The sequence below is a fragment of the Pistacia vera genome, unplaced genomic scaffold (genome assembly GCF_008641045.1).
Source record: "Pistacia vera cultivar Batoury unplaced genomic scaffold, PisVer_v2 Contig154, whole genome shotgun sequence".
Taxonomy (NCBI): domain Eukaryota; kingdom Viridiplantae; phylum Streptophyta; class Magnoliopsida; order Sapindales; family Anacardiaceae; genus Pistacia; species Pistacia vera.
Window position 1 is genome coordinate 433,855 of NW_022195619.1, and position 72,089 is coordinate 505,943.

The 72,089-nt window shown below is 32.0% G+C and overlaps 4 protein-coding genes across 4 annotated transcripts; 2 read left to right on the forward strand and 2 right to left on the reverse strand.

Annotated features, from left to right (window-relative positions):
* Positions 1-3,344: 3,344 nt before the first annotated feature.
* LOC116124653 (mRNA-decapping enzyme-like protein) lies at positions 3,345-7,182 on the reverse strand. The gene is made up of 8 exons (XM_031410374.1): positions 6,932-7,182; positions 6,798-6,838; positions 6,668-6,717; positions 5,611-5,755; positions 5,160-5,216; positions 4,537-4,660; positions 3,971-4,444; positions 3,345-3,730 (listed from the first exon to the last, which is right to left on the reverse strand). Exons 1-8 carry the CDS (start codon positions 7,088-7,090, stop codon positions 3,677-3,679), a joined length of 1,104 nt encoding a protein of 367 aa, XP_031266234.1. The 5' UTR covers positions 7,091-7,182; the 3' UTR covers positions 3,345-3,676.
* A 775-nt stretch (positions 7,183-7,957) lies between these two features.
* On the forward strand, positions 7,958-9,589 carry LOC116124619 (increased DNA methylation 1-like). The gene has a single exon (XM_031410344.1). The coding sequence runs from the start codon at positions 7,958-7,960 to the stop codon at positions 9,587-9,589; it is 1,632 nt and encodes a 543-aa protein (XP_031266204.1).
* Positions 9,590-24,085: 14,496 nt separating this feature from the next.
* On the reverse strand, positions 24,086-24,745 carry LOC116124620 (peroxisomal and mitochondrial division factor 2-like). Its single transcript, XM_031410345.1, has 2 exons — positions 24,727-24,745; positions 24,086-24,495 (listed from the first exon to the last, which is right to left on the reverse strand). The coding sequence occupies exons 1-2, from the start codon at positions 24,743-24,745 to the stop codon at positions 24,086-24,088; spliced, it is 429 nt and encodes a 142-aa protein (XP_031266205.1).
* A 9,432-nt stretch (positions 24,746-34,177) lies between these two features.
* On the forward strand, positions 34,178-35,275 carry LOC116124606 (F-box/LRR-repeat protein At3g48880-like). Its single transcript, XM_031410338.1, has 2 exons — positions 34,178-34,536; positions 34,711-35,275. The coding sequence occupies exons 1-2, from the start codon at positions 34,178-34,180 to the stop codon at positions 35,273-35,275; spliced, it is 924 nt and encodes a 307-aa protein (XP_031266198.1).
* Positions 35,276-72,089: the final 36,814 nt, after the last annotated feature.

Below are 72,089 nucleotides of genomic sequence, written 5' to 3' on the forward strand. Positions count from 1 at the left end.
ATCTCTTTGCTATTTTTTTATTACATTCATTATTCATTCATTGTTGGTTATCTGTAATCACGCACACACCAGTTCCGATCCCGACAAGGTCGATCGAATCACTCTAGTTGGGGTAAATTTATGTATCAACAATGATGATTAAGTAAAACTATTAAAAAACAATTATAATTGAAATTTGAGGTTGCAAAATAATTTTTAACCAAAAAAATGGTGTACAGGCTGTTTTTATGTTATTTTGATTGAGGATAATATTGTAATCTAAGGAAATATTAACATGGGTCTCTTAAGAAATTTAGTGGGGCCAAACTCTTTAAATTATTATTTCTTCAAAACTTTTGGTAAAATAAAACAGATTAGTTGAAAAGTTTTTGTCGATTTTTGAAATGTAAAATTAAACCAAATATGATATAAGAGGCTCCCTAATTAACCATATCTCAAATGCTATTTGTTGATTTTCGTAATGGACCAAATTGGTTTTTTGATCTAATCTTTTTTTGGTAATTAGTAATTTTATAAATGAATAAAGAATAACAAACTAAAGACGGAACAAACCTAAGATGAGGTTACTCTGGAACAAGCAAGGGAAAGCTCACCCCAAAAGAACAAATAGACAAAGGATGTACAAATCCTTCACAAGAGAAAAACAACCCACTCCTAACTAACTAAACAAGTGAAGTACAAATAATTTGAGCTACATTTCATGATATGTAATTTTCATCTTTTAATTGACAAAAGTACTTCTTGCTCATGCTTCTCCACTCCGGTAATATACCGATATGCAAATGTAGACTAAATTTTAAAAAAAAAAATTGGACTGGGCCTGTTCGACCTTTTGACTGAAACCAACTTTAGATGCAGAATATACAACATCCTAACCCAAAAATAATGACCCCAAACTTGATTACGAACATGGAAGTATTGAGTGATGTAGCCCAAGTCCAAAATTCCCCTTGAAAATGTGACAAGTCCATATTGGGCTAAACTCTGGGCCGTAGGGTAATATCAGATTGAGCCACAACCATTCATCATTAAAGAATGGGTTGGACAGGCCCAGAGTATTAGACATAACACACGACACCTTTTGTTTTTCTTAGTAGTTAATATAGTTTGACTGAAAAAAATGACAAAAATAAAAAAATTTGTAGCAAGATACTGAATAAAATTACCCACTTTATTTTAGGAAATTCTCTTACTAGGATATTTAGTATTAATTTCTTTTTATATACAAACATTCACATCTATTTGACACCATTAAAAATTAAGGAAATGATTTTTAGATCCCATCTTCTGCGTTAAATGAGGATATAATTATCTTTAAAATATATTTTCTTTCTTTTCTATAGATTTATTTGAAAGCTTCATATTAAAAAAAAATTAAAATCAATTAAATTCATAACTTCACAAGTAAATTAAAGCTTATAAGAATAATCAAATTACTTAATATAAGAAAAATTGATTTTTAGACGTTATATCCTTCCAATCCATCTTACCAACTGTTATTTTGCTTGTCCCCATCTGCATCAGCAACCCGGTCGAGGTCAGTGGTTGCTAGAATGTCAGGTTCTCTATTTTTGCGGTGCTGCAACGATTTCTTTCCTCCTTTTCATTAAGGAAGAAACAAAACTTAAAGTGCATTGTACTCTAGTTTCACAGTTTTTAAAACAGATGAAAAGATGTTTTCAGAGTTTTCTAAATTTTCAACGTAAAAACCGTTTTTAGATATTATGTTAAACATTTTCAAATAATTTAAATAGTAAGAACCAATACAAAAATTGAAAAAACACCTTTAACATTAAATTATTAAATTTAAGTTAAAAATTATTACTTTATTTTAAATAAAAAATAATCATGAAATTAAAAATTTAACACTACATTTTTAATTTCATTATTATTATTATTATTTTTGAATCTTTTAAAATACATATTCTAACTAAAAAATAAAAATTTAATTACCAATCAACCACCAATCAATATCAATGAACAATGGTCAATGACAAATCAACGATGGTCAATATTTGATCAACTCTAGTCAACGGTGGTCACGAACTAGTCAACAATGGTTTACCACCACCGATCAAGGTGATCAACGATCAACTCTGACCAACTGTTCAATAAATGTTTTAATAATCACTAAATTATAAAATAATAAATCATTGAAATAAAAATCTATAAAAGAAAAAATTAAGAAATCTTTACTCAAGTTTTTAAGAAATTGATTATTCATAGGATTCCAATTCTTTACTCAATTTCAATAAGCAAACAAGGAATTAGGGCTCCGTTTGTTTCATTTTTGGAAATACTATTATTATTATTCCCAAAAAAGTAAAACAATAAAATTACAAAAACTCACAATATTATTCAACTTTTTTAAACCCCCTAAATTTGTTAATTTAATTAAATACCCCTAAATATTTTTTTTGAAATTACAAAAACACCCCTAAACCCACATTATACCAGATTCCAGCCACCACTATCGAAAGTTGGCCAGAATCTGATATAATGGTGCACTACCGACTGAATCTGGTCGGTAGCGCGCCAATCTAGCCTTTTTCGACCAAATCCACGGTGTATCTAACCGAAAAATGCCAGATCTAAGGCCAAAGATCTGACCATTAACGACCAAATCTTTGGCCCTAACCAGTCGTTAATGACGACCAACATAAGGTCGTCGTTGACCATCAACGACGATCGTATCTTTAGTCGTTATTGACAAGCAAATGTGGCCAAATCTAACCATTAATGGCCAGATCTAGCCATCGATCTGGCTTTTGCCGACTAGATCCACTGTGGATCTGACTGGCAAAAGCCATATCGACGCACGACCGGCAAGATCCAATCGGTCATACATCGATACGACGACTCCGACCACCCTCCAACAGTGGTGGCCGACTATGATTATTCAATGGGTGAATTAAATGTGTTTTTGTTAACTTTTAAAGTTTTATTATAGGCGTGTTTAGTAAATAAGTATTTTTATTAATTTTCAAATCTTACATTGTAATACCTGCCCAATTCAACTTTTTTTAAAGAATTTTTCTAAATAATGCAACACAGTGAACCAAACATAGCCTAGGATCTAATTCCATTTCCTTATCAATTCTAAGATATGCTCTTAATTAATTTAATTAAAATAAAACGAAGGACGTAACAATTAACCACTCTGTAAGTTTGCGGACTTAAATCAACCTCTCAAAAGTTATTAGTCAATAACTAGGAACCTAACAGTAACTTGATTTTTACAATCAAATAAAATGTCTATTTTACCCCTAATTTAATAGTTAAAAGAAAATAAGAATTGATAAATTATCTCATCTCACCCAACAAAAGAGCATGACAAAATCAGAAAAAGAGGAAGTAAAAGCAAACTTCTCAATTTCAATGCACATTCTACCATGAGGATTTGGATACAACTACTACAATTCTGAACAAGCTAATCAACTAAATAAGAAACTATATTCCTAAAGTTACAGAAATTCCACAAACCCAACCCGTGAGGACCAACCTTTTGAAGGGATAAGAAGATGACCAAATCAACTTATCAATGGCAAACTTAGAACAGAAACTCTCACCCGGTCATTATTACCGATGTCAACGGCAAAACAGCTGTACACAACTGATCTTACAAGCACTTTAGTATTTGGTAACATCGCCACAGCCTAATAGTGCTTTACACTGCTCATGAGTGCACTTTCAGCAGTGCTTGATAAAACTGGTCTATAAATTGATCATCCTAACAAAAGAAAAAATACATCAGTCAAGGCCACAGCCAACAACTACAACATAAAGGAGAAAAGAGCATATTACTCCAGACTTCCAAAAGCAAAGGACCATCTCTATGAAACATACTAATATTGTGTTGCCATTAACTCAACCCAAACACGATAAACCTTATAAATTCATTAGACACAGAAATTATCCGATCTACTAGAATGAATTAGGAAACGAAGAAAAGCGAGAAGGATGGGAATACCTGAACAAGCATTAGAAGTGCATCACGAACTTTCTCTCTGGTAATAAGAGGTCTATCAATAGAAATAGGGGCAGCTCCTGGCGTAAGAGATGGAGGTGGAGTGGGTGGTGGAAAGGGTTGAAGCATTGGAGTTCCATATGGGCGTTGCAGATTCAAGGGAGGTTGAAGTGTAGCAGCAGTTGGTACAGATGAAGAAGTAGGTGGTGTAATCAACGCTGATGAGGAAGGAGGTGCAAAAAATGAGGGTTTCACAAGATTAGTGACACGATTGCTGCTGCTGATTGGGTCAGGTGTGTCATGGAGAGCAACTGTAGGTGATGAGGCTGAAAGAGTAAGGGACGGTACTTGTGGAGTTGGTGCAGGAGAGGGAACAGCAGTAGGTGCATGGGCGAACAAAGGAATGGGAGCTGAAGAATGATAGGGCTGCCTTATATTAGCAGCATTAGGAGCATTATTTCCAATAGTCACAGCCGCCTGCAATACAAAATTTAAATATTCACTCAGGCCAGGAACACATTGGATACTTTAGTCAGCCAGAAGAATAATATGGAACCATTAGCACATACACTGAAGAAGTTTTCAAAAGATGGATCTTCAGGAGGATCAGTGACAGTAGAGGCGGTTGATGTAGGCTCCAGAGGGCCTTCCATTATAGAGAGGCTTGGGACCGCTTCAAGTTCCTCAAACTCACTATGAGATAATTAGACTCAAGATTGAGAAAGTAACAATAGAGTCATGCACCACATTCTCAAGGACACATTTCTCAATCAACAAAATCAAATTAAGAATGCAAATATCTGAAAATATTACAATCTAGCTTCATTTAATGTTGTCAAGTTTCTGAATATTAAAGACATATCAACTTGGTCAGTTCCCAAGATCTTACAGTTCTTTTTACACCATATTGAAAACAGGAGAATAAATATCCAAAGCACTGATAGTTGAACAACTCATACTCCACAAGCACAACTTGTTACTTGCCCAGAACACTTAATAAGTTATTTTACATTTTTAAAGTATTAATTTGGTACACGACAATCTCATAAGAACTAGGGCAAAAAGGCAATGCAATTCACTTATGATGAGATTTTACACCATTGACAGATAAATGATCCAAAAGGGATCAAGTTATAGAGATTCAAGAGCTAGTCAAATGTTAATATTGGGTTCAGTTACAAAAACTCATTACCTTTTGCTTGCAGATACTTTTGGCTTTTGAGGAACTTTTGAGTATGCATTAAGAATCCTGTGGACAGAAAGAAAGGGATTAAAAAATTATCTTGACATCTTAAACACACTAGAAGGCCACAGAGCAATTAAGTTTTGAACAACATATGCAAGCTACATTTAAGATATCTTAATATAATCCACCCACACAACTCACTACAAACTACTAGTAATGTTCAAATCCTGAAAAGGTTAAGAAATTGAAAGAAAAAAAAAAAGTTTACTTTTATATGCCAAGATAGGTACCAAATGATGCATCACATCTATTGACATTGTTAACATTTTTTTTCCTGTAATATTCATTTAAGAGCTTTCTGCTATATATTTTAAAAGTTTAATCAATTTTACTATCTCATGCGCTCTGAATTCTCAATATCTAAGTAGTGCATGAAAACAATTGAGCAAATCATTACCTACTAAAGAGGTTTGCAACCTCATCACATTCACGAGCATTATAAAACCAGATTCCATTAACTTCTTGGGATGCATTTCGATATAACAAATATGGAACTTGAACTTCATACTCAAAATCTCCCAATAGATTCTCCACTAGATTTTCTGTTTATAAGCAAGAGAAAGAAAGGGAAACCAGATAGCATAAATGAGAATATATAATGCTAGCATTTACAAGAATAACTTTGTCCCAATACATATACAATATGCAATTTTTTCAGTGAAAAAGAAATGGATTCTCACTTATAAAACTTAAAATGAAAATTCTAAGCTAGAGGTGGCACCGGCGTACTATAATTTTGAAATAAGCTCCTTTTAAGTACCTACTGAAATTTAAATCAACAAAGGGATCAACCCTGAGTAACCCTAAGTGAGATGTGAAAGTAGAAATAGAACTATATTTTTATAGTACTTAATTGAGCCCAAAAAACAATCAGCAGTTTTTCCCATTCCTAAATTGAAGGATAAAAGACACTGAATTTTATCATGGTGCTCCTTTTATTCAGATTAAGGCATTAATTAAGGGAAAAGAAAAGGTTTTATCTTCCATAACGCCAAGTTCCCTTGAACCTAAACATAACCAATGCAACTTTTAAACAAACCAAACATCTTCCATTAATCGTCTAGAGTAAATAAACTTTGTCAATCTAAATACTTCTTGAGACTTGTAATTTTGATTATCAACCTGCCTAAACCGTACCACTTACCAACTATAATCAGACAATTAAATACCAAAACAAGCAATAGAAATCAGCGAGCTACCTCGAAAATGAAAAAGTTCCTAACCCACACAGACTAGCGAATTTAACCAATAATATGGCATTGATCCAATCACCAAATGCATTCAATGCAAAATCATCTCTTCTTACACTAAGAATCGTATCCACCATCAGTACATAAATCTCTAAGATAGATCTTCTCAACTTCAACATAAAAATTAATTACTCCATACAGTACAAAATTCAAGAGGTAAACATAGCAACAAAAATGAACCCTATTCTTAATAAAAATTCAGACCTGTATTTCGTCGATTCATCACAATAAATTGAAACCGCGGTTGAGTATTCCTAATCACAAAAAAAAAACAAAATTTTAATAAAAAGTAAAAATTCAAAAAAACAAATGCTTAAAATCGAAACAAAATTACCGTTTAACCACAAAAAGAGATCCTTCAACATCCTTGCGACTCTGCAATCATCAGATACACAAAAACAAATATAAAAATTGAAGAATTGATAATAAAAAAACAACAAAATTAGGTTAAAATTTAATAAAACAAACCCATTGATTGCTCTCGATGTTGAACTCGTAGAAGGTGACGTGAGCGGCCGTGATCAAAATCTCTTCAATGAAAGGATCGATTCGCTGGAGGACAGTTAGATTTAGCATTTTGGTGCTTTGTTGGTCCAGATTCGGCATCAATTTCCCCGTCTGAGACATTTTCGCAAACCGTAAAAACCCAGGAGCTGAATTTTCTATTTTATTTTCCCGGGAAAGTTTAGTGAGGTTGGCGAGCGAGAGAGTGAAACAATTGTAATGGATTAGATAAATGACAGTATTAACCTTGCTCATCTCTTAAATTTGCAGTTCTTGGGCCTAGAGATTGAGCCTGGGCTGCTGGGCCTAGGCTGGCCTTCCAACTTAACAACACTCGTATCAAACATTCAAGAATTTGGAAAATTAATTATTTTTAATAATTAATATATATATATATTATCAATTTGTATTAATATATAAATATATGTAATACTATATAGAAATTGTTGAGAAATAAAAATATGAATTTTTAGTGAGTTAATAAAAAATTATGAGATATAAAGCATTTAACAGAAACTAGACTTTCAATAAAAGTGAAATTTTTGAGTAAGCCAATCATTTTATTTTATTTTTAAGAATAAAAGTTTTAATATTAATACATAATAGGGTTGTTTATAAAAATATTAATTAATATATTTTGTTTATAATTAAATTATATAAACGGACAAAAATTACATAAAATTTATGTAAAATAACTCCTTTTATCATTTGATATTTATTTTTTGTCATTTGTATGAATAAGAAGCAAATCATTACTCAATATTAATTCATTCGAATCACTCATGTTATTTCAATTTTGCTAATTAAAAAAAAAAAAAAAATGCTGTTGGAGATAACATTACTTCCGTTGCAAGCTTCTGAGTCTTGTCCCCATAGCACAAGTAGTTCGTTTCAGAAATAAATGTCTCTCAATATAAAATTTAACCCGCAAGAAATCATTGTTTCGCTCTCTATTTTTTCGCTCTATGCTTTCTTCTTCTCTCTGTTTTCATGGCGTTCGATGTCAAACATTCTAAAGAACTAAGGGGTGAACAAGGATTCCTTGTTTCTTCTTCAGGGGCAGACGCGGTTGTCCAGTGGTATCTCCATGGCGGCTCCGGCGGAAGGAAGAACAAGAACAACAAAAGCAGTGATGAAGCCAAGAACTATCTCTTGGCTATGAGATGGTGTTTGTGGTACGCAGATAAGCGAGGAAGGAAAGAGTTACGTTACACTTCGCCACAGGGAAAAGTTTATTACTCGCTTAAAACAGCCTGCAAGGCTTGCATGGATGAAGGAGTTCTTAAAGAAGTTGTTTTTTCTTATCAAAATACAAAGTCAAAAGAGTCTTGTACTAAATTTTCTAACGCTTTACGGTTAAGAAATAAGAGGAAGATGGAGAAGTCAGAAAATTTAGAGGAACCCAGAAGAGGGAAACCGTTGAAAGCATTGAAGAAATTGAGAGAGGTTCAAAAGAAAAAGAAGCCAGCCCGCGTGCAGGTGATTCTTGGAACTTCAAGGTTTAATCTTAGAGTTGTATTGTCTAAGTTGATTGAAAAGAAAGTGGTAACGCCAGGTGAATTCGTATGTTATAGTGGGAATTTGGGTGAAGGGTGGATATGTAGTACAGGGATCAAGTGTAAATGTTGCATTAAGGTGTTTGCAATCAGTGATTTTGAAGCCCATGTGGGTAGCAAAAAGCATAGGCTTGCTGCTAATATTTTTCTTGAAGATGGGAGGTCTTTGTTGGACTGTCAAAAGGGACTGTTGAGCAATAATAAATCGGCAAGTGGTGAAGAGAAGTTGTGTGATGAGATGGAAGATAGTGGTCATCAAGATGTGAGTTATGAGGTGTGTTATGTTTGCCACTATGGAGGTGAATTAATCATATGTGATTCATGTCCTTCCACTTATCACAAGGATTGCCTTGGCTTAGAGGAGATTCCAAGTGGAGATTGGTTCTGCCCTTCATGTTGTTGTGTGATCTGTGGTGAGGGAAAATCTGAGAAAACAATGGAGAATTCTGTGGATGATGGTATTGTTCACACTTGTGATCAATGCGAGCATAAATTTCACACGGGTTGTCTGAGGAGAAGAGGGGAAGTTAAGGTGAAAAATTATGCTCATGATAAATGGTTTTACAGTGATAGATGTGAACATGTTTCTACTTGCCTCCATAAGCTTACAAGAATGCCTATATCACTAGGTATAGATGATTTAACCTGGAGATTATTGAAGAATGGTAAGGTCTTAAAGGAGAATCAGAGGAAGTTGAATGAGGCAATTGATGTTATGCATGAGTGTTTTGAGCCAGCTCAGGACCCTTTAACAGGAAAAGATCTTGTTGAAAATCTTATCTTAAATAAGAAATCAGAGATGAAGCACAAGAACTTTCAAGGATTCCACACAATTGTTCTGGAGAAGAAAGGAGAAATTGTTTCTGTGGCAACTGTTAGAGTGTTTAAAGAGGTTGCTGAGATGCCATTAGTTGCTACCAGATTCAAGTATCACGGACAAGGAATGTGTCGTCGCCTGATGGGTGAGCTTGAAAGGCAGCTTGTTGAAATAGGAGTGATGAATTTGATATTGCCTTCAGCCCATAGCGTGGTAAATACATGGATTACAAAATTCGGGTTTTCATAGATGACAAAATGGGAGAGACTCAAGTACTCAAACTATACTTTCCTAGATTTCCAGGATACAATCATATGTCAGAAGCTGTTAGTGAAGATGCCTTCCGCAAATTTGTGCCAACCAGGAACAACTTTGTCAACTACTGCAAATTCTAATATGGAATTTGTCAGCTCCAGCCCCACTTCTGTATTACTTTTTGCAAATTGAGCAGACAAAGTTGTAAACCAAGAAGTAATGAAANTACAAAATTCGGGTTTTCATAGATGACAAAATGGGAGAGACTCAAGTACTCAAACTATACTTTCCTAGATTTCCAGGATACAATCATATGTCAGAAGCTGTTAGTGAAGATGCCTTCCGCAAATTTGTGCCAACCAGGAACAACTTTGTCAACTACTGCAAATTCTAATATGGAATTTGTCAGCTCCAGCCCCACTTCTGTATTACTTTTTGCAAATTGAGCAGACAAAGTTGTAAACCAAGAAGTAATGAAAATTTATAAAAAAAAAACCCTGGGTTTGCTAATTTAATTAAACACTCAAACATATAAAATGACAAAAACACCCCCACCACCCGCAGTGCCAGATTCCAGCCACCATCACCAGAATCTAGCCGAAAAATTACATTACGACACAAATTGGTCAGATCTATGTCGTAACGCATCGCTATGTCCTTTTCTGGCCAAATACCACGGATCTAGATAGAAAATGCCAGATCTACGGCTAGATGTGGTCGTCAACGGCCAGGAAAGGCCAAAGAAGTCCATATTTGGCCGTCATTTTCGGTCAACGATGGCCAAGATTGGCCGTCTTTGGCTGTTGCTGACGGCCAGATCAGTGAACTCCCGCCAGTTCTGGTCGTGGTGCAGGCCGTTGTACAGATTTCGGCTACCACCGACAATCTGGCAAGTATGGGTGGATAGGGGTGTTTTGTTAATTTTTAAACTTTTTTGGGGGGTATTTCTGAAATTAATAAACTTAAGGGGTCTAAAAATAATTAAAAAAATATAGTAATATTTCAAAAATAATGTGCCAAATAATATTTAGAGAATATGATTGGGAATATGGGTAGAAATAGGGAGCCAAACAAACCCATAGATACGTAAAATTGGGGTTATGTTGTAAAATTATGGTGGACATCCACCACCTTTGAGGGGCTTTAGTATATCAATACTAACATCTCTCAATTCTCTCACTTTCATCCCTTTTATTTTACTTTCTTTACTTTATCTTTCCTAAATTATTACTAAATAGCACCACTAAATTATAATACGTTATCAGCAGGAAGAGCTTAACAAGTGTAACGGTGTACGTCTACTGAAAGTACGTATTTTCAACCCTACAAGTGTTATTTAATCCCTGTTTCCGCCTCCATAGTCGGATTTATTTATTATTGTTAAATTCCACCTCCATTGTCAGATTTATTTATTACTGTTAAATTCTGCCTCCATGATTGGATTTATTTATTACTGTTAAATTCTGTCCCCATGGTTGGATTTATTTATCACTATAAAATTCCGCCTCTATGGTTGGATTTATTCATTATTATTAAATTCCGCCTCTATGGTCAAATTTATTTGTTATTGTTAAATCCCGTCTCTATGGTCGGATTTACTAATTATTGTTAAATTCCGCCTTTATGGTCGAATCTATTTATTATTGTTAAAATACCGTCTTCATGGCTAGACCCATTTATTATTGTTGAATACTGCCTTCATGGTCGGATATGTTTATTTTTGTTAAATATAACCTTTATAGCTACATATATTTTTATTATATTTTCGATAACCAATGTTAGCAACTATACTTCTTTATTATATCTGATAAATGAACTTGAAGTTCCATAAATAAAATATTGTTTTAGAACTTGAAGGTATAAATACTAATTACAAACATGAAGTTTGTAAAACAGAGACAAAAATTGGACCTAAAATTCCATATCATGAATATGAAGTTCTGTAAACATCCTTACTAATGTAATTTTTTTTTTTTTAGGATGGACTTCAAAACTGAGACATCGATATCCAAAATGGTGGAGACATTTGTATAGTAGATAGTGTTACAACGCACACCATACTTCGAGATAGAAAATATTTCTTAAGTTTGACCTTTACTGAGGCTAAAATAAATACCATATCAGGATTTGCAAACATAATTGAGGGCTCCGGAAGAGTAACACTTGTGTTACCAAGCGAAATTAAATTAAGTATCCATGATGCTTTATATTCTAGCAAATCCAGAAGATATTTGTTTAGTTTCAAAGATATACGACTTAGTGGATACCACATTGAAACTTTAAGTGAAAAGGATGGAGAATTTCTATGCATCACTACTAATATTTCATGTCAGAAGCATGTACTAGAGAAACTCCCTGTTTTCTCATCAGGGTTATATTACACATTCTTGAAGAATGTTGAAGTCCATGCAATTATGAACCAGAAGTTCACTGATCCTTAACTTTTTAAGATTTGACACAACCATCTTGGTCACCCAAGATCCACTATCATGAGTAGAATCATAAAAAACACACATAAGTACCCATTAAAGAACCTAAAGATTTTGTTACCTAATGAGAGTGCTTGTATTGCTTACTCACAAGGAAAATTGGCACTTAAGCCATCCATCACTAAAGTTGGTGTAGAATCCCCATCATTTTCACAAAGAATTCAAGGGGACATATGTGGACCTATTCATCCACCAAGTGGACATTTCCATTACTTTATTGTACCGATTGACGCATCGACACGATGGTCACATGTTTGTCTACTATCTACCTGTAATGTTGCCTTTGCTAGATTACTGACACAAATTATCAAATTAAAGGCACACTTTCCCGATTACCCAATTAAAGCAATCCGTCTGGACAATGCTGGTGAGTTTACCTCAAAGACATTTGATGATTATTGTACAACAATGGGAACTGATGTTGAGCACCTAGTATCACATGTGCATACCCAGAATGGTATGGCAGAGTCATTTATAAAGCGTATCCAATTAATTGCAAGAATTTTACTATTACGTATGCAATTACCGACTTCTGCCTAGGCTCATGCTATTTTACAAGCTGCAACATTAATGCGTCCAAGACCCACTGCATACATCAATACTCTCCAATATAGCTTGTATTTGGACATCAGCCTAATATATCCCACTTAAGAACTTTTTGTTGTGCTATGTAAGTTCTAATTGCACCCCCTCAGCGCATCAAAATGGGACCCCAATGTCATTTGGGAATATATGTTGGCTATGACTCACCATCTATCATCAGATATCTTGAGCCCCTGATGGGCGGTCTGTTTATCGCACGTTTTGCGGATTGCCATTTTGATGAGACAACATTCCCACCTTTAGGGAAAAAGGTAAAGCCTCCTTAAGTAAAGCCTGAACTTTCTTGGAAAGTGAATTCTATATCTCATTTAGATCTTCGCACATCTCAATCTAAAATTGAAGTGCAAAACATAACACATTTGCAAAACATTGTCAACCAAATGCCTGATGCATTTACAGATGCAGCAAAAATAATGAGATCATACATTCCTGCTGTCAATACACCAGCAAGGATTGATGTTACCATGAACAATCCATGCAGATAGCAATCGATTCATCTGTTACACACTAGAAGTGTGGTAGGCCTATTAGAGCCAAGGATACTATTCCTAGGAAATGAAAGGCAACCAAATAAGTGTCAATATTGACAATACTGGAATAATTAACAATTCCATATCTTCTAAACTAACTCTAGAAGATTTAACAGTCCCTGAAAGGACACAAGCCCCTGAAGAGGAAGAAATCCCTAAAGGAATACAAGAACATAGAAATGAAGAAATTTCTATAAATTATGCTCATTCTACACAAATGTGGAATCTTGAGACAACTATTGTCGATAACATATTCTCATATGCAATAGCTATTGAAATTATGAAGGATGAGTCTGAGTCACCTTTTGTTGATGAATGTCGATAAAGACATGATTAGCCAAAATGGGAAAAGGCAATTCAAGCAGAATTAACCTCTTTAGCAAAACGTAATGTATTTGGACTCGTAGTCTGAACGCTTGAAAACATGAAACCCATAGATACAAGTGGTTATTCACAAGGAAACGAAATGAAAAAAATGAGATTGCTAGGTATAAGGCTAGACTAGTGGCTCAAGGTTTCTTGCAGAGACCCGAAATTGACTTTGATGAGACGTATTCACCAGTAATGGATGCTATCACATTTCGATACTTGATTAGTTTATCGGTCTCAGAAGGACTCGATATGTACTGCCACAATTGCAATGCCTGATTCTGAACTTTTTATAAAGACACATGAGCATGCAGAATCATTGATATATCCTTCCTTCATTAGATATGCATGGATGAATGTGGTGTAATCGTCTCAATGAATATCTAATGAAGGAAGGATATATCAATGATTCTGCATGCTCATGTGTCTTTATAAAAAGTTCAGAATCAGGATTTGCAATTGTGGCAGTACATGTCGATGACATGAACTTAATAGGGACTTCTAAAGAGGTCACAAAAGCTGTTGAGTACTTAAAAAGAGAATTTGAAATGAAAGATCTCGGGAAAACAAAGTATTGTCTTGGCCTACAGATCGAGCATTGTTCAAATAGAGTTTTGCTCCATCAATCAAATTATACTGAAAAGATCCTAAAGCGATTTAATATGGATAAATCTCACCCCTTGAGTTAACAGAATGGTTTGAATTGTCCTCTCTTTTGAGAAGGTCTTTCATTATATAGGCAAGACTGCCAGTTATACAGGGAAACTTAAATCTGTACATGCTAATTACATAGAGTGATTTTAGGAAGCTATACATGGTAAGCTAAATCTCCTCTCCTATTAATGAGAGTATATACAACCTAGATTAATAGCTATTAACAAGGCATAATTTATGGCCTTCTATTGACATCCCCCCTCAAATTGATGCGGGTTATCTATTGTAATACTTTCTTTCTATCAAGTATACTCGTAAAATAATTAATAAAACTCATTAAAAATATATATAAGAAAATACACATATATATACGAGTAATAAAGTATGGGCCCATATTTAATTTTCCTTTATATACAAATATTTACAAAATGTTCTCAAAAATAGCAACTTGACAGTGTAGCCTAACCCTTCCATTGCGTGACGTTCAGAGCGACCACAACTCACCTATTACCTGCAAAACATTAAAAACAACGGAGTGAGCACTAATGGCTCAGTAAGTAAACCCGTTATGCTACNGGGAAACTTAAATCTGTACATGCTAATTACATAGAGTGATTTTAGGAAGCTATACATGGTAAGCTAAATCTCCTCTCCTATTAATGAGAGTATATACAACCTAGATTAATAGCTATTAACAAGGCATAATTTATGGCCTTCTATTGACATCCCCCCTCAAATTGATGCGGGTTATCTATTGTAATACTTTCTTTCTATCAAGTATACTCGTAAAATAATTAATAAAACTCATTAAAAATATATATAAGAAAATACACATATATATACGAGTAATAAAGTATGGGCCCATATTTAATTTTCCTTTATATACAAATATTTACAAAATGTTCTCAAAAATAGCAACTTGACAGTGTAGCCTAACCCTTCCATTGCGTGACGTTCAGAGCGACCACAACTCACCTATTACCTGCAAAACATTAAAAACAACGGAGTGAGCACTAATGGCTCAGTAAGTAAACCCGTTATGCTACCTTTCTCTCTCCGTTGCTTAAATCCTGAATTTTCTTTCCTTACAACTCATTTCCCGAGTATTCTCTATTCTTTCTCTGTTTTGCTCTTTGTTTTCTAATTTTTTCACTACCCATGATAATGAGCATGGTATTATGCATATTCATGATGCAAATGCACAAATGCATAAATTATGCGTTTTCTTTTCTAGTTTTCTTATTCTGTTTTCTGTTTCTTTTTCTTTATTTCTTTCTTTTCTAGTCTTTCTGTCTATTCTTGTCGATCGGACTCGGTTGAGGCATGGATTTGGAGCATTGGCGGTGTGAGTGAATTCTCTAATTCTGGGTACAGTCCTCATCCACACACACTTCTAACGGACTGTGCAATTCTTCTTTCTGAATTTTGAGGCCTCTCACTAAAGGCGGCGTGCATGTGGGACTATGTCACTCACGGCTCCCCATCGCAACAACCTTCTCTTCTTTTTATCTTTTTTTTTTTTTTAACACTTTTTTAAGAAAAATTCAGATTTGAATATCTTTAATATTCTTACTTCTTTCTATTTTCTCTTTAACATGTTTTAGGGCTTTTTCATGCTCTTATGAATATGTATGCATGTTGATGGTTTCATGCTTATAATTCTTTCTAAATTCACATATTTAAATGCAATTATGCATTATGGAATGCAAACATGTCATTCTCTACTATCTACAAACTCATCCCAAAGTAACACATAATCATTCTCATACATGCACTTCTCTTTGGCATTTCATCAAACAATTCATGTGCACAAATCAACACTAATCTGGCTACACTTCTATCTCTATTTTAGGCCACCAAAATTTTGGAACAAACTCCTCCATAATTAACACCAAATCTGCCCAAAATACACACTTCAAAATTTTCACTTCAATTCTTCCAAATCTCATCCAAACATTCATCAAATAACAACTTCACCAACACAACTTCTCATGGATAGGTTCTAATCATTATTCAACACCAAATCCATCAACAATTTTACATATAACACATATAAATGCATAAAGAAAGTTCTCTACACAACATAACTTAAATCATACTTAGGGTATGATTTACTTATCTTGTGCTTGAGTAATTTCACTAGAATCTCTCTTTCTTTGGTAGACTTGTTCTTTCTGTAAAACCCTAAGCATAAACACTATATGAATTCAACACTTTGAAAATTAATCTCACATCTATTGCAAGAATTCTTACCTTTGGGTGCTTAGGATCAAATCTCTATCAAAATCCTACCAAAAGCCCTCTAAAATCCCTTGGAAATTTGATGAAGAGATGAGAGAAATTGAGAGTGAAGTGGCGTGAGAGGAAGTAGAGAATGATAGGGTCTTTTTGCTTGAACTCTTAATATCTCATATTAATATGCATACTTTCCCATTTTGCCGTTGCACTTTCTTTAAAATTTCATCTATGTCCCTTAGTCAATTACCATAATGCCCTCATTTTTATTGCATTCTCCATGAAATTCTATATCTTTTCACTCCCCACTTTTTCAACTAATTTTGAGTGAAAAGACCAAGTTTAAGGAATTTTCTTCACATTTTTTATGCGCATTTCTTACAACATGCAATATGTAGCAAGTATACTAGTCGCACAAGTAATAGAGTGATGAGTGAGTATCGTTCCCATGAGGATTGTTGCTAAGCACTAAGTTTTCTACCGTTTTCAAGTTGAAGCAATCGAATTCTTTTGGATTTAAGGGAGCAATTTAAACTATAACTAAAACAAAATTTTACTAAAATAAAATTAAACTATGAAAGCAAGATTTAAAATTGGATAAAATCAATTCAAACAAACGGGTAGGGTTTTGACTTCATTCAGACTCTATGGGTTAAACTTAAAGAATTAAACTAAATTCATATTCACATGCATTGATTGTAAATCAAACTCTCTAAGGTGTCCAACATACCTTCTCAGGCTATGTTTTCCTACTCTTCCCTATTAACCTTCCACACCCAACAAAATGAAAGTTAATAAATCTAAGCTCATTAAGCACAAGAATCCTAGATTGATTTCATTGGTTCTTGAATCTATCTCTACCATCCAATAATACAATGGTGATTACCCAAGAGGCTTAACATGAATTATCTCTCAATCTCATCATGTTCATCACATAAAAATAATAAATACAGAATAATCACACAATCAAAGCAAAATCATATGAACTTAATAATCATCAACTTTCTAACCCTTTAGAATCCGAACTACATCAAAACCCTAACCCTAAAAAGGTTAGTTCATGGCTAAATCAATAAAACAATCAAAAGAAACGGAAAACTCCAAGTTCAACATCATGGAAACAAGAGAAAAGGAAAAGAATCGTCCCAATTGATGAATCCACTGATTTCACCTCGAATCTTCACACTTTGTTAATCCAAAATCACTCAAAAATGAATCTAAGAAAATGTAAAAACTGCTCTTTTTCTCTCCACGAACGCCCTAAACAAAAAGACTAAGTATTTCTTTTATACCTCGCCCAAAATCTTACAACTCGGTCTAAAAACGAAACTGTGTGTTTTACAAAAAGTGGAGTACGCAGACTTTGCCGCGGCGAAGAAGGATTCTCGCCGCGGTGACAAAAGAGTTGAGTCTGGTGCGTCACTGGGCCATTTTGCCGTGGCGAAGAACAACATTCGTCGCAGCGAAGCTTCCTGAAGAATTCTGAAATTCCAGAATTGCCCTCTGCTTGCTTCTGAGTCCAAAAACTTGTAACGCCCCGCTTGAGGTACGTTGTTATTGTTTCCTCTTTCGCCCTTAATCGAGTTGGTTTTTGTTATATTTGTTTGTTTGAGTGTTATTTGATTGTTGCCCTGAATTTTGGTTGAAAATAGAAGAATTTGAGTGTACCAAGCTTCGCCGGGGCGAAGAAGAATATTCGCCGCGGCGAAGATGGGTTGAACCAAGGGTGAAACTCTCTGGACAGTTTCGCCGCGGCGACAAANGTCAGCTCCAGGTGGAGAGTCATCTCTTGGGTATCTGTTCGAAGACAAGTCAGATAACAAGTGATCCTACTTTCTATATATATTTTATATATATCTCCCAAACTCTCTGGGGAGATATATATATTCCCTTGTCTTGAATCTTGAAATAAGGGCTTTTGTTCCCATAAATCAGATGTTTAATTAGAGCTTGATCTTATAAGTAATATGAAAACCATGATTAATGACTGTACGTGTTTAGGGTTTCTCGAGTCCTGCGCACGTTTAGCTAGGGTTTGAGAAATACGTGGGATATATCATGTAATTAAGTTGCTGATTGTATATGTGTTCATCATGATAATCAAATATAATATTTTCTATACATATATATTCTGACATGATGGCTGCTTTCAGTCGAGCTATAAGAGTGAGCCGTAAGTTCTCATGCTACAAAATTAATTTAACGAAACCTCTTTTCAAGCAGTTTTATAAATGTTATCTTAAAATTAGAATAAAGATCATGCGTTTGAAAAGCTTAAGCTTGGATTCGTTCTCTCTGACCAGTGGTTGTTTTTCCTTTTCCCTGAAACAGTGCTTTCTTCATTGTCTTTTGCAATTTCTAGATGTCCCTTAATTTATTACTCACATTCCATATCTAATTTATCAATTTTTCCAGAAAAGCTCCTGGAAATTAACCTCCACCTAATCAGTTGACCTGTTAATTAAGTTAAGGCAAATGAGCATAAATATATATTAACTAGACATGGGGCGTGCGCGTTACGCGGATATGTTTATTTAATATTTTTGAAATATGTTATAAACAAATTTATTCTAAAAGAATAAAGTAATTAGATTAAGAGATGATAATTGTTAAATTATACAAGTTTTAGAGTAAATATAACTTCTATATATGTATTAAGTTGTGTTAAGACAAAAATTATACTTTTATAATTATTAAGATCAATTAATATTATGAAGATCAATTATTTAAACTTAAAATTTATATTGTGTTCATTTTCAGGTTTGACATTGATTGGTAAATTTTTTTCTCACAGTATAGGATTCTCTCTAACCAAGGTTTGAAAACAGACTAACTTCCACCTTTATACATTTTTCTTTAAAATAGGTAGATTTTTGGAATGCCTATATAATGTACTTATATAATTATTATTAATATTCATCCAATGTGTGAAGATGAAAGAATTAAATCAAAACTAACGTGTTATGATGTAGAACAATTTTCAATCAATTAATGAGTAACACCAAAATCAAGATAAAATTGAATATAGAGAATAATACTTTTATTCTAAAAGAAATAAGTATATCATTTTTTCATACTGTGAAGTGGGTTTGGATGATATAGACTTTATTTTTTATTTTTCTTATAGTTGTTCAGTTCTTCTAGTGCATAGACATACTCTCTCTTGTTTATGTTATATATAAATAATATCCATGGCAGATTCCATGATTTGTAACATTTGGTTAATGACTTTTCTGAATTTGTTTCTTGCAGTATGTAGATCATCTAGATTGATGTCAACTTTTTTGAAAATCTCCCTCAATTATTGTATTCCCTGAAAAATGTCTAAACCAATTGCAGAAACAATATACAATCAAATTTTATAAATATATGGAAATGGTAACATAAATGTGTAAATATAATTATGAGATGAACTCTTGACATATCAAAAATGTTTTTAATGGTTTTTATATTCCCGAAAATATATATGTATCATCGTTTTGTTTGACATTCTGTAATTTAGGATACAAAAGATGTGCTGTCTGATGGTGGTGGCCGACTGTCGGCAATAGTTGGGTGGGTGGGGGTGTTTTTGTTAATTTATAAACTTTTATTGAGAAAAATAATTGTTAATGTTTTGAGTTGAATATAATATGATTGAATTTTGAATTGAATAGCCAATATTAAAATAACATATATTTCACTGGATTGGAAAGGATATGGTTGGAAAAGTTAAACAAATGGGGGGACAACCTCTGAGCTGATGCAATGTAATTTGAATTGTTAATTTATCTTTATGAATACACCTGATTATATGAAGATTCTGGTTGCCTTGGTGGAGAATTATTGTTGTTGAGGTCGTTGCTGGTATTGGTTGCATATTCTTTTGGTTGTGATGTTTTGTCAGCCATTTTCGAATTAAGTTGTGCAGGAGAAATGAACAATTAAAAGTGTATAGTATCCGAAGAAAGTTAAATGGGTGATTGATGTTAGAGCAATATTTATAGGAGAATAGGATACGAAATGTGGAATATGAACAGACAACTGGTACTAAATAAACGTGTCAATCGAAAAAGTGTTAATAATTATTTGGATAAGGTAATACGAAACATTAGTAGACTATCGGTACAATATTAAAGAAAACCGTAATAAATATTTTGTTAAGTGTGCAACATATTAGTTAGGTAGTTAATAATGGTTCGACAAGATGTTGAGTTATTATAATAAATAAACACTGTGATTTACTAATAATAAAATCTTATTGATACATTTTTAAAGGATGGACAATAAATATTTTGTCAAGTATCAAAGTCAGAGATGATATGATGATGTCATAATATATTTACTAATTTTTTAATTGTGGTTCGGCAATATGGTTATGAAACATACATATAGTTCGACTTTGATCTTGTTTGATAAAAAATGCTTTGATAAAAAATGCTACAAAAGTTTTTTTAAATCAGTAATAGAAATGGTTGTTTCTAGTTTTTTTAAATTAAGATTATAATATATTTAGATTAATGTTTGTTGAATATGTTCAATTTTTTAACATTTTTATAAACAGTTTTGCCTAATATTGTTATTAAATATCTATTAAAATATTAAACAATTTTGTTACTTCATATTAGAATATATCTTGACTTTTTTTATGTAAATAGAAACAGGAAACAAACAAAGGGAATAAATTTGAACTCATCTTTTATGTGAGAATGTTTGAACAATTTTTGGGGTATTGTATCACACAATATAAAAGTTGCTCCAGGAAAATTAACAGACATTTAGTAATAGATAGACACTTTGATTGAAAAAGTATTGACAACTTATTGTGCGATGAGATACGAAACGGTAGCAAAACTATTTGTGGTGCATTAAAGGAGAGCGTAATAAATAGTTAACAATGGTTCAACAAGCGGATTTCCAAAATATGTTGTGGTTCGGTGTAGATTTTAATCTAATGAATAATGGAATGGAAATTTATTTTTATATGTTATAGGAATAGTATTTAGATTGTTATTTGTCGAACATGTTTAATTATTTGAAATTGTCATAATCATTAGTGTTTAATATTTTTATTAAATATTGTTTACGTTTTACTGATCATAGTAATTTTGTGATCAATTTTTTTTATAAGTTATTAAATATTTGGATTAATCGTAGATAATTGAGTGAGTTTTAACTTCTATTTTCAGATTAAACTAAAAAGCATTTAAATTTGTACATGTGCAAGAAATTACATAAGAAACTTACTAAACATTAAATTTCATATGGACTATTTGGTAATCCACGTTACATATATGAAATGTGATATTTTATTGTGATGTTGACCTGTCCCAGTGCATACGATTTTGATTCTCCTTGTTGCAAGTCCCAAATATTTGTCTTTTAATGAGAATTGTTGCAGTTGGAGTCAGGGACTTGAATTCTTCCCTGCAATATTTCAATTTGTAGAAATGATTACTTAGTTTTACTAATTTCATTAGAATTTGTATACCTCTATTGTCATGTATAGTAAGCAGAGCAACGACAGTGTGATATATTGCTTGCATGTTTTATTTTTGGCAAACCGCAATCAGTAATTTTAATCCAATATATGTATCATGTTCGATGAAGAACAAATGTGTTCCTAGCAGTAGCAAAGCCTGTTTATTTTATGCTTCTACAAGTGTCTTCAGAATTGAAAGTCCCGCTGTTGTTATTGTTGGTAGTTTGTGTCGTTGTTTCGAAATGTCTATTCTTTGTAATATTTGTTTTATGTTTGCTTGTTTGTTAAGAGATTTGCACCTGTAAATTGTATAGTAAGTAATGGTTTCGAAGCACAATATTCGTAATAGTTTTAAAAAAAAATCCATAGTTGGGAATCACAATACCATTACCTTATGATTAAGCAATTAAGAATAAATAAGTGTGCCAAATATGACTCAGTTAAATATGGATCCTAAAATGCATTTTGTTTTTTGTGTATTAGAAAACTATTAACAATTAAAGATGCACATGGTTCGGCAGAGTCATTTGTATGGTTAATAATTATTGTTATAAGACTGTTGCGGAATAAACCACTATCTTATTGTTTTAGTTGTATGTTTAACCATTTTGTATAATATCATTTTCTGTATGATTAAGAAAATAATGAAATCAATTGATTAATGAAATAAGATGGTTTTAGTAAAACTTACGTTAACCGTGTTGCTTGCAAAGTGGTGTGATCTTTGTCGGTTGCTTTTATAATGATTCATTGTAGAATTTCTGATGGTAATTGTAACAGACCTGTGGGTTGTTTTTTTGTTATTTTGAAAGGAATCATGATGTCTTGCTGCTGTTTTTTGGGTGCAAGTATATGGAAATTATGTTGTCGATATGGTATCTGTGGTTTATGTAGTTCACGTGTGGGTAGCGAACAATTTTATTTTTTATTTTTTTTTTATTTCAACTACTTAGGTAATGTTCTGTTAATTATTAATAGGAGTTAGCGTTGTTATCTGAATCTGGTTTTTAATAGTTTTTTAAATTAATGATGGTTGTATTAATCATTTAATGTTAAGTATTACTTATATTTAAATGTAAATGGTCCGCATTCATGTTAATTCCTATATAGGTATATTAAGCTTTTGAGACATTTGATTAGTATGATTTTTTTTAAACCAGTGGGAAACAAATCATGTTTCATCAAAATAAATGTCTTTTTTTATGAATTCCATTAATATCATATAAATATCTACATAAACAGTGTCATTTATTTGATCAGCACTTTTAACAAAAGCTGTACATTAAGAATGACATTAAATATCACAATATGAGATATCATCAAAATATTAATCACATCAATCAAAAAGTAAGTACATTAACCCATAATTAAAACTAAATTCTAATATATTGATTTTTAATAGTAATGTCAAATAAAAAATATCACATAATAGTACAGTGCATCGATCAACAATAAATAAACACGGTGATCTAACAATAATGATATCTTATTGGCACAATTTTAAAGGAAATAGTAATAAATATTTTGTTAAATATTCAAGTCAAATGTTGTGATGATGTGATAATATATCAATTGATATAAAATATTTATACAGTTTGACTTTGGTCTTGTTTAATTGTTTATGTTTTATTGAGTATGTTAGTTTGTTAATTAAAATTTTGTTGATTCACATTAGAATATATTTTGATGTGTTTTGTTTAACAATAATGCTACGGACACCGGCATTTTTACATCGAAATATTGTACCGGCCTATGTGTCCTGTGATTCATACCAGTAAATCAGGCGCGTTTCACGTTATTAAATTTTTTTCTAGTGAACGACCGTTCATCAACTATGGACGGCCGTTCACTTACTATGGATTCCCGTCCATATTATATAGACGGGGGTCCATTTACTACGGACGGGCGTCCCCATTTAAAAAACGCCTGTCCATAATGTAAATATAAAAAAATAAAAAAAATTTGGACGCCTGTCCCTAACTTGTGGACGGGCGTCCCTAACGTGTGGACTGGCGTCCACATATAATGGATGCCAGTCCATACTTAAAAAAATAAAATTTTAAATAAAATAAAGGGACAACCGTTCACCATTTCTGGACGGTCATCCCTTAATCAAAATTGGAAGTTATCTTCTCCTTGAGTCCACTAATCACGTCTTTGCCTCATCAATCTCTTTCTCCAACTCAGTAATCTTGGCCTCCATTTCCTTGGATTTGCTCTCTGATTCCTTCAAACTTCCCTCCACTGACTTCTTCTCAACTATCCACTTATCCAATTCAGACTCCAAAACATTAACTTTCTTCTTAAACCCACTAATTTCCCTCTCTTTGTCATCAATTTTTTCCCTCATTTCCTCTTTAACTCTCATGCTTTTACTCTTCTCTTCCAATTTGCTCACTTCCAAAGTCCCAACTTTTCTTTCCAACTCCCTCACTTTCTTCTCACTATCAACTTTCTCACTCTTCAACCCATCAATTTCTTTCTCTAATCCCTCCAATTTCACTCCCTTCTCTCCTAGACTCTTCTTCAACTCTACCACCTCAGCAGTCGCCTCATCCCCTAGATGCTGTCAAAAATCTGTAATTTTTCTTTTATCAATTTCTTTCTCAAAAATGTTATTAGAAACGACCTTGCTTCCCTAGATGCTATCAAAAATCTTTAGGAATCTTGACTCTCTTTGTTGTATCAAACTGATGGCACATGAGGGACAACCTTCCATTCCTTGTGGATTGGCGTCCAATTTTTATTTTTATTTTTTAAAAGCATTATTAATGGACGGGCATCCATTACCATATGAACGCCCGTCCATTTTTTGGGACGATCGTCCCCAAGTGATGGACGGCCGTCTCTTAATTTTGTTTATATTTTTTTATTTCATTTTACTGATGGATGGGCATCCTTTAAATGGGGACGTCCGTCCGTATTAAATGGACCCCCGTCCATATAATATGGACAGGAGTCCATATAAGTGAACGGCTGTCCATATTTGATGAAAAATCGTTCACTGGAAAAAAATTTAATAACCTGAAATGTGTCTGGTTTGCTGGTGTGAATCATGGGACACGTAGGCCAATATAAGATTTTGGTGTAAAAATGCCAGTGTCCATAGCATTATTGTTTGTTTAATTAGGAATACAAAAGAAATAGATGGAATATGAATAAAGATGTTATAATAAATAAACATGGTTGTTTAAGAAGAATAAGATCTAACTGGCATGAGTTTAATAGAAAGGATAAAAAGAATAAATTGGAAAAATAATATGGATTGTATGATTAGACCATATAATATTCATGTAGTCTTCTGAACTTGCATGAGTGATTTAATAACATCTATATACAATTGATATTAATAATTATAGAGGTATAATTACTAATTTTATCTGAACATCTGGTCAATGACTTCTTTGAATTTGTGTTCGTATCACTTTAATATTATGTAAATTATTTATTAAAAATTTAAAAGTATTTATTTGTTTTTTGAGAATACAAAAGGTGCTTTGGGAAAACGAATAAATGTCTAGTAATAAGTAAACATATTGACTTAAAAAATGTTAATAACTTTTTGGATAAGAGGATGCGAAACGATGGCAAACGTAATAAATATTTTGTTAAGTATTCAAGTCAGAAGTGTCATGATGATATTATAATATATTAGTTCGATCGTGAATAATGGTTCGGCAACCGTGCTCCAAATGGATATTATCGTTCAACATGAGATTTATTTGGTTGATAAAAAAAAGGATTTATCTTACCATCTGGTAATGACTTCTCTGAATTTGTGTTGGTATCATTTTAATATTATGTAAATTATTTATTTAAAATTAATTTTTTTTTGAGAATACAAAAGGTTCTTTGGGAAAACGAATAAATTTCTAGGAATAAGTAAACAAGTCAATCGAAAAAACGTTAATAAGTTTTTGAATAAGAGGATATGAAACAGTAGCAAACATAATAATTATTTTGTTAAGTATTCAAGTCAAAAACATCATGATGACATTATAATATATCGGTTGGATAGTGAATAATGGTTTGGCAGCCGTGCTCCAAATGGATGTTATCGTTCGGCGTGGGATTTAATTTGGTTGGTAATAGAATGGAAGTTTTTCGATGTGCGATGGGAATGTTTATTTATAGATTTTTTTAACTTACATTATAATATATTTAGATTGATGTTTGTCAAACATGTGTAGACAATCCAATGAGTTTTAATTTCTATTTTCAGAATAAATTAAAAAGCATTTAAATTTTTACATGTGTAATAAATCATATAAAGAACTCACTAAAAATTATATTTCATACATACTATTTGGTAATCTACATTACATCTTAGACATGTGATATCACTACAACATTATGCATTTCTAGCCATGACGTTCATTGTAGCTAAAAATATGAATTTGCGTAGCTAAATGGTTTAGCTACAAATGCAAAGTTTTGTAGCTTGTCGTAGCTAGAAGTGGCGTAGCTAAAAGTTAGCCATGTAACTTTTTGCTTGTGTAGCTAACAATTTATATTTTTTGCTATGGATGAGATTAATATGTAATTAAAAACTTAAATGTTTTTGCCATAACAATAGTAAGCTTGTAACAAAAGCTTTGCCTTTATAGCCATGGAGAATAGTCTTGTATAGCTATGTTTCCATTTTAGCTACACAAATATAAATTTGTTACTAAAACTTGAAAAATTTTGCTACAAAAATAATATCCATAGCAAATATATTGACATTTTAGCTACGTAACCACTAAATTCATAACTAAATAAAAAGATTATTTGCTACGGACATATAGAAGTCATATCTATATATGAAAAGATATTGCTATGGATATAGTGTGTTAATAGCTAAATATTGAAATTACTTGTTATGAATACTTTTAATTTATAGCTAAATATTATTATTATTTGCAATAGAACAAATAATTTATATCAAGAATTTATAATTTATCGCTTCGTTTAAAATTTATTGTAACAAATATTACTATAATTAACAAATTTAATAATAATTACAAATTTATAGAAAATTTTTATATTAAATAGATAATATGACGTCATAAGAAAAATTCTGATATAAAAAATAAAACATAAATAAAGTCATTTTCAACCAAATAATTGTCTACTCATAAAATCCTTCATCATAGTAATTTAAAATGCTATCAACTAATTTTTTTTACAAAATATGAATGCTTCAATGTCATTACTACCAACACCAAAACTTCTCTTATTAACCTCAATGTAGTTCCCAACAACCAAAATGAGACCACCACCACTGCTGTTTCATTTGTATGTATAACAGTCACATCACCCTATTGCTTCTTTAACAATTTCTCTGTCTCATCATTTCTCAGGAACTAAACTTTCTTCCTCTTACCCCACTTGAGCACCCCTCTACTCTTAAGCTCATTCCAGCACCATCCTTTCTTGGAAGGTTCCAATAAGATGTTTTTAGGAATCTCAACAAGTGATGATGAGAGTCTACTATAAAGTAGTAGTTCATGACCGACTTCCTCAGGTTCCATGGCATGCTTTTTGTCCAGTGAAGGCATCTTCGCCTTGAGCTCTTTTTCAATCTTCTTGTTACTCAAGTGTGTGATTATGTATGCGCGGAGAGAGTAATAAGATAAATGTGCTTCGTATCAATACAAACTGGGATAATTATTAAGTACTTGTCTGTCCAAACCAAGCATTTTGCGACATCGTTTTAGTTTACCTACAAAACAATAATATTAATTAATAATTATTTAAAATAATAATAAAAATGAATATTCAATTTGACTGAGTGCAGAAAATAAAAGTGGATTGCAAATTACATAATAATTATGTTTAATGATACATCATCTAAGACTAACAAAAAGTCATACTTCTTGTGAACTTTCACAAGTTCAACCATTGGTGCAAAGTCTCCATCCATACACTATCAGGATTTTCAGTAGTAAAAACATTAAAAAATAAATAAATAACACAACATATCATGTCAAACTAAAAATAAGAGCACAAATAGGCAAACAACATATTCATGACATTAATTTTAAATGCCAAAAAAACTCAATGAGAACTAGAACATGACATAAATGCAATCAAGATAATTGCCTTAACGATGACATATATTCAATCCTCTGTAGGCATGGGAATCCTTATATTCCTTTGTCCAATCTTATCTTACCCTATGAACCATTGCTAAGGGGCTATTATTTTTTGTGCACAAGTAATAACAAACCTTTTGTAAATGGTTCAGATAACCATTTTGTTTGAATAAAAAAGCCAATCTTTTTTTTTTTTTTCAATTTTTGTCAAAAACAAATATCTAAATGTTGTATTTGTAGAAAAGTGCATTTGGCGTTCAAGATGCCCTTTTCTTTCGCTTTCTACCCCAAAACCCATCCCTAGCCTAATCCTTCTGCACTTTCCTCCTTTTCCAACTATAATCCTTATTTCCCAAAAGTTAAAAAGTTTCAAATTTCAGGCAAATTCATATCTATTTAGATTTTAAACAAAGACAAACACAATCTGAGTTTTCCTCATAACCTTATGACAGACACAAAATGCAAAGAAAAACATAGGAGGAAAATTAAAAAGAAAGCAGATAGCAATAGTGCATTAACACAATTGAAATATGTAAGGCATTTGCACATAGAGCCAACTACAAGTCCTCTTTCACCCACTCATGTCTTTGGTTAAACCTCTGAAAAGATTAACAATTTTCCCATAAAGCCTTATTACAACATGGAAAAGAAAAGAAAAGAAAAACAAAACAATAAATGAAGAGCAGTAATGCAAAGCTTGTAAAATCACATGAAGTGCTCACCCTCTAGCATCTATAATTTACTAAATGAAATGCACGTTTTAAGCATTGTAACTCATGAACCAAACAAGCAAAACTGTACAGAAGACATATCAAAATAGTGACCTGATCTTTTGTGGCCATTTTTGGTGGTTCTTTAAGCCGCACCAAACGGTACTTAAATAGCTATGTTTAATCATAGCATAAAGCATTCAGATCACAATGAGATAATTCTAAACAGAAAGTCATTGAGTTCACAAAGGAAGTGAAACACGACACATATTTAATCAATAAATAGTATCCAATCAAAGTTACAGTGCTACAAAAAATCAACCATTCTACACTATAAGCAATCCAAATTAAAGAAATTTACCAATTTAATTTTTCAGGTAGATGACTGAGATTGGAAAGAATGATTACACCTAACACCAGCATCACCAACGATTCTGATCGCCATACCCGCAGAGACACCAGCGAGGCCATAAGTGAGACCAGAAGAAAGATGGGCATAGCCATCAAAGAAGCAGTAAGATTTAGCCTCAGGGTTAATCCTAGTACTAATAATAATGACAATAATCAAACCGTAAATACCTAACACTCCACACTAGTTCTGGCCTCATCATCGCCACACCTACTCCACTTTTCGTTGTTTCATATGCAACTCCCATACATGCGATACACCCAATTAAAACCCCAGATGGAAAAGCCAAATCAATCACTAAAAAATTGGATTAATTTGATATGTGTTTGGTTCTTACAGGAGATGACGAGGGCAGTAGCAGTGCCGAGGAAGCCAAAGAAATGAGCAGTTTCGTCGCCACTGAATGTTGAAGACATGTTGATTTAATTTGATGATTGCAGAGAGATGGATCGGATCTGAGAATGTTGGTCTTCAGTCCCTCTACAGAGAATGTCTTCGAATTGAAGTCTTTTCAACCCTATTTTTTTTTCCTCAGTCGTCGTTGTACTTGTATACCATCGCAAATAAAGCCCTTTGTAAGATATTTTAAAAATTGATTTTAAAAATAAGAATGACAAATAAAGCCCTTTCTAAGATATCAAATTATAAAGTAATCTTATTCAAAAACTAAATTAAACAAATAAATTAAGTTAATCATTTTTTTTTTTACATTATAAAAATTGGATTGCACTATGGCAATCACTGTCGGAGCCAACAATGACTATCTGGCTCTGAGACTGACAAGCCACTACCGGATTTCGATTCGATGTTTGAGTGTAGGCAGAGGAAATATATTCGTCAGCCACCTGCGCTCAACCGCCACATCAACTTCTAGCAAAACCATTGGGCTTACATAGATCGACATATTCTAATCCTAGCAACACCAACTGTGTTGTTGGATGTGCCTTTCAGTGGTCATCGAAAGTTGGTCATCGGTGCCAATGGCAATTACCATTATGCAGACCAATTTTTTTAAGTTTTATTTCTATAAATTATTATATAAAAATATTTATCTATAAAATGAATTAAATAGATTTATTAAAATATTTATCTAAATACTATTTATAGTTATAAATGTATCTAAGAAAGAATATATACTTTTTGGTCATTATACATATAATGCTTATATAAAAATCTAATTTACCAAACACATATATGGTATATAGCTTTTGAAACTCATGACAATTTCAAAAATTAAATTTACCAAACACATTTCTGATTATTTTTAAAGTTTGGTATAAACTGGTTAAACTTATAGCTACAATAATCCGAAGCTAACCCTTAAAATGACATATTTTACTCATTAAAATATATGTATAATCATATAATATATTTTAGTATATATTTAATAAATATTACAAAATATACTACAATAATTTATCTTAATTAAAATTTATTAAATCAAATATTCAAAATACAAATCATAAGAAAATAGGCTGGCCGGCAACCAATTGTTAAAATTCGACAATAAATTGTTGAAATCAAGTAATCTTTGACAAGACACGTCGGCATCATAGCTAGTCCTCTAAGGATTGCCATGAGATAATCTGTCAGAATCTGGTGGTTTCACCGGATTCTAACAAGCCATTTGGCCACAAAAGGCAATCGAATGTTTTGTCGCCTTTTGTGGCCAAATAGCTTGTTATAATCCTTTTATAAATCAGATTATTTCATAATCATCTTTAAATTTGATCAGTTTTAAAAGTTGTTTACCAAATACTTTTATTGTTGCAGCTTAAAACTTAATTGATTATTTTTAAATTACAACAATCTCAAACGCACTCTTACTTTCTTTCAACTTAATTACAATTTTATCATTTTTAAAAATTACTAAATAGGATATAATTTGTAGCTAAATATTATAATTATTTGCAATGGAACAAATAATTTATATCAAGAATTTATAATTTATTGCTTCAATAAAATTAATTGTTACAAATATTGCCATAATTAACAAATTTAATAATAATTACAAATTTATAGCAATATTTTTATATTAAATAGATAATATGGCGTCATAAGAAAAATTCTGATATAAAAACTAAAATATTAATAAAGTCATTTTCAATCAAATAATTGTCTACTCATAAAATCCTTCATCCTAGTAATTTACAATGTTATCAACTAATTCTTTTACAAAATATGAATGCTTCAATGTCATTACTACCAGCCTCAATTTAAATAGGTATTAAATCAGTTGTCGATTTTCTAGTTGTTATTATTGCCATCTCCGGTCGCTAGCATTTGTGACTCCACCATTCTTAATCTCTTCTTCTTACTTTATTCTTTTACAATAGTCTTGTACCATTGTATGACAAATTTTATGAAAGTATTAAACCAAACACATAAACAATGAAAAAGTTTTTAAGAAGGTAATTTTGCATTATTTTATATGATTTAATTTGTATCATATCTCCTATAATTTTAATCGTATTTATATGATTTAATTTTTTTTTTCTTGTATTTTCTATATATAGTTAACAATAAACAAATGCTTGTTATTCTCAAATACTAATAGTATTATTAACACTATCATCATCATCATCTAAAACATACATACAAGTCCATATATAGAAATATGTAACATTACCAATTTTTATAATATCTCATATCTTATACCTAAAATCATCTATATTTCATAAAGTGTGAGTTTTAAATCATCATAGAAAAGAAAAAAACTTCAAAGATCCTTTAAAATAAAATTTTATTTTACAAAAGCCCACACTTTTAGCTTGTTGAAGAATTCATTTAAGTTAGCTATTGGTTGAAGGTTCCAATTTACTATGGACCTTAGCAGTGTGATTAACACTATGTTTGACTATAACCATTTAATTCATAAGTAATAAAAATATAATTACTCACAAGATAAATTAGAATATCTATAGTTGCATACTATAAGGATTGTAGCAAATTAATTTTCACATTCTTTATTTGCTACAAATTCAAATAATTTATAGCTAATACACAAATGCTAGCTATATCTTTAAACTAGTAGCTAATAATGATACTATAATATTGTTACTACCATGAAAATAAAATTTGTATAGCTAGATACCTTAATTAGGTACAAATTTCAATATTTTATAGCTAATGCACAAATAATAGCTATATAGTTAAACTCATAGTTAATAATGGTACTATATGCCATGTAAATAAAATGTTTATAGCTAAATACATTAATTAGCTACAATGTTTTACCATAGCTAATACATTGTAGCTAAATGATTAGTTATTGCCACGATTTTAATAAGTTAAAGCAAGAGCTGAATATTAGCTTCGAGGGAGAAAATCTTATCACTAAAATTATTTCAATTAGCTATAAATATTGACTTTTGTAGTTGTAAATATGTATTTGCTACAGTTTTCCTTTCTGTAGCTAATTTTCGTAGCTATATGTGTATGATGTTGTAGTGTATTTTTTGGCGACGTTGATCCGTCCCAATGTATACGATTTTGATTCTCTTTGTCGCAAATCCGAAATATTCTCCTTTTACTGAGAATTGTTGCAGTTGGAGTCATGGACTTGAACACTTCCCTGTAATTTTTCAGTTTGTGGAATTGATTGGTTAGTTTCACTAATTTCATTAGAGTTTTTACACCTCTACTGTCGTGCATAGTGATTAGAGCAACAGCGGTCTAATACATTGCTTGCTAGTTATTTTGTTTGCAAGATGTAATAAGTAGTTGTAATCCTCTAAATCTATCATGTTCCACGAAGAACAAATGTATTCCAAGTAGTAGTGAATCATGCTTATTTTCTATTTCTGCAAGGATCTTCAGAATTGAAAGCCTTGCCGTTGTTATTGCTGGTAGTTTGTGTCATTGTTTGAAGATGTTTCTTTTAAGTAAGACTTGCTTTACGTTTGTCTGTTGGTTTAGAGATTTGCACCTGTAAATTGTAAGGTAAATAATGGTTTTCAAACACAAGATCCACAATAATAAAAAATAAAAAAGTGTTTCCAAACACAAGATCCAAAACAACCAAAAAAAAAAAAAAAAGTGTAAATAATAGTTTCAAACAGTTGGTAAGCATAATATTGTTACCTGTATGATCAAGAAGTTAACAATAAAAAAGTGTGAAAAATGTGGTTCAGTTAAATATCGATTCTAACATGTATTCTGGTTTTTATATCTAGAAAGCTGTTAAGAACTAAAGACACAAGTGATTCGGCATAATCTATTTCAATTGTTGGGAGTCAACCTACGGTTTTCTGTATGACTAACAAAACAATGAAATCAACAGATTAACGAAACATGATGATATTAGTAAAACTTATGTTAACTATATTGCTTGAAGAGTGGTGTTGTTATTCTGAATTGCTTTTGCAATGATTCGTTGCACAATTTATGATGGTAATTGTAACATATTTGTGGGTTGCATTTTTGTTCTTTTGAAAGGAATCATGATGTTTTGGTGGCCTTTTTTTTTTTTGGTGTAAGTATATGGAAATTATTAAGTTGTTACGGTCTTAGTGGTTTATATAATTTTTTTTGTAGATATTGGATAGCAAACAGTTTTCTGTGTGTTTGGATTTGGTAGATATTATCGTGTTAATTATTAATGAGAGCGTTGTTATTTGAATCTCGTTTTTAGTATTTTTTGTAAATTAATTATGGTATTTCTATTTTTGTTGAACATTATTTATTTGATTTTGTTATATATATCAGATATCGTTGCTTCATTGTTTATTCTACCAAGAAAAATTGATTATTCTATTCAACAAATATAAACTTTTATTATTCTATTCAACGAATATAAACTTTTTTGTTCATAATCATTTAATGTTAAGTATTAATTTATCTTAAGTGTAAACAATTTGCATTCATCTATATCTCTACGTAGGTATATTAAGTATTTGATACATTCGATTCGTACGAATCTTTTTAAATTCATATAAATTAATGTATTGAATGATATTTTGTGCATTGTACATGGATTATGTGCATATCTTATGTAGGTGTTTGATGCTCTGAAAGTTCTATGAGATGATTGGGCAACTGGTCAAATGAAAGAGGGTGCCTCTGCTGTAAGAAGGTGGAAGGATCTGGACACTGACATATTGGTGAAAATCTTTCTGTGCTTTGATGTTTTCCAGTCGACTTCAGGGATTGATCATGTTTGTAATTCATGGTGTTCAGCTTGTTGTGATCCTCTGCTTTGGAAAACTCTTGATTTGTCAATGTTGAGATCAACTTTCATCAAAATCCCATTAGAGCCATATGTTTACGTGGATGAGTGTTCTGATAAGACATTGATTTGTTTATTGAAGATTTCGTTGAGTCTCAGCTGGGGACAGATAAGAACCTTGATTTTTCACTTCAATTTGTATGTAGGGGATGAACAATTTACTTATATTGCTAAAAGGTAATTTTTTTATGTTTCTATTTAAAACCTTGCTGAAAGGTAATTTTTTTTTTTATTCTTGCTATTTATTGACTGACTCTTTTTCATTGCCTTTGGTACCACTGATCATCATCTTTAATTTTCTTTTTGGTACAGTGAATTGAGAAGTAACCCACCATATATTGTTATCTGCAGGTGCCCCCAACTGAGGTGTCTCGTTATGCCAGCTTGGAATAGAATAAAGAAGGATGTAATTTGCAAGGCCATTCATACATGGAGATCTCTTATATCCCTGACAATGCCTAGTATAGTAAATCCGCCTTATCTTATAGAGGAAATAGCCCTAAATTGTAAGAACTTCAGTGAACTCAAGGTCATGGGTCCTTTTGACGTTCTCTTTGCTTTTACGATAGCCAAATTTCTTCCAAATTTGAAGATTTTGAGCTTGAGATGCTCAGTGATAGTTAAGGATGCCCTAATGCTTATGTTGGATGACCTAGCAAATCTGGAAGTCCTTAACATATCATATTGCCTTCTTATAGAAGGTCCACTGCTTCCTCCATTGATGACCAAAAAAATTATTAAAAAGCTAGATAAAATTATCTTGGAGAAGGCTGCTCAATTATGTGAGTTCTTAATATGTACTGAGCACTCATGCATCATGTGCCAGCGTACTCGAAGTGATGAAGGCTTTATGAGGTGGTACAAGTATGAGGAAGGCCTATGGAAAATGGATGAGGCGAGATCTCTTGCTCTTTGATTAGAACACTATAGAGACTATAATTTTAACATTTTGTTTTGCTTGTATGTAATATCTACATAATATGTTGTTGAATAAACATATATGTAATCGGTCTGTTGTGTTTTAGGTTGTCATCCTCCTAATGCTTTTGTTTTAGGTCGTCAATATTGTAATACTTACATGATGATCTTCTCCCATGGGAAAAGTGTTAGATGTCTGCATAATTGTGTACATATGGTAAAATTTCACTTTCTGTTGCTTCAAGTTGATCTTTTGTTGTCCATTAATGTTATTTGAAAATGAAGTGGTTTCAAAGTAATACGCAATTGAGTATTTTATATGTTTTCAATTCATGTTATTTATTTTGTAATTGTTAGTGTCAAATTCATTTCTATTGTCAGGTTTAGTATTTTATAGTGAGATTTCGAAGGAATCTTTGATTTTCCCTTCTTTTATACTTTGATGTTAAGTTATAGTGACATTGTTTGGCTGAAGTGGTAATATTAAAGTTTTACAGTGTGCTGTTGTTTTGGCTTTGTAAAATTTGTAAATGATGAAAAACATTGTCGTTTAAAATGCTGTTGATATTTAAAGAAAATATGCGGATTTAATATTCAATATTTTACTTGAAGTAAATTTGGGGATTTAGGGTTTTCTCTATCAGTTTCGGCTTTAAAGGCATTTGTCCCAATCCGTTTGTCACGTTTTCCATGTTCATCTTTTCTCGTTGATTGAAGTTGAGATAAGTAAAGTAATTTTTCTTTAGTTACAGTGACAATGTCGTTTTTTATTTTACATTGGTCTAATTAATTTGTCATCGATTTTAACTTTGATTAAAGTGCATTTTATTCTTACGGAGTTATGAGATTTGTTACTATTGTTATAAGAAGTTGTTGTTAGACGGTTGTGCTAATAATTTGTTATGCTCAGCTTGTTTATTGGTTTTTCTAGTAATCATGTTGCCGATTATTTTCTCGGTAAATTTACTATTGAAATTGGTGTCTTTCTTACTACGATTTTGTTTGTTCAGGTTAGGTTGTTTATTTGTTGTTCTGGTAGTTACGTTGCACACTATTTTCTTGGTAAATCTACTGTTGGAATTGGTGTTTTTCTCATTATAATTTTGTTTATTATCTTGTTGTATTTAGTGTATATTGTAATATTGTTGTTGTTTTATGAATTGATGTTATGAAATGCCAGCGGTTCAAATGCTTTAGAAGTTACCATCATTGTTATTGTGTAATTATCTATTTATTTTTCGAAACAGTTGCCAAGGTTTTGGTATTCTCTGTAGTACGTTTGAGATATTGTTGTTTTAATTTGTGTCTCTATCACGTATCATGAAGAATAAATGTCTCCCGAGTACTAACAAAGTCTTACAGTTTCTATTAAGTTGAATGATTGTCTATTTTCTCTATTTTTATTTATTTGACGATATTTTTTTTTTCATTGTAGTAATGGCTCCCAAAAACTTGATGAAATTTATTTGAAGACTTAATTCTGAAGTTTTGCATAAAGGAGGATCAAGCAGTGATTCCAAGTCAGAATTGTTAACGCCTTTACAGACTCTTGTTTTACCTACTTCAGCCTCCAATTTTGTGAAACCTGATTCTGGTTCCTGCCATATTAAATTGATTAAAGAAGAAGATAATCAGTCAGAAGAAATTCCATTACGTGAATTGGTGAAATGGCAGAAAACCTGTCAGCAAGAGGGTTCAAATACGAATTCTGAACGAAGATGGAAAAATCTTTTTAAAGAAAAGCTAGACAGCAAAACATTCGGACTAGGGAAAAAGGTAATGTTTTTTTACTTTATCATGTGAATATATACTTTATTTGGCACAACGATGTTAACTTGGTTTCATTGTTTTTGAAATAGGCTTATGAAGGTTTCTTAGAAAACAGAGAATGTTGGCTTGTTTCAGAAGATGTGATATCAGATTTGAATAAACAAAATGAAGATGTGATTTCCGAGGGTCGCAAATTGGAAGAATAGTTGAAAATATCAAAGAAGGCGTTTGAAAAGGTCAAAACCAAATTGAAACACTGTCAAGAATTTTTAGAAATGCTGAATAGTCTTTTGCAAATGAGCGGCAGCAAAAGGAAGTCTTTAAAAAGAAAAGTAATGAATTGTCTGAAGAAAATGATAACATCAAATCTTTAATCGCACAAGCTGAGAAAGATAAAGAAGAGGCTTATGATTCGATGTCAGAAATGTTTTTGGCCACCAGAAAAGCTTGAGTCAAAGAATTTAAGCACATATTCCCAAATGAAGATTCTAGTTTTTTAGAGACAATTGTGTTGAAAAATGAGAAGATGCAGCCTAATAGAGATTATATTGACTGCAATGTAACTTTCTCTGGTCCACTTAATGCTACTTCTGTAAATTTTTAAACCGTTTGTTAAATATTTTGACAGTATTTGCCAATATTTTGACAATATTTGCCACGCAAGTGTTTATAGTTGTGTTATTATTATGGACGTGGATGTATTTAGTTAATGCTAATTTTTGTGTATATGAAAAAAAGTCTCCAGCCCATGCAATGTTACTTGTGTAAATATTTTAAGTGTTTAATTGTACTATTGATGTTAAATATCTCGACAATGTCTATCGTGCAAGAGTTTGTGGTTGAGTTGCGTATGTAAAAAATATGCATTTATAATATGTAATACATATAATGTAGCATTCATTGTATCTGACAATAATAATATAAAACGTATAAATATCTTTGTATCAAGGAATTTATGTTTTTGTATATATTTAAACATTTGATGTGACCTTTTCATATTCATATAAATATCTTTAATTTTTCACATTAATTTCTCATAAACGATGTCTTATATTATATACAATGTATCGATCATTTCTGCTATAAACAAAGCTTTTTATTATATATAACATATCAATCCCTTCAGTTAAACACTTCTTTGAAAACAATATTTGTCAATGTTTCTGCTGGTTCATCTTGTTGCAAGGGTAGTAGAATCTTGATACCTTGTCTTGAGGTTACTCTTGATAGTGCGGCGTATAATTAACCATGTGTAAAGATCTGATGTTTCATATACAATCCTACTGTTTTGAGTGATTGACCCTGGCTTTTGTTTATTGTCATACATAAGCTAACTGTCACAGGTAACTGTCTTCTCTTCAACCCAAAAGGTCACTTCATATTTGCATTTGACATTATTATTCTGGGAATTGTAACAATATCCCTAATATTTGACCAGATAATTATCACCACTTTTATGGACCGCTTTCTTAAATGGGTTATAATCAGTCTGGTTCTATTGCAAAGACCATTAGATTGATTCAAATTACGTAGCAACAGAATTGGAATGCCAATCTTAAGATGCAATTCATGTTTGGGCATGTCAGAGCACATTAGAGAATTAAGAAATGCAGTCGGATAGAGAATGTCATCATCGTTTGAGATACCTGCTGCTTTGCAAGTGCTGTTTAAGCTGAAATATGTCTTTCCATCTGTTAGCAGACTTTGGGTGATATAGTCGTTCAATCTATGTACTGTCTCATTTTTGGGTATCAATATTGCGCTCTCTCTCTCATATAGTCAATATTATTTATTTGAGCAGATAAATCTGGAAAACAACATTCATAATTGTTTCTTCGTGACTGGTATGTTGATTGATTTTCAAGTCTTCAAGTATTTAGATGTAACTCTCATCTTCTGTAACATCCCTTCCTTCTCCAATATCAAGTAACCATTTGTCAAAAGTCTTCAAGTTATCTAATTCTGTTGGGTTTACCAAGTTTGTCTTCAATCTCATGTTCTCTGTAAGTCTCAACACTGTTACATGTTTTCAAAGGGTAGATGATGATAAACAGGCCTAGATTATGTCATGTTTTTTCCCTTTTGGTATAGCTGGTAGAATCTGTTTGAAACCACCACCCAAGGCAATAGTTAGGCCTCCAAATATTCTATCTGCATTTGATTGATCTTTTTCAGACAAAATATCTTTTAGAGTTCTGTTAAGAGCTTTAAAGCAATACCTATTTGCCATGGGTGCTTCATCCCAAATGATCAAAGCTGTTTGCTCGAGTAGTTTTGCCAATTGCGTCCCCTTTTCGATATCACATGTACTTTCCCCACTGATTTTTAAAAGGAATTCAAAAATGTGAATGTGCTGTTTTTCTACCGGATAACATCAATGCAACAATTCCTGATGTAGCTACAGACAGTACAATTTTACTCTCGGATCTTAATTTGGCCATAATTGTTGACCATAGGAAGATTTTGCCTGTTCCACCATGTCTATAAACAAAAAATGGTGTTCCACTTTGATTGTTGACAGAATCAAGGATTGAATCGTACATGTGTCTTTGGCCATTATTGAGACCCTTGCATAAATCACTGTGCAGTGTTTTCATGTTGTTGATATCATAATCTAATTCCTCGGCAATTAATCTATTATGTGAATTCTAAAAAATGCAGCAGTTTGGAATTGGCATTCCAGGGAAATCAACCAAGGATTTTCCTGCCTTTTTCATCAGCTCTTCAATCTCGAACAATGCATGATTCTGAATCTGTTCCTCAGTGCATCTCAATTCTATCATCCGCATTTTCTGTTTAAGAATGTAGGGAGTGTCTTCAGATAGGCGTTCTGCATTTGCTCTCCATATGTCTCTTAGATTCACGACTTCATTATATACAAGAATAGTTACAAAGAGTTGTCTTAATTGTTTTCCGATAGCCCATGTTGATGCTTCATCCAAGCAATCATTCCACTCTTTATCATCATTAGGATATATGAAGTAGGTGTTTTGGCTGACTAAAGTGGTTGACTTGTTGACCACAGCTTGATAGAACAAGTTGACTTGTTGACCACAACCCATTTTGTATAAAAAGAAAAGTGTAACACTCTTCTTAGTAATGAAAAATAAACACGTCTCTTAAAGAAATTTTCTCTCATATTTTTCTTTCACTTTCTCACGCTTTCTTACCGTTTCTTTCTACTTCTCATTTGGTATCAGAGCCATTGACAAATGTCAAATAATAGCCGATCAATGAGCAATGTCTTCTCCTTTCAACAAATCTGAAACAAATTTGAGCTCTAAACCCCCTTCTGACTCAATTTACCCAATCAATTTGTCTACAATTTCCTCATCTTCACTTCCCACAATTTCACCCAAGCTAACAAGAGACAATCACAGGTTCTGGAAATCTCAGATCCTTTTCGCAGTTGGCTCACACGACCTTAAGGACCACCTAATTGGCTTGAATCCTTGTCTAGCTTTGTTCGTCAAAGTTCAGCTAGACAGTTCCAGCTCAAAGATGGTCAAGAAACCTAATTCAGAATACGCGCTTTAGAAGAAAGCAGATAAGCTTTTAGTGAGTTGGTTATTGTCTTCAATTTCAGAATCCATGTTTCCTGTGATCTCAAAATGTCAATATTCTACAGAAATTTGGACTACGTTAGAAAAAAAAAATTCCTTATTGAATCCAGAGCTAAAACATTGCATGTTAAGAGCTTATTACAGAACACTAAGAAGGATAATCTTAGTATGCACGATCATTTCATTAAGATGAAAGGGTTTGCAGAGAGTCTGACAGCTAGTGGAGTTACTATTACCGATGAGGAACTCTTGAATTACATTTTAGATGGACTCGATTCTGACTACGTTGCAGCTGTAGTCAACATAACTTCTTGATTAGAATCTAGAATTGAGCCTATTTCTATTCAAGATGCTCAGATTATTCTATAGAAATTAGAATTAAGACTGGAAAGGCAAATTCTATTCTGAATTCAGTGGTGCAGAATGAGTTTCATGGAGGAACTACAAATCTGGCCAATCTTACAATTGATGCTGGTAGTAAGAAATCTCAACATGCCTAGATTTCTCAACCTTTAGTCATGAATTCACACTATAATACAATACCTCACTCTAACTAGCAACAACATAACCTCACTGCACCATACTTTTAGCCCAACCAACATCAGTTCATGTTTACATCTCCTCATAACTTATTTTATAATCATCACCCCTTTGGTGGATTCTCTGGTGGTAGAGGTAGAGGCCGAATTAGAGGAAGAAATAAGTCTGTTTACCAAGTTTGTGGAAAAACAGGGCATCTCGCATTGAACTGTTACCATGGGTTCGATGTGCACTTTGCTGGACAACAAAATTCAACTCCTGGTTTCACTAATGTGTCTGGTTTCTCTAGGTCACCAGAATTTAATCACAGACAATACTCACATGTGAACACTCATTACCATCACCAAAGTCCTAACTTTAGATCTCTTGGTCTAAGTTCTAGTTCCAATCTTGGCTCTCCAACACAACCTACTAGAGATTTTACCTTTCAACACATTACATCACTCACCTTCTCTTCTGCCACTGGTTCTCAGTCATCTTTATCAACTGCTACTATGCACAACAGTCAAGCTTTTATAGCTCAACCACAGACTCATCATTCCTCTCCTACAACCATCAATTACATTGCAACACCATCCACTGTTTAGGATGCAAGATGGTATATGGACTCTAGGGACACAGACCATCCGACCTCAAACTTTTCTTAGTCGACAACAAGCTCAAGTTACATAGGTGGTGAGAAACTCTAGGTTGGCAATGGTGAGTTATTGACTATTTCTTACACTGGTTCTACTATCTTACACTGTCCAATTAGGTCTTTATATATTAGGAATGTTTTATATGTACCTAGCATTACCAAAAACTTACTAAGTGTGTCTAAGTTGACTAGAGATAATCATGTTTTTGTTGAGTTCTACACTGATTATTGTGTGGTTAAGGATAAATTTTCCAAAGCAACTCTACTCCAAGGAGTCCTTAAATCTGGTCTGTATCAAATTCAGACTCCAACTTCTTCATCACCTCACTTTACTTCCAACAAATCTGGTGCTTGTTTCCCTTGTTTTCCTAATCTGCATACTAGTAGTATTTCCAATACATATAACTCTGATTGTAATGCTGTTGCTAGTCACTCTAATGATGATTATTCTACACCTTTAATGTCTAGTAGTGTATCCTCGCTTGACGATGTAAATGTGATCAATAAAATGCATAATTTTTAGTCATTTCCTGCTCAAAAGACAGACATCATGTTATGGCATAATAGATTAAGACATCCCAATATTTCAGTCCTCACTAAAGTCCTTAAAGAGTTGAATCTTCCTCACTCCACAAGTTCTATAACCTTCTGCTCAGCTTGTCAATTTGGCAAGCTGCATCAGTTAGTATACCCTAGATCTAGCTTTCAAGCCCTCAAACCTCTTGATATGATTTATTCTGACCTTTGGGGGCCCTCTCCTGTCACCTCCCCTAAAGGATTCAAATATTATATACAATTCTTAGATGATCATAGTCGTTTTACATGGATTTTTCCTTTGAAAACAAAATTTGAAACCTACATTGTGTCTACTCAGTTTCATAAATTAGTTGAAAGACAATTTGAAACTACTCTCAAATGTGTACAAACTGATTGGGGAGGGGAATATGGAAGCTTAATACCCTACTTTAAACATCATGGTATTAATTTTAGACATCCTTGCCTTCATACTCATCAACAAAATGGGAGGGTTGATAGAAAACATAGGCAAATTGTAGAACAAGGTTTAACACTTCTTGCTCAAGCTAGTATACCTCTTAAATACTGGTGGCATGCTTTTCAAACTGCGACTTACTTAACCAATAGGCTGCCTTCACCTATTCTATCTAATCTATCCCCTTTTCAGAAGTTGTTCATTGTTATTCCTAACTATTCTGCTATTAAAGTATTTGGTTGTGCTATGTATCCATTCCTTCGACCTTATAGTTCTCACAAGTTCAATTTTCATACATCAAAATGCACTTTCATTGGTTACAACTTACATCATAAGGGATACAAATGCTTAGATGTTAATGGAAGAGTTTATATATGTCAAAGTGTCACTTTTGATGAGTCAGACTTTCCTTTCAAAAATTCCAGCATTAATAATACTTCTCAGCCACCTATTCTATCTAATCTATCCCCTTTTCAGAAGTTGTTCCATGTTATTCCTAACTATTCTGCTATTAAAGTATTTGGTTGTGCTGTGTATCCATTCCTTCGACCTTATAGTTCTCACAAGTTCAATTTTCATACATCAAAATGCATTTTCATTGGTTACAGCTTACATCATAAGAGATGCAAATGCTTAGATGTTAATGGAAGAGTTTATATATGTCAAAGTGTCACTTTTGATGAGTCAGACTTTCCTTTCAAAAATTCTAGCATTAATAATACTTCTCAGTCACGTGACATATCTTCCACACACACTACTCCTCATTCTTGGCATATTCCACTCTTTCTACATCTCAGGGCACCGTTTCTGCTCCATCTACTACTCCTACCACAGGTAATCAATTAGGCTCACAAAACAGGTCCTCATTCTTCCAGAATAACACTACATCGTTAGCCTTAACCACTCCAACTGAAACCTCTAGCTCGAGTCACTCACCATCCCCCAATAAATTATCACCTTCACCACATACACATGATGTCTTTGCAGTGCCTTCTTCACGTATAACATCACAGTCTAGTCCTATCCTTTCACCTATGTCTCCTCCCTCAGATGTCTCATTTCCAAGCATTCCATTGGTTGTACAATTAACTTGTGTCACAGCTCCACCTCCACCATTAAACACTCAACTTATGATCACAAGATCTAAAACAAAAGCACATAATACTGTTTTAGTGTCTTACTTTTCCCTTGACACCAAAGAACCAGCCACAGTAACAGAGGCTCTTTCTCATCCATCCTGGAATGCAGCCATGCAGGCTAAATTTAATGCATTATTGGCCAACCACAAATGGGAATTGGTTCCAGCCACCTCTGATGTCCATGCAGTGGGGTGTAAATGGGTGCTTAAGGTTAAACATAACCCTGATGGGTCCATACAAAGATTCAAAGCTAGGTTGGTTGCTAAGGGGTTCTAGTAGATCCCTAGTATAGATTATCTGGAAACTTTTAGTCCAGTGGTGAAGTCACCAATAATTCGAGTGATAATGAGCCTTGCTGTGTGTTATGGTTGGGATATTCAACAAGTTGATATTAATAATGCATACTTGAATGGAGATTTAACTGAAAAAGTTTACATGGTTCAGCCTGAAGGGTTTGTTAGTACTCAGTATCCTCATCATGTGTATTGACTGATTAAGGCTCTCTATGGCCTCAAATAGGTTCCAAGGGCCTGGTTTGGGAAGTTGAAAAAAGCCTTTATTATGTGGGGTTTTGTGCATTTAGTGGTAGATCCTAGCTTATTCATTTACAGAAGTCAAGAGAAAATCATGTATGTCTTGGTATATGTAGATGACATACTCCTTATAGGCAATGATTCTGAGTTAGTTCAGGAGATTGTCAAGCAACTTAATACTCAGTTTGCCCTGAAAACATTAGGCTCTTTGAAATATTTCCTTGGTTTTGAGGTCACCCGAGATGAATCAAGTCTTCATATGAGTCAAGCCAAGTATGCTAAGGATCTCTTAGAGAAAACTAGCATGCAGGATTGCAAACCCTACCCTACACCTATGTGTGTTGGTACCAAGTTGTCCTTAGAAGATAGTGCAGCCTATGACAATCCAGTGCTTTATAGTAGCACAATTAGGCCTGATATTTCATATTCGTTAAACAAATTAAGTTAGTTTTTGAAAGCCCCTACTTAACTTCATTGGCAAGCCTACAAAAGGTTACTTAGATACATCAAAGGGACATCCAATTTTGGTTTATTTTTCAGCAAAAGCCAAAGTTTAATCTGGATTGTTTTACTAATGCTGATTGGGCTAGTAGCTTACATGACAAGAGATCAACCAATGGGTGTTTTGTTTTTCTTGGTTCTAATTTACTTCAATGGACATCTAGAAAACAAAAAGTTGTTGCATTATCCTCCACCAAAGCTAAATACAAGGCCCTAGCACAAAGGGCAACTGAGTTGACTTGGTTATGCAATTTGTTCGTAGAAATTGGGCCGACACTTAGTGAAATTCCTGTTATTTGGTGTGGCAACCAAAGTGCAGGATCACTTGCTTCAAATCCTGTCTTTCATGGCAGGACTAAGCACATTGAATTGGATGCTCACTATGTGAGGAAGCAGGTCACAGATCACAAACTTAAGGTTTTGTATGTCTCTACCGAGTTTTAGAAAGCTGATATATTCACTAAGGCTCTCTCAGTCTCCAGGTTTGAGACTCTAAGAGAAAAATTGACAGAAAGAGATTCTCCTCAAGGACAGTCTAATCTGCATACAGATTCTGCAAGAAAATAGTTTTTTTTTTGTCTACTACTGTTTTCAAATGTATGTTGCAGTCTGCTTTTTCATGTGTATTCAAGTGTATGTTAGGGTGTCTCATAGAAAGAAGTGTGTTTTGTTGAGAAGGAAGTGTGTTTTGTTGGGATGTATTCAGGTGTATACTATTTTTAGCAAGAATATTGGGTTAGATGCATATTGAGTTCTACTGCTTTTAGGTGTATGTTGGGGTGTCTCATCAAAAGAAGTTTACATTTTGGGAAGTTTGCATTTTGGAGCATTTTTCAGACTACATTCTTCTGATCTCTCCCTTTGACTGCAGCTATGTTTTTAGACTTATTCAACAGATTTAGAGTATTTCTTGGTCTTATACTATCTGATGTCAAACTTTTAGGTGTACAACAATACAGTTGAGCACTCAAAGTATGAGCAGGAGTGGTGCCACTTACAAAACAAGCTTTTACACTTTCAGAATAGCATTTTACAGTTTCCAATAAGTGCTCCCTAATATAGTACAATAGATCAGAGGAAGCATTAGTCAAAATTATGTTTTTTTTTTTTTTTTTTTTTGTTCCTATAAGAAGTCTATTTTACAGGGGAATGTTGCTAAGAAGGTTTAGTTTACAGAGGAATGTAAGTGAATAACTTGTTGGCTAAATGCTAAGAAGGTTTAGTTTACGAAAAGATGTTAGGATATATGAAGTAGGTGCTTTGGCTAACTGAATTGGTTGACTTGTTGACCACAACCTGACTGAATTGGTTGACTTGTTGAACACATCCCATTTTGTATAAAAAGAAAAGTGTAACACTCTTCTTAGTAATGAAAAATAAACACGTATCTTAAAGAAATTTTCTCTCAGATTTTCTTTCACTTTCTCACACTTTCTTACTGTTTCTTTCTACTTTCTACTTCTCATTATCATCATCCAACAATCCTAATGCATAACATGCATTGAATGTACTGAATATTTCTTCGTTGATAGTTAGAATATCTTCAAATGATGTTGCTCCTCTTATTAAGTTCAGAAGCATTCGCAAATAATATTTCTCACCTCTACCTGGAAATGCAAAATACACCCTACCAATACACCTTGATTTTTTTCATGGGGACCATTTTCTTTCTGTATCCTTCCAAACCCATTTGCTTGGAAAATCAGGATAAGTCAATGATCTTGCGGATTGGTATCGTTGATTACACTTCATCCATTCAGTCAATTTCGTTTGCTTAACAACCTTAGTTTCCAAAAGTTTAACCAAACACTTATTTGGATTGAAAATAACTGTTTGTTCGTTCTCTAAGTGGAATGGCAATCTTTTGACAGCCGGTTCTCTGTAATACATGTCAAATTGAAATATGCTCTAGCAAGCTTCCATAGAAGAGATATATCTGTAATGTTTTCGATTGAATCAATTAATATTATATTTATAACAAACATGAACAAACAATAGAAAAACATTATATTTGATGTATTTTATACATACCTGCAGTCTAGATATGCCTTTGTTTCATCTTTGTTCTGTAAAATCTTGCATTGATTGTTCTGTTGACCATTGTTTTCAATTTCCATAGAAACTCTCGTTTTATCCAGCCCTTTGTTGACATACTTGAATAGATATTTGATTGATCTATGTTGATTAATAATTTCAATATTTATGTGAGCATCAAACTTAACCAAAAGATTCCTATTATAAGAAACAACAAAATAGTTACCCAGTTTGATTCCCTTTTTCTCAACAAATGCTCCATTATTCTGTCTTCTGTACATTGGGTATCCATTGTCATCCATAAATGTTTGATCGAAAAATTTCTTTGGAAAACGTTTTTTACATTTTCCTCTCTCCATACATGGTGAATTCTTGTTAACATCACCGCACGGACCGTGGATCATGTGATTCTCGACAGCTACAAAGGCAACATGATCAGTTTCCTTATTTGATATTTCAGCAGAAACTATTTCATCTATTTTGGATGCCGAAGGATTCTTATATTCGAAATGTAGAAAATCCAATATATGAGCATGTGGGAGGCCTCTCTTTTGGAACTTGATAGTGTAGATAACTGACAAAAACAATTATAACATGTTCAACAATAGTTGGTATAATATAACTTCATATAATAAATTATCAATGAACCAGATTTTTTACAGAAGGTAGAAATATTATTCATTGGATTACTTACTTGCCACTGTTTCACCAAAATATTCACCTTTTTTAATCTCTCGCATTAGCTCAAGCAATTTGATCTCAAAAATTCTGCAAACTGCAATTACTCTACTTTTTTGATCACATTCTCCAATACAATTATGTAGATATTGTATCTTTGGCCATTTGGGATTACAGGTGTAAGTCAGAAAAATATCTGGATATCCAAAACATCTGTAAATCGCCATTGCATCTTGATAATTCTGAACACGATATCGGGGACTACCAGTGTGAGACAAAGGGATCAACGTAGATTTGCCTAGATGTTGTGCATTAACATCATCTTTTGAAATGGCATCCATCAACCAGCTATACAAATCACTCCTCAATTTTTTCTGATTGTTTCTAATCCAACAAAATCTTTCCTTTTCAACAGCCATATATGCATCGACAATATATTGCTGCAATAATCTACCTGATCTCGTCAGAGTATACCCTTCATTTAATCTATACTGTTATCGAAATGCATAATATTCTCTCATGCTCAACCTGTTTCTCTTTGAAGACTTTTTGTTAGAAGACTCTTTATGGTTAATGTCAATTTTGTATCCATCTTTTGCATATGGGAATAATATTGGATAACTTAATGCCATAAAGCTTGGATATGAGTCAAAAATTCTTTGAAAACCCTTTTTTGAATGATGAACAATGATATCTTTTCTGGTTTTTGAAATTCCAATACCACCAACAATTAAACCCACAATTTTAGATGCAGTTGGAAAATTGTATTGTCTTCCATCTTTTTCCATTTTCATTTTTGACCATAAATGATATTTCTAATATCATTCCAATGCATATGGTCCCTGACAGAACAAAAACTTTTAACCAATTCATTGTTCTCATCAAACATTAATTGCAATTCCTGCAGTAATTCCCTGTCAACAGTACCATCGACTGTATTATCTCGTATAGAATTTAATCTATGAAAAGTTTCATACTCTGTGTCATAAATATAAAGCTATGCAAACTGAGGTTTCCTTCCTTCAGGTGGAAGTAATGATCCTATTCAGTGGTAATTCTGTCCACAAAGTTTAAACATATGGACCACCCCCTTGGTTAATCTCATGGTCAACATGCCCTCCCATCGATGTAAATGAGAACAATAAATTACATATCCTTATTTTGCTTTTGAAACTAATCCCTTGTTACCACTGCCCACATCCAATAAACCTTTTAATGGTTCTGGCGATTCTTTTAATAATGGTAACTGAACTTTGCCATCCATACAACATATTGAAAACAAAGGGATGGCTGGCTCTTGGTTCTTAACAGTTCGCTCTTTGTACCACATGACTGATCCACAATGAATGCACTTGTAGGATGGTTCACCAAAGTTCCAGGACTCTTTTTCCACTATGCAAAGAAATAACGTGATATTTTTAGAAAGTAATAAAGTTAATACTTATATGTGTTTTGTTATTTCGGGAACTCACAATGATATTTTTTTTTAAATGTAACTTTAATATTTGAGTCAACATTTAAATATGTCTAACTAACAATATGATATCTGTTACCTCTTTCTGTTGAGCGAGATTTTGAACCTCTATTTGTCTCTGATAAAGATTTCTTTTTTTTTTTTCAATGTTTGACCTGGAAATGAAAATAATAAAAAAAGATCATCACAATATTCAACAACACTTGCAATGTCAAAAATGGTTTGGCAAAGTTCCACACCTTTGTTTTTACAATGTAATGAAATAACATTATGTTTTTAAATTATAACAAACTGAATGTTTGAATGTATGTTGTCAGATTCAAAACTCACGATTGTGTTGTTTTGCATTAGTAATTGGAATATTAGAATCGGGATCTGCATATGGAGAAGCACCTGAAAAACATAGATTTAGTCAGCCAATTTAACTTATCATAATCTAAAAAACATAGGTAACCACTAATATGATATTTTTTACCTCTCTTCCTTTTTAATTTAGACATCCTCTCTGTTCTACTTTCCTCGCGTATCTCATTTCCATATACAGAAGCATTTGAAGAACTTGTTGAACCCTTCTTTATGTTTGATATATATTGTTTCTGGTTTTTAGATCTCTTATCTAGATTTCAAAATAATAATAGAATTAGTACTATACCATGCAACAAATTATATAATAGAAAAGCTTACCTAAAAGGCAAAAGCAGTAATTAAATATCTCATTTATATTTGTAGAAGTACTTAAAGAAATTATTGGATCTTTCTTTGTCTTCGATACACATTGTTTTTGCTTCTCAGATGTGTCACCTAGAATTCAAAATAATAATAATATGATCAAGAATATATTACACAACAAGTTATCTCATTAAAGAAAACAAAAATTAATTCGCCTAACAATTATTTCATATCTATCAAAAAAGTATTGACAACCATGTAATATACAAAATAATTGTATAACTATACCAAAATAAATAAGCTAGTTATTTTTGTTCAGAAGTTTATTATGGATTATTTTGATGTGAAATTCATACATCAAAACAACAATTTATAGTTCATAAATAACTAAAACAACAAAGATATAGACTGAACTTGTTTCCTCTCTAGATAATAATTATATGAAGTTCTAATATTAAATACCTTTTTTCTTTTTGGAGATTGACTTTCTGATTGGCTTTGGAAATTTAGGCCTTTTTTTGTTCCATATAAACATTCTCAATTTTCTATTCTCCTTGCATACTTTTGTTCTCAAATCAATGATATTTATTTTTCCAGAATCATATTCCAATCTATAGTTTTCAATCGCTTGCAAATATAATTCCTGAATATATGACTATATAGCTGTTGCATCTTGATCCGTAAGAACCATCTTACAATCTTGTACCTGACCAAAACAAAAAATATACGCTGTTAATTGCATTCTTTTTTTCAGCTTTGTTGAGTCCAATTTATTATAATTATATGCAAAAATTGATAACGAATGATTTACTACAGTTTTTTACGTAAATTTATGGATCGACAAATTTTTTATTAAAATTTTATAGCATAGAATATTATAGTTTTGCAGCAAGATTTGAACTGAAACAGAGCTTCATTTGTTACAGCCACACATTAAAATGGTTCGGCAACAAAGAGATTTTCAAATAAAGGAGAAATTTATTATTATAACTATGAATAAATTGTTGGTTCGGCAATGGTCTACCAAAAGTATATCATGCATTTGTTGATTTGACAACTGAGAATAACTTTGACTTTGACATTATAACCAAAAAGATACTTGCATCTATTACAGTTACACTTATATTATGATATTCTAATTAACTTGTCACAATTCTATAGGTCCATTATATATAAATAAATGGTTTATCAATTAAATTTTGATCTCAAGGAAATCTTAATCGATTACAATTCTAATGAAAATTATGATGAACAACGAAGTTTTCAATTTGTACTTTATTGCTTTTCCAAGAATTTATATAAATATTTTCAAAAATTAAAATCGTCAAATTCACCTGTATTAAAAAACTTGAGTAATTTGAATTTGATATCACAATCAATATTCAATTTAACAATTGTATAGAAATAATTCACAGAAAGAATATATTCATCACCTTTAATAGGAACTACACTGTAACTATAAGGAGCAATCGTTTCATCAAAACTGTAATATCTACATTGACGAACAATAAAATAAAGATGTAAGAATACATCAGTAAGAAGCATATAAATATTATCATGCATAATTATTTAAGAAATGAAAGCAGTATGATATAAAAAAAAAAAATCTAAACCTTAAGTAGAATCAAACACAATATTCTATAACATATACAATGTATGAGTCCATTGAAATTCACATAACTATAACTGTAACTATAACTATAACTATAACTATAACTATATATATATATATGCCATGCATTAGAACTCACCATTTATTTATAGGATCAAATTCATCTCACTTGCAATTTATTAAGAGCAATACATTAATGAGCAAATTAAATTTTACAAAATAAATCATTAGCAAATTAATAGTTCGATATATTTTTATATCGTGAGATCTTTATATATATTTTTAAACAGTAATGAAACCATGAAGTTCATAATTAATTATAGTTGTTAAATTATTAAATATTTTGTCTCTGTTTTAAATGACTACAATAAGTTTTTTATCAGGTGTAATTATATTCGGAGTTGGATATCTTCCGCTTGATTAAAACGTTGATGTTTAACATGTTCATCGTCCTGAAAGCAAATTAGGGATTAAGGGCATTTTCTCCATTGATTCTATAATCAGAGTTGCACTTCAAAAGCTTTCGTATGTATCAGCAAACTAAATTACATTACTTTACTGATTGAATTTATTGTTTTTATCGACTCACATCACTTTCAACTTTGTTTTTACTTGCATTAACCAACAATTTGTGTGTAATTTCAGTTTTTCTTACTAGGTTTTATTTGCATCTCATTTTTCTATCTGACAATGTCGCTTAAAGAAATTCCTAACACAATTACTTGTGCTGATCTTTTGCAATTCCGAAAACATTACAATATCGGTGACAATTTCGATTTATTACCATGTGATGGTTTTAAATTTTTTGTAGATTCGCAACCCCTGCCTAGGTTTTTCACATTTTTTGAAAATTTTCTCCAGTGTGGTCTTGTTCCTCCTTTCTCTTCGTTTGTTGAAGAAGTCATGATTTCTTATAACGTTACACCCAGTCAACTCCATCCTAATGCTTGGAAAATAGTTTTGGGTTTTGAAGCTCTGTGTTTGATGCATGATATTCTACCCATGTTTTATATTTTTAACTACTTCTACGCTTTGAAAAAGAGGCTGAATAGTCCGTTCTATTTTATCAAGGGTAGAAAAGGTCGAGGATTGTTAACTGGATTATCAAATAAAGTGCATGGATGGAATGATATATATTTTCTGTGGGGTTGCAAAAAAGGTTGGGGTGGATTACCCACAGAATGGATAAAAGCTAAAATACCCCACCACAATCTCGGTAAAATACATGTGAACAAATCTGGCATCCAGACATTGGAGAATTTTATTCACAATCAACAAACATTTGATGTTTTCGATATGTTGGAGAAACACTCGATTCTTTAATTCAAAAAAGGTATTGCACTTTTTTATATGATCAGTTTACATTTATTTATTAACTGTTTCTCATGCAGAATTTCCCCCCTGGTTATAGTGGATATTGAAAAAGCTTCCCCAAATTCAACAACTTCAATATCAACTTCTACGCCCAAATTTATGGGCGCTATTTCTACAACACCATCCACATTTGAAATTGAACATAAAGATAAAGATATAGAAGAGCTGCCACTGATCAGGCGAAGCAAGCGTAAAAAGGGGTGTGATGAAGAAGCTCAAGTTTCAATTCCTCCCAACAGTTTAAAGACAATGTCTGAAAAAGATCTTCAAGAACTTACATCAAAAGAGGTGAATTATTTGATTTAAAATTGATGAATTTTGTTTACTTTTAGTTTATTAATTTTTTTTATATTATTGTTGTTGTTGTTGACATGTTTGTGGAACAGCAAATTATGGCTTATTTGGAAATCAGGAGCCGATGGCTAGCCTTTGATAAAGTCATTGCAAATTTGAAAAAAAAAAAAAAAAAATTATTGTTCTCAGGGCCAAAATCACAAAGGAAATAATGGATTTAGAGAAACATATGGTAGAAGCTATGAATGAATCGGGGTTTCATAAGAAGAAATTATCAATTATTGAATAATCATGTTCAAATGCAAAGTTAGAAAATGATGTTCTTGAAACAAAGGAGAAAGAATTGTTGGATTGCAACAGCAAACTGAAATCTACCCTTGTTGTAGTTGAAAAGGAAAGAGATAGAGCTTTTGATGTTGTCTCATGCATGTTCTTGAACACTCGAGAAGTCTGTTGTGATGCATTTAAGTCCAAATTTCCTGATGAAGATTTCAATTTCTTAGAGAGTTTGATTTTGCAAGACGAAGAGAGAGATCTGGTAAAAGAGGATTGAAACGCCGACGTTTGTGGTAACAACGGTAACTCAGTTCAGACTTTGAGGTTTCCTGTTACTTATGCTGTGTTTTGAGAGATGTGGAATTATGTATAATTACGTAGCCATGGATACTGAGTTTCCTAGCGTTGTTTTGTACTTGGTTGGGACTTTCAAGAATATAAACAATTATAACTACTAGACTTTGAAAGATAACGCCGATATGTTGAAATTGATTCAATTGGGGCTAACGTTTTTAGACGAGAATGGAAATTTATCTAGTTGTGTTTTGCAAGTGATTCGGTGGAGTTGTTACGCCAATGTGGGATTGACTTTAAGAAGAATAATGAGAAGGGTATTGATGTGAATGGAATTAGTGAGCTTTTGACGTCAATAGGGATTGTGTTGAATGATGGTGATGGTGTTCACCGGGTTATGTTTCATCGTGGTTTATGTTTGTATTTGTAAAAATATTCAGGTTTATGTTTGTATTTGTAAAAATATTCCCTGATATATTATGAATGAATTGTGTGTGGAGCTATTGCAACTGCTATACTTGGTTAATGACTAGTACAGTCTTAAGAACATTAATTTGGATTGTATCAACAAATATTGAAATACTGGTATTACAATATTGCGAATATATTGTTTAGCCAATACTAAATAATTTCAAGCGGTAAAAAAAAAAAAAAAAATTATATGAGAACAGAGATCTGTTTAATATATTTTAATATCAAAATACATGCATGCATTGCTTTATATATTTATCAAGGTTCAGCAAACGGTGTAGGTCCAGGTTTCGTAGTCATCTGATAAGAACATTTCGATTTGAGATTAATCGAATACTCCCGTGTCTTAACATCAACAACAATAAGCTTAACATCATCCACGATTTCAAATAAAGCATCAATCATATCGTTGCATTTTTCTCTTGCACCATTTAGATTTTCTATGTTGCTGCGAACATTGGGTAGTATCTGTTTGAACTCCTTTTATCTGACATTTTTTGCCGCACCAACAGGTTTAAAAAAAGAAAGAATTTCCATAAATATTTAAACATGCTAGGAATACAAATTGCATTATAACTGTATATATATAATAATAATAATAATAATAATAATAATAATAGGATAATATAAAGTTGAATTCCAAAAAAATAAGTCAACTAATAACACAAAATTTATAATATTTTTGATTTGGTTTTATATTACACAAAATTTGTATTACCTTCTCTCTTGACGCCTTCCCATTCCAAGTTACTCCTCATTTGTAGAAAGCAAAGTATCATTTTCTTTCAAATCCAAAACAACAGTGACTATAGAATTCATGACCTCGACCAGCAAATGCATGCCTTCTTTGATTTTTGTTTTCGCAGTAATTATATCGGTAACATTGTGGTCGATGTCGCTCAAAATCCGTTTCAGGTCTCCTCTTTCTCTAGCCATTATTGAACCAATTAAAGGTAAAATAGATAAAGAGAGTCCACAAACGTATAAAAGTTATAGGAAAAAAAGTTGAGATTGATAGTTATATATACATACAGTTTCAAGAAGAGCTTAAATAAGAAGAGGAAACGAACATATGGAAAACAAACATACATGCTCTATTAAATGAATGCAACGATTGAAGAATCCAAAAATACCAAAAACCCAACCGAGGTGATATGCACTGACTTGAAACGTTTCATTGATTTAATAAATAATTACATCTGGAAAACCAACAAAGAAATAGTAATAAATAAGTATAATGATAAAAAAAAAAAAAAATTGTTCGGATAGTTTCAAAAGAAACAATAATAGTTAAAGTCCATTGTTTCATACAGCAGTTATAGCTTGATATTAGCATAACAATTTGTTCAGTAGACCAATGGTAAGAATGTTATAGTTTAATGAATGATATAATGTTTATAAACATGACCAAACTTAATTAATATGAAATTGTCTATCAAATTAATTTTTCATTTTAATCTGGTTGATGGTTTTATATTAATTAGGTTATAAATAGTTTATTAAATTACTAATGACATTTTAGTTTTGCATTCCATTTATGATTCGCTGGTTGGCTTATTTGAATTAAATATATTTCACCTAATTTTTGCAATATTTAACAATAATGTTGTTCGGGGTATTCTTAAAAAATTAAATGAATATATTAAAAAGTACACCTGCTATTTCAAAAACATTGGTCCAACTGGTTTTCTACAGTCGGCGAATTAACAATCATTTATGTTTTATTAATATATTCATTTATCTAGTGTTTCTTTATTTAACACATTTTCTATTTCTTTAAGTTGTGTTCACACCCATTGTCTATCCAACATGCTGTCAATGTAATCGTTTCGGCTTTCTCTCGTGTCGGTGCCGATCTTCTTCCAAAGGGTTTGAAGCTTTCGTGTCGACATCTTCTACATTGCCTATTCAGTTATTGTATATCTCATCCCTTTTTTCAATACTGTTCTTTGTTTTTGGTAGTAGTTTCATCTGTTTGTTTGTGTAATCTATCATTAAAATTTGTTTAATGTTATGGTATACAATTGTATTTGATGGGCATTCCTACGAATTGAAGTTATTTCTAAGCAATTATAACACCTATAAAAAAAATTGGATCAAGTGTTATTAAAAGTGAAAACCTAGGTTTACTGTTCATAAGAAATTAATACTTGAAGGGTCACAAAAAGGAAAGAAACAAAAAAAAAAAAAAAAAAATTGTTACAACTACTTTTACAGATAAATTTCTTGTTTTAGAATTTACATGTTTGAGATAATGAATTTTTTTTTTTTTTTTTTTTACCGTTTGTTTTTCTTGTTAATATATTTTAGTTTCATATTTGATCTGCTTTGTTATGTAATCTTGGTAGAATGGAAAAGAAGAATCAATCATCAAAGATGGTAGAATCACAAACTTAGAGGAAAGAAAATGCAGAGAATTTATCTTCAAAAACTAAACAAAAGAAAGTTGGTGGAGGTCCTAGTAGGTGCTCTGCAAGACTCCAAGGAACAGTTGTGGATACTCACAATGACGATGTTCAGCGTGTGATAGAATAGGTGATTTTCACTGATAGCGACCAAGAAGTTGAACTGCAATCACCTCAGCAGATGAAACAGGTTGAACCAAGTAATAAAATTGAAATTTGAAAGGAAAGGTTGACCATTTAATACATCTAATAAAAAATCAGCAAACCAGATATAGAGATTTGTACTTCTAATCCCAAAAGAAGGTATGGAGATTCTGGTAGAATATGATTCGCTTTTCTAGATGATTTCAAATGCTATATCTATTTAAGTACTGTTAATGATTTTGTTTTCACTCAAATTTAGGTTCAAACCTTAACAGAAGAAAATGATCAGTTGGCTTTGAAGTTACAAAATGTATTTGGAAAACTTGAAGTAGTATGACTTCTATAGATTATTAATCAGACACATTGTTGTATCACTTTTATAAACTCACAATATTTTTATAGCAAAATAATATATCTTTCCACAAACTATATTTTATATATGAAATTGGTTGAATGAATTTGAACACTTGAGAAGATTAGAAAAATTGTGTTTATTTTATTTGCTTGCAGACAGAGAAGTACACTAGATTAATTCTGAAATTGATGAACAAATGGAAGAACACGGTCTTGCCAGCAAATTCAACAGAAGTTCAAGATACAATCAATGTATCCTCTCAACCAGCGCATGAGCATCAACCTCGTCGCAGGGGTAGACCCCCATCGAGCAACAACAAGAATATCCACAAATGAAGACCCAATTTGTTTATGTATTTAATATATTCAATATGAAATGAATACTTTACGAAAATTTCTATGTTGTTTCTTTTGGATTGCTTTAATAGTTTTTATGTGAACTTAAAAAACGTTTGGTTAGCTATTTTACATGAATATTGCAATGTTATGTTGTTTCTTGTTGGATCGCTTTTATAGTTCTTTTCCTCTTTGGTAATGCCTTTAATATGTTTGTATAAAAATGATCTAATTATATTTTCAGCATCATCCACTTGTACAATTATTACTATATTTGCAAACATGTTTTTGACATTCAATGTCAGTATTTCGTAGTGAATTGTGCATGATATTTAATATTACCTGAATAATATTGATAATATTGAGATCAACTATTTAAACTTAAAATTTATACCTATCTTCCATAATTTCTGTAACTTATAATAATTTTCAAGTTTGACATTGTCAACTAAAACTTTTCTCACAATATAGGATTTATATATTTCTTTAAAATCAGTAACCTCCGGTCCAGTTCTCAAAACAAACATTTGTTCACACAGTTCATTCAAAAACTTTGTTTGTTTAATAATTGAGAACATGATAATCCAATTAATTTCATGATTACTATATCAAACAACATAAAAGTTATTTCGGCAATTCCGTCAGACATACTCACATCTACATTTTCCTGTTATAACATTAATGAAAAATTTACTAAAATTAAATGGAGAATGATCCTATTACCGGACCAACCATAAACTTATGTTATACTTATTTTATTCATTTAAAACAGTAACAAAAAATTTAATAGTTTGAAAACTATAATTGATTTGAAATTTCATAGTTTCATTATTATTATTTTTTTTTAAAATAAAGATTTTCAGATATAAAAGTATATCAAACTATTAATGTTGCACGTTATATAATTTGATCATATTTCATATTCCAACCATTCAACTTGATTGTTCATAGACTCAAAGGTTCAATTTTGTTATTCTTGAGTGAAGGGTGTGATATATATATATATATCCATGAAATAGTTTATTCACTGTTTTATACTAATTGTGGTTTAATGTTATATTTATTTGTGTTGGCATCCATCAATCAAGATAAAACATTTTCACAAACGAAGTCCCAATTACATTATATACTTAATCTATCAAATGTGACATGATCACTTATCAAGACCTCAACTTTTTTCTTGGATTGCTTTTGTAACTCTTACTACTGCTTTTAAAATTCTCATTGTCACGTTCTTTCTGCTCATTTCCTCGTTCCCTCTCTTTCAATGTGTCTAACATGTCTGTACAAGAATTGTCTATCCTGTTTTCAGCATCAACAGGTTCAACTCTTGCCACCATTTTTCCAGACACATCTTTGATTTTTGGAGTCAGTATTTCATATTCAATCACGTCTAACATCGACGATTGTAATCCATATTCTTCATTATTTGCCTATTGTTTTTTTACAAAACATTGATATCACTTCAATATTATGAGAATTAACTATCTAAGAATAAAAATTATAATGACCTTTTGCAATTCTCGTAACTTATATTCATCCTCAAGATTCTCATCAATCGGAAAAAGTTTCGTGACAGTATAACTATCTAAGAATAAAAATTATACTGACCTTTTGCAATTCTCGTAACTTATATTCATCCTCAAGATTCGCATCAATCGAAAAAAGTTTTGTGATAGTATAAGATTTGTATCCTTCCTTCATATCCATAATTCTCAACTTGATTTTGAAAACGAACATTTGTCCAGACAGGTCGCTCAAAACTTTTGGGATATTCTTCTAATCATTACCATGTTTGTTCAACAGTCGAGAACATGGTAACCCAACGAATCTCTGGGTCATAGTATCAAACAATATAAAAGTTACTTCGGCAGTTCCATCCAACACTCTCATTTCTACCTTGTATCTGTTATAACATTAACTAAACATTGTTACAAATAAATGTCTGAAATTGAATGTAATTCTTATTGCATTAATATCCTCATCTGAGGAAAATTCGATTCCTTGTTGCATTTGTCACAATATAAATAGGTATTAATATCAAGGATTTTCTTCTTGCAATAGGTGCGGGAATTGTAACACCAACCATATCTATCATCAACTTTGGTTATCTTGGCCTTAATTGTATACTCGATCACCTATACAATTGTAATTTCTATTTACAAACAATGTTATAATAATCAGTTTAACGTTTTAGTGAATATTGTACCTCATCAACATCATGCCACACGAGAATGGTAACATGTTTGAGTGATGTTCTATTCTCAAACATTTCCTTCTCAATCGGAACTTGATTCAAAATCTTTTTCTGCAATTGAATTACTGGTAGAATTCCCATTCTAAAATAACAAAGAGTAGATAAAATTTTAAATATGATTCTATCCATGAAATTACTTTAAAAAACTGTTTCTCAAATACATACTCTTTTTGTAGAGAATGCACCTCCCCAATATCTAAATTTATATAAATTCTAGATGCCGAAGTTGTATTGAGATATAATCTTCCTGTATGGAAAAAAACATAAGTTAGTAATAAAAAAATATATTTATTTCATGTAATATACTTTTACTACCTTGAAAATCTTTAACATTTGTTGAAGTAACTATTATGACAATTAGGTTGGTACTTGCTGATTGCAAATCTTCACCTATTTCTTCAGAAAATTTTCCCCATAACGTAATGTCAATTGCTTCTCTGAAATTAATATTAGTGTAAATTATTTAAAGTGGAAGAAGAACATAAAAACATTAACAAAGGAATTTACTCCGCCATCTGCAGTCTGATGTCTCTTTTTTAGTTTTTGTCGACTTGATCTCTTCAATTTCTCCTATTGCATTCTAAATTTCGATGACATCAGCATATAATTTATCATATTTGATATACAAAAATATTTCTCATGCATTTAAAATACAAATATTCAAATTAACTATACCTGATAATAACCTTGTATCATTTGTTCTATTCTGAAGATCATGAAGACCAACAAATGCAGATTTATATCTTGGAATAACAACTCTCGATTCTTTTATTTCTTATACAGTCGTGATAATGAGAAATTGTATACGGTATATACCATCAATGGGTCTGTAAGAGGGAGCAGATGGTATGACTTTTATATGTCTGATCAAATATATCGATCCTTCATGAAGTTGATTTTTAAACTTTGCAATCCTATTCTTTGGTATCGAGGCATGAATTGTAAAAAACCAATGAAAATCACAAATTTAAACAAACCCGTATAAATCAGAAATAAAAGTCTTAACATTATTTTCAAACTATATTTTACCTGTTCATCAATCAAAATCATGTCAAGGCTCATAAGTTCGTCACCCATTCTGAAATTCCTACATTCCCACAATCTAGATACTTTGACAGTGACTATCCAATCATCTCTTGATTCATCAATATCTTTAAGAAAAGTATTAGACATTGTTATGACTTGCCTACAAAAAGAAATTCATCCTTAATACAATTCAATAAAAGCAATAAAGATTCCCAACCAAGATTTTACAACTAAAGTAAATGTCGTTGTATCACAATTATAAATAAATAAAATAATGTTTCAATTTTATAATCTAATTCATCCTATAAATATTTCTTATCAAAATTTAATAGTATGCGGAATTTTTTGTTCAGTATTGAAATTTTAAACTCCAAGAAGAACTTACTGATTTACAATTGTCACAACAATATTGTTCGTCAATTTCTTTATTACAATTCTATAATATTATTATATGCAAATTAATAGCTTTTATAGATGAATTCATAATCCAACATATATAGCATTACAATAGAAAGATACAAACAATTGAAGGTATCACATTATTTGTAACAGGAACTATATCTCAATTATGCCAGCAATTTGTTTGTTCATTTGTTTGTTTTTTTGTTTTTTTGTTTTTTTTTTTGGGAAGAATGATCTAATGATATACTTTCAAGTACCTTTACTTATTTCTCTTAATCGTGTACGACAACATAAACAACTACGTATATATAACAAACATATTAATTCCAAGAGTTATGTATAAAACTTTTCACATTCACATAAATACTCCTCATACTTCACATTAATTTTGCATTAAACATAATACATAGCAAATACAATGTATCGATCTCTTTCAGATAAATATCTATCCCAAAACTGCATCAACTTCAATAATACTTAATAAACAACATAACAATAATAACAAAATTAAATAATGACTAGGATTTTTTTATTTTTGTAATTTTTTATGTGAACAACTGTAATTCTTATTTAAGTTGCATTTGATATAAACTTATACTCATATGTGACATAAACAGTACCATTTATTTCTTCAACACTTTAACAAAAACACTACATTAAGAACGACATTAAATATCAGAATACCTAACATCATCATAATACCGAACACATCAATAAAAAAGGAAGTACATTAACCCATAATTAAACCAAAATTCTGATATCCTGACCATTAATATATAGTAATATCACATTGAAAGTATTACACCCATCGATTTTGTATACAATTATTAATAGTACAAATCCAACGCATAAAAAAGGAGCAATTGTAAAGCTACAAAACACGATATCAAGAGACTAATACCATTAACAACATTAAATATCAGAACACCAAACATCATCAAAATACTAAACATATCAATGAAAAAGTAAGTGTATTAACCCATCGGGCTACATGATTAGTTTGGCACTTTGTTTATTACAATTTATCCACATAAAATACCATGATTCAGAAACCACACCTTTGATATACTGAATGAATTACAACACAGCAAATGGTTTATTACAATGGAAATCATAACCTTTATCATTTATAATTTGTTACAACTTTTCTAGGAAACTGCTAAACCATGAATTTGAATACTTATCCATGATTTAAGGATGGCCGAAATTTGGATAGCTCGATATATTAGAAAGATAAACAATTCCATCTATTCCTATGTTAGCCACTCCTAGGTTATTTTTTATAGCCAGACCAAGTATTAGGCAGCTTGCCTGATACCAACTTAGAGAGACGTTAAGCCACTTAATTTTTTATTGATATTATTGTTCGGCAACTTTAAAAAATTGCCAAACAAATAGTATGAATCCGTTGCCTAACCATTGTTCTTAAGTATGATTGTTCAAGCTATCATCAAACGATTGATATATCAGATCGAATTGGTTGTACTCAATATACGGTAATTTGTTGGTTGTAGTCAATATACGATCCACAATTTATCCATAAGGTATCATTGAGGTCTACATTCCATTGCCAAACCATTATCACGATATGATTGGTTGCGTTTATAATTTGTTATAACTTTTATAGGAATATTGGTAAACCATGAATTTGATCGGAATTTGAATACCTTGACACAATTCCATCTGTCCCTATATTGGTCACATTCATATGAATACTGGGATTTTTTTATTTTTATAATTTTTATGTGGACAGCTGTAATTCTTATTTAAGTTGCATTTGATACAAACTTATATTATTATGTGACATAAACAATACCATTTATTTCATCAACACTTAAACAAAAACACTACATTAAGAACGACATTAAACATCAGAACACCAAACATCATCATAATACTGAACACATCAATAAAAAAGGAAGTGCATTAACCCATAATTAAACCAAAATTCTGATATCCTGACCATTAATAGTAATATCACATTGAAAGTATCACATAACAATACAATTATAGCACAACAAATGATTTATTACAATGGAAATCACAACCTTTATCATTTATAGACTGATGCTGAAATTTTCAACTGAGAGAGATATTGACCACTTCATTTTTTTTATTAATATTATAGTTCAACAGATTTGCTGATATAAACTCAAAGAGAACTTAAGCCACTTCATCTTGTATTAATATTATAGTTCGGTAGCTTTAAAAAATTGTACTAACAAATAACGATGATACACCACTGAACATGCACCCTTTTTATTCCCCCTTATTTAGACCTTCCAAATACCAACACAACTAAATACGAATTCAATACGAAGAAAGTTTTCCAATGTCAATACAATGCACCTATATAATTATAGATAGCAATCCTAGACAAATGTCATTAAACCACAATTAGTAATAGAAATCCAATACATCTGTATATTTGTTATTAATGTACATCTTTGGAGTGCCAATGCAATGCACCTATATTATTATTATTGTTATTATTAATTATTAATACATATCCCATTTTTTTAACTAATTAATAATTATAGATGGATCAATAAATACCAATCCAACGTGTCAAGATAGAGTAATTTGATTGGCTTGTCAATCCAATGTGTCAAAATGGAGCAATTCTAGAGCTTCCAAAATGTGCCACATGGCGAACAACCTGCATAGGTATTCAGCTTATTAATGCACATATGGAGATTTAATTAGTTTTATTAATAACGAAGCTTTAATAATTTGCGCTGATTTAAAATTAAAAGCAAAATTAAAAAATGAATTAAAACATAAGAAAACAAAATTAAGTGGATTTTGTAGTCAATACGGTTATGAAAAAATATTACCTCTCTCTATTAAGTACAAGAAAGATAAAAAAACAAAAACAATATAGAAAACCTTATTACAAAAGAGATTATAAATATGAACAAAAATCTTATGATAAACCTTATAAAAAGAAAAAAAATCCTCTAACAAGAAAATATCCAAAAAACCTATCACATGTTGGAAATGTAAACAACAAGGTCATTATGCAACTAAGTGTCCTATGAAAAATCAAATTAAAAAATTAGAAATAGATTCAGAATTAAAACAACAATTATTAAAAATTATTCAAATAGACTCTAAAGAAGATTCTAGTTACAATACAGATAATGAAGATATGGTATATCAAATTCAAGAAAATACTTCTGAATCAATGAGTGAGTCTTCCCAAGACTCTGATGATTGTGATTGCATGGGGCCTTGCTACTGTGCAATGAAATCAATAAATATGATATCAAAATCTAGACCTAAGTCAATAAATGTTATCACAAAATCAAAAGAATTTTTATTAGATATTATGACAAAATTCAGGATGAAGATATTAAAAGAGAATATTTATTAAAACTTAAAGAATTAATTTTATCAGAAGGAAAACAAAAAGATGTAGATTCTTACAATTTAAAAGACATATTCAAAAGATTTGAAAAACCCACACAAGTTACTTTAAGTGATTTGAAAGAAGAAATCAATATTCTGAAAAATCAAGTTAAAGAATTACAAAACGATAACATTGAAATTAAAACAGATTTATTATGTTTAAAAGCTTCTCAAGAAACTATAGGACAACCATCAACCTCAAAATCAGAATTAAAAATTATAAAAGAAATCGAAGAATCATTTATTAATGAAATCTCTAGAATTCAATTTCAAAAATGGCATGTTTACATTAGAATCAATATTAATCATGAATTATATATTATTACACAAGCTTTAGTAGACACTGGAGCAGATCAAAACTGTATAAGAGAAGGATTAATTCCAACAAAATATTATGAAAAAACAAAAGAAATATTATATGGAGCCAATGGTCAACAATTAAACATTAATTATATATTATCTAATGCACATGTATGTATACAAAATTTTTGTATAAAAAACACTTTTATTCTAGCAAAAGATTTAGATCAAGATGTTATATTAGGTGCTCCTTTTATCACACAAATTTACCCTTTTAAAGTAACCAATAAAGGAATTACAACCAATATTTTAGGACAAGATGTAATGTTTGAATTCGTAAATCCACCATTAATAAAAGATATTAGTAATTTAAAAAACGTTTCAATATCTAAGATAAATACTATTACTAAAGTAGAGAGTCTAGAAATTGTCCCTACAAAAGAATGGCTCGATTACCACAAAATTTTGGATGCTTGCATTACAAAAACTTGTTTTCAACTTTTTGCATTAAGACTTCAAAAGTTTCAAAATTACGTTTTCAATAAAATGCAAAAGTCAAAAAGTTTTTCTAATAGACTCTCTCATCACAACAACTTTCAGGACACAGAGTTTTTGAGAGAAAGTGAGGAAAAGATGGGCACTCCCATCAAACCCAAAAACAATCCAAAATCAAAAGCATCGTATGCGATGCTACCACCTCAACAACCTATTACCCCACAAACAAAACCTTCACAATCAAAATCTTCAAAGCCCAATAAACAGAAAACCATTATCACCCAACCAAACCGGTTCACTCTTCTAGATGAAGAATCTGTTTCTTCATCACCCCCAAAAGATCACCAACCACCAAAAAATTACCAACAAGCCCTTACAATACCACCATCTTATTCACCTTCTCCGTCAAAACCTACCAACATTAATCCCACTTTTCAATACATTGAGAAAGATATAACTCAATCAATTTGCATTGTTGAACCCGAATATTGGGGACAAACTATGCAAGAAACCTTATCAAAAATTTTCCCTCCAGATTTTTATTTTATTCCTGATGATTTATTAAAAACAAGAACATTTTATGAATTTATTTTAGTTGATACTGATTCAGTAGAAATTACCCATAAGCCAGATAGAAATAATCCAAATAGAATTGCTTTTTCAAAATGCAAAATCAAAAAGGTCTTGAGACCTCAAGATTGGCGCATTGGAATTTATCAAAAACGTCCATTTTCTCAAAACTTTATTCCCCAAGAATTCTCTTATAAAGATTATCAAAAAGCCTGGTTTCATGCTTTCTGTCTAACACATACAACACACTCTTGGTTTTTTATCTTTGACAAAACTTGTCCAAAAACTTTTCCAAAATGGTTCCAACAATGGTTTAATTTTTTCGGTTTAAATGAACAAATCCTCCCACCTTCGGTTTTGGAAGGATATCAATTATTTGCCAAAAATTTCAACAACAATGAAGATCCTTTACTTGCATTTTCTAGTAATTTCTTACTTGCCTGGATAATGAGTTGGCAATTTCATATCACTACACCTCCTCCTCCAAAATTCAGACAATTACAAAGAAAATTCCTTATTAAATGGTGGCCTAGTTTTTCCATCCAAAATGTTAGTCCACCAGCTGTGCAGATATGGATTTCTCAACACCCTCAGATATGTCAGCCTCAACAACAATCAACATTTCTAACACAAAAATCAAAACTTCTGGCCGAGCTAGCTCAATGCCAAACCCCTCAAGATATGGACAAAATTATTATGGCCATTGGATCTTCCTCTTCTCAAAAGGCAGATTCAGACAACACCAAATCACCGAGTGATCAAGATGAGGATGATTATTTTGTAATGTTCTAGAACCAAATCAATTATGAGTTCAATAAAGGACAATAACTCAGCACCACCTTTATCTGATTTTCAAAATTTGCAATCAATGATCAAGACTTTTCAAAGTTTTCTCTTTATGACTGTTAAGAGTCCCTGCAACTTTGAAGACCGTCAAGTTATTACTTTTCAAAATGGAAAATTCTCAAGATCGCTTGACATGTATCAAGACTTTTTCAAGATTGTCCTTGTGAAGATTTTCAAGATAACGTAGCTTTTGCAGCATTCACAGTTTTCAAGACATGAAGACTTATCTAAATGCAAACTTTTCAAGCTCCCTTGACAACAAGCAAGACTTTTCAAGAGTTCATTTATGAACGTTATCCTTTTGTCAGCCAATATCTGAACAAATCCTCAATAATTCAAGACACGTATCTAGGACAACTCATCACCTTATCAACAACTTTATCTTTTTCCTGTAATGTAATAATGTAACAGATTCAAATCCTTTTGAAATCCAATCTGTTGTAGTATAAATTTTCATTCCTTCCTTTGTAATGGCAAGACTTGGAAAGTGTAAGTTTAAGACTTTAGATTTAGTTCAAAACTTGAGAGAGAAAAACTCTCGTGTACAAAGTATCATCAATCAATAAAAGTTTCTTCTTCAAAGTTTTCATGTAAGTCTTCATTCATTACTTTTCAAGTCATTTACAATTATTCAATGTCTTTTATGCTTTACTATTTCAAGTCATTTACATTAATTATTTCAAAGTCTTTATTACTATTCATTTTCAATATTTGATATTTGATTTATATTACATGTATTTTAAAGATCCTGCCTTATATGGTATTAGAGCCAAGTAGAGTCAATAGAAGTAAGGGATTAGCAATACAAAACTGCACAAAACAACATCCATAAACGTAGAGTCTTCACTTAATGTAATATTGAAAATAAATGTAAATAAATGCTTTGTAATAACTGCGGTATACTAATAAAATACATGTACAATAATAAAAGTAAATGGGCCCAAAAATTTTCTTGTATTATGTATATATATTCTTTGTACAAAAGAGTATCATTTACAAAATGCCATTCAAAACAGGGGACAGTGTGGCTATTGCTCCTCGCTTGCCGACGCCCAACCGACTGCAACATCACCTAGATCCTACAACCACAAAGGAAAAATAATGGGGTGAGCACAAAATAATGCTCAGTAAGTAAGTCCTCTACTTGTCTATCCCGGTAACTATTTCTCTTAGTTCTTTCCTTACATTATTTCTGTTTCTGTTTCTCTTTCACACATCTTTCTTTTTATTAACCTCTACTATATGTCATGGCCTCATCTTGCCGGAGGCACGGCCGGGTGGAGTTCACACAGCACCAACCCACTCTTCCTGACTTTCGGGTGGAGATCACAAAGCATCAACCCATTTCTCATAACTATCGGGTGGATATCACAAAGCGTCAACCTGTTTCTCATACCTATTGGGTGGAGATCACAAAGCGTCAACCTGTTTCTCATAACTATCGGGTGGAGATCACAAAGCACCTACCCGTTTTTAGTGCTCTTCTCATTCACTCTACTCTAGCACTAGCACTTCTCATTCTCTCTACTCTTAGAGTAGTTCATTCACAAAGTTTTCTACTCTTTCTTAAGTCACTTCTCAATGCACAATTAAGGCATATGGATGGTTCATTTCCCCTAATGCACTTATGAGATGCCAACATGCAAGATTGCAAGAATTTAGGCTTACTACTCATACTCAAACCTCTCTTAGGCATTTCATCGAACAACTCAAGTGCATATAAAGATTTTACTATAACAATAGTTGTATTCCTTTCTCTAACCATCCCAAATGGGAGAAAACTCCCTCACATAGCTATAAATCCTGCCAAGGAATAACACTTCTAAAAAGGTTTACTCAAAACCTTCCAAACCTCATCTCAACTACATCTTCTCATCACATATCAACACTTCTCTTAAATGAAGTGTATTCAATCACAACATGGATAATTAATCTCAATTTCATAGCATATAACATGCATATAACATGCATACATAATTGCTATTAAATCTCTACTCAAGAAAGTTCTCAAATCTCAACTTAGGTGGGGATTTACTTACCTTGTAATGGAGAACTCTCACTAGTACTTTCTTTTCCTTTGCTTGCTTGACTTTTCTCTACCCTTTAAACAATAAAACCATACAACTTTAATATACAAATATACACAAAACCTCACATCCAAAGCAAGAATCCTTACCTTAGGATGCCTTAGCTTGATTTTCTACCCCAATCACTCCAAAAAGCCCTCTAAAAATCCTTGAACTAATGAAAGAGGAGTTGAGAGGAAGTAGGAAAGGAGAATGGCGGTGGAGAAGAAGAAGGAAAGGTTTGCAATGACTTAAATCCTTTTAACTCAACTTATGGGCAAGCATTCCCATATTGCCCTTACTCTTCCTTGGGAATTTCATCTATATCCTTTAATTCATCACAATCACACCCCCACACCAACATATTTTTCATGAAATTTCCTTACATTTTACTCCCCACTTTTCCCACTAATTAGGGGTAGAATGGTCAAATCGCCCTTAGGGAAGAAAATATCTAAACTTCCATAAATTTTTCAGCCAACCCGTCGCCGCGGCAAAGACAATTCCGTCGCCATGGCGAAACACTCCAGCAGCTCACCGCGGGCTAAAACACCTCTTCGCCGCGGCGAAGCTTGTAACCCCAAAATTTCGCCAATTCTTCATAATTTCCAAGGCAAACACTCAACCAAACCAATACCTCCATTCAACTAAGGGCCAACCAAACAATATTAATAATAAACCGACTCAAATAAGAGCAAAATAAGAAACATTAGCTACATACCTCAAGTGGGGCGTTACATGCTTCCTCCTAACATTTGTAATATAACAGATGTGTCAAAATGGAGCAATTCTAGTGCTTCCAAAATGTGCCACATGGCGAAAACCCGCATGGGTATTTAGCTAGATTGTATGGAATCCATTGCCTAACCATTGTCCATAATTATGATTGTTCAAAGCCTGTTGTGATTGATAACTTCAGTGTCAAACCATCAATTTGGCTATAGAATGGTAATAGGGCAAATATTGATTGTGATATCATGATTTAAGAATGCTTGGAATTTGGACAGATCAAGGTATCATCGAGATCTACAGGCCATTGCCAAACCAAAACCAGGATGTAATTAATTGCATTTATAATTTGTTATAACTTTTCTAGGAACACTGCTAAACAATAAATTTGAATACTTATCGAATATCTAAGGATGGCTGAAATTTGGATAGCTTGATATATCAGAAAGATAAACAATCCCATATGTTCCTATATTAGTCAGTCCCAACTTATTTTTTATAGTTAGACCAAGTATTAGGTAGCTTGTCTGATACCAACTTAGAGAGACATTAAGCCACCTAATTTTTTGTTGATATTGTAGTTCGACATCTTTAAAAAATTGTCTAACAAATAGTGTGGAATCTGTTGCCTAACCATTTTCCATAATTATGATTCTTCAAAGTCTGCTATGGTTGATAACTTCACCGTCAAACCATCAATTTGGCTATAGAATGGTAATAGAGTAGACATTGATCCACAATTTATCCATAAGGTATCATTGAGGTCTACATTCCATTGTCAAACCATTATCAGGATATGATTGGTTGCGTTTATAAGTTGTTATAACTTTTCTAGGAACACTGCCAAACCATGAATTTGATTGGAATTTAGATACCTTGATACAATCCCATCTGTTCCTATATTGGTCACTTTAGGAATATTTCATTGGCCCAAGTCCAAAGGAAAGGATAGTAAATATTTTATTAAACCTACAACTTAGAAAACATTATAAGAAAGTCAAGATGGTTAGATCTTCCGGATGCCAATGCAATGCACACATACTGACAAAAGAAGTAAAAAATCATCATCTATAATTGGGCGGCATGATTTGCTTGTCAATTTGTTTGTTGTAATTCATTGCATAAGATATCATGATCCAGAAAGCACACCTTTGATATATTGCCTGAGTATTAATAAATACATAGATGATTGGGACACACATAGTTGAATACATCAAAATCACCGTATATTGACTACAACCAACAAATCTTTACATCATCAAATGTCAAATTGCAAATGTTCATGTATGTAACGCCCGCTTGAGGTACGTAACTTATATTTGCTCATTTTGCCCTTAAAGTTGTTTTGTACCCTTAGTTAAGTGTGTATGTGTTGAAATTGCTTGAATGCCCTGAAATTGGTGAAGTCTTGTTGAAAGTTGTGAAAGGCAGACTTCGCCGCGGCGAAGAAGACTCTTCGTCGCGGTGACGTAGGCCTTGGAATTTTTCGTTGAATTCTTCGCCGCAGCGATGATTTGGCTAAAACTTCTTATGAGTTTCTAGAGAATTCTTCCTTTAGGGAAAAATGACTATTCTACCCCTAATTAGTAGGAAAAGTGGGGAGTGAAATGCAGGGAAATTGCATGGAGAATAGTTTAAATGGGGGTGCTTTTGCAAAGAATTAAAGGGTAAAATTGGAATTCCTAAGGAAGAGTAAGGGTAAAATGGGAAAGAGTGGAGAAAATATGAGATATTAAGGGTTTAGCTTTAGAAACCCTTTCATTCTTTCTTTTCCACCGCCTCTTCCATCCTTCAATTCTCTCAAGCTTTCATTCAATTTTTCCAAGGATTTTTGGAGGGCTTTTGACTAGAAGTTGATACAAGTTGATCCTAAGCACTTAAAGGTAAGAATCCTTACTCTAGATGTGAATTTTTATTGGTGTAAGAGTAGGATCCTTACTAAGTTTGTGTTTAAGGTTTACGAGAAAGCATCAAACCATCAAGAGTAGAGAGCTTAAGTGGATTCTACTTGAGTATACAGTAAGTAAATCCACCTAAGTTGTGATTTGCATGATTGAATGATGTATAAAGATTTGTATATGATTAATGCTTGACTTTTTAATGTTTGAAATGAGTTGATGGATTTATGAATGAGTTCAATGTTGATTTATGGAGAGATTTCCACCATGAGAATGGTGGATTGTGTTGATAAAATTTGATAGAAGTATGGATAGATTTAGAAGAATTTGAGAGGAATACTTGGATTGTGTTTTCTTTGCAAGATGTGTGATGATTAAAGGAGTTGAACTCCAATTTTGGATGGTTAAGAAAGAAGTAGAATTATAGTTAGAGTAGAGTTTATGTATGCACACATATTGTTTGACGAAATGCCTAAGAGAAACATGAGTAGAAGTAGAGAACCTTACTTTATGCAACATAGCATACTTGCATTTATTGAGTGCATATAAGAAAGATTCTAGGCAAGAGCCATTCATATGCATATGTTTATATGTGTAATCATCAAAGAAAGAAATATGAGTAATGAGAAAGAAACACTCTAAGAATAAAGATAAAGGAAAGAACTAATTCTCTTAGAATAAAGAGAAAGAAAGAATTAGCATTAGAGAATAAAATGAATAAAA

Excerpts from the sequence above, each read along its gene's own strand:
- LOC116124619 (XM_031410344.1), top strand. The coding sequence starts at position 7,958 with ATGGCGTTCGATGTCAAACATTCTAAAGAACTAAGGGGTGAACAAGGA.
- LOC116124606 (XM_031410338.1), top strand. The coding sequence starts at position 34,178 with ATGAAAGAGGGTGCCTCTGCTGTAAGAAGGTGGAAGGATCTGGACACT. Across the intron at positions 34,537-34,710 it reads TTTACTTATATTGCTAAAAG|GTGCCCCCAACTGAGGTGTC; the intron begins GTAATTTTTTTA and ends TGTTATCTGCAG.
- LOC116124653 (XM_031410374.1), bottom strand. The coding sequence starts at position 7,090 with ATGTCTCAGACGGGGAAATTGATGCCGAATCTGGACCAACAAAGCACC. Across the intron at positions 4,661-5,159 it reads AAAGTATCTGCAAGCAAAAG|TGAGTTTGAGGAACTTGAAG; the intron begins GTAATGAGTTTT and ends ATTATCTCATAG. Across the intron at positions 4,445-4,536 it reads CTTTTGAAAACTTCTTCAGT|GCGGCTGTGACTATTGGAAA; the intron begins GTATGTGCTAAT and ends TTTGTATTGCAG.